The sequence below is a fragment of the Vanellus vanellus genome, assembly GCF_965231255.1.
Source record: "Vanellus vanellus genome assembly, contig: HAP1_SCAFFOLD_89, whole genome shotgun sequence".
Lineage (NCBI taxonomy): Eukaryota > Metazoa > Chordata > Aves > Charadriiformes > Charadriidae > Vanellus > Vanellus vanellus.
Genome location: NW_028126694.1, coordinates 95,472 through 166,076, shown reverse-complemented (window position 1 = coordinate 166,076; position 70,605 = coordinate 95,472). Strand labels below are relative to the sequence as shown.

Below are 70,605 nucleotides of genomic sequence, written 5' to 3'. Positions count from 1 at the left end.
GAACTGCTGGAGAGGGTCCAGCAAAAGGCTACGAAGATGATGAGGGGATTGGAACATCTGTCTTATGAGGAAAGGCTGAAGGACTTGGGGCTTTTTAGTCTGGAGAAAAGGAGACTGAGGGGGGACCCTATCTATGCTTATAAATACTTAAAGGGAGGGTGCCAGGGGGATGGGAACAGTTTTGTCAGTGGTGCCCAGTGATAGGACTATAGGGAACAGGCACAAACTTGAATGTAGGAAGTTCCATCTTAACATGAGGAGTAACTTCTTTCCTTTGAGGGTGGCAGAGCACTGGCACAGGCTGCCCAGAGAGGAGGGGGAATCTCCCACTCTGGAGACATTCCAAACTCGCCTGGATGCTATCCTGTGCAACCTGCTGTAGGTGACCCTGCTCTGGGAGGGGGCTTGGACTAGATGATCTCCAGAAGTCCCTTCCAACCCTGACCACTCTGTGATTCTGTGAAACTGGAGAGACGTAGATTTGAAGGGTGGATTGTTCGGTGGATGAGGAACTGGTTGGATCGTCCCATCCAGTAGTGGTCAACGGCCTCATGTCCAGATGGAGACTGGTGCTGATGACACCACGCTGAGTATTGCGATTGACACTCCCAGGGAACAGGATGTCATCCAGAGGGACTGGGAAAGGCTCAAGAAGTGGGCCCGTATGAACAGCATGAGGTTCAACAAGGCCAAGTGAAGGGTTCTGCACCTGGGTCGGGGCAATCCCTGATATCAATACAGCATGGGGGATGACAGGATGGAGAGCAGCCCTGCCGAGAAGGACTTGGGTATACTGCGGGATGAAAAGCTGGACATGAGCTGGCAATTTGTGCTCGCAGCCCAGAAAACCAAAAGAAGCATCACCAGCTGATCGAGGGAGGGCATTCTGCCCCTCTGCACTGCTTAGGTGAAACCCCACCTGGAGTGCTGCTCCAGCTCTGGAGCCCTCAGCACAGGAGAGACATGGACCTATTGGAGTGGGTCCAGAGGAAGCCACAAAGATGCTCCGAGAGCTGGAGCACCTCTGCTGTGAGGAAAGGCTGAGAGAGTTGGGGTTGTTCAGCCTGCAGAAGAGAAGGCTCTGGGGAGACCTTATTGTGGCCTTCCAGTACCTAAAGGGGGCCTACAGGAGAGCTGGGGACAGAGTTTTTAACAGGGCCTGTTGCGATAGGACAAAGGGTGAGGGCTTTAAACTAAAAGGGGGGAAATTTACACTCGATATAAAGAACCTTTAACAATGAGGATGGTGAGACACCGGCCCAGGTTGCCCAGAGTGACAGGAGATGCCCCATCCCTGGAAACATTCCAGGCCAGGTTGGCCGGGGCTTGGAGACAGCTCATCCAGTTGAAGGTGTCCCTGCTCATGGCAGGGGGGTTGCACTAGATGGCCTTTAATGGTCCCTTCCAACCCAAACCATTCCATGATTCTAAACAGAGCCCGTTTTTACTGGGAGGGGACCAAGTCTGTACTGGAAGGGTTTAATGAAATCCAGTTTCAAATGGCACAGTGCCCAGTCGTACTGGGAGGGATCAGAGGATGAAGTTTATACTGGGAGTGTGCTCAGCCTGTACTTGGAGGGGTTAAAGAGGACTAGTTTGTAGTGGGAGGGGCCAAGTTTGTACTGGCAGGGGTTAAAGCAACCCAGTTTGTACTGTGACAGAGCCCAGACTGTAGTGGGAAGGGGCCAGGGGCTCCAGTGTGGACTGGGAGGGTGGCCCAGTGTACCCTGGGAGGGTCTAAAGGGATAAAGTTTGTACTGGGACAGGGCCCAGTCTGTTTGTACTGAGACGAGGCCCAGACTCTGCTGGGATTGGCTCAGAGGATCCTGTTTCTACGTGGGGAGGGCCCAGTCTGTACTGGGAGGAAAGTGGGGGATCCAGTCTGTACTGAGATGAGGCCCAGTCTGTACAGGGCAGTGTTAAAGCGATCCATTTTGTACTGGTACACAGAGTAGTCTGCACTGGGAGCTGGGCTGGGATCCACTTTGGACTAGGAAGAGGCTCTTTCTCTGCTGGGAGGAATTAAAGGGATTCTCTTCATACTGGGACAAGGCCCCTTCTGTACTGGGAGGGAATCAGGGGATGCAGTTTGGACTGGGACAGGGCCCAGTCTGTCCTGGCATAAGTTAGAGGATCCAGATTGTATTGGAGGTGGCCAGTTGGTAGTGGGTGGGGGCCGGGGAGTCCATTTTGGACTCGGCATTGACCCAGTCTGTACTCGAAGGGGTTAAATGGAGTAATCTCTATTTGTTGACAGTCTGTTCTGTACTGGGAGGGGAGCAAGAGATCCAGTTTGTACCAGGAGGGAACCCAGTCTGTACTGGGAGGGGGCCACAGCATCTAGTTCGTACTGCCACAGGGACCAGTCTGTAGTGGGAGGGGTTAAGGGATTTGGTGTGTACTGGGAAGGGCGCAGTGTATACCGGGAGGGTTTAAAGAGATAAAGTTTCTAATGGAATGGAGCCCAGTGGTTACAGGGAGGGGGCCATGGGATCCAGTTTGTACTGGCACCTGACCCAGTTTCTGTGTGGAGGGGGTGAGGTGGTGGAGTTTGTACTGGGACAGGAACTAGTTTTTACTAAGAGGGGATCGAGTGATCCAGTTTGTACTAGGAGAGGGCCCCATCTGTACTGGCAGAGGTTGAAGGGATCCACTTCATACTGGGTCAGGGCCCAGTCTCTACTGGGAGGGGTTGAGGAGATCCACTTTCTAGTGGGACAGGGACCAGTCTGTCATGGGAGGGGTTAAAGGGATGCAGTTTATACTGTGAGAAGGCTCAGTCTGTACTGGATTGGGGATCCAGTTTGTACAGGGACGGGGCCCAGTCTTCTTGGGCTTGGTTCAAAGGGCCCCATTTTGGACTTGAAAGGGCCCAGTCTGTGCTGGGAGGTTGCCAGGAGATGCAGTTTGTACTTGGATGGTGCCCAGTCTGCATTCCGAGAGGATCAGGGGATCCCACTGCTACTGGGATTGTGCCCAGTCTATACTGGGACACGTTAAAATAATCTACTTTGTACTGGACAGGACCCAGTCTGTACTGGGAAGTGTTAAATAAAGGCCAAGAAGGCAGATGTCATGGTGGGAGTCTGTTATAGACCACCCAACCAGGATGAAGAGACAGATGAAATATTCTAGAAGCAACTGGGACAAGTGTCACGATAGCCAGCCCTTGTCCTCATGGGGGACTTCAACTTACTGGATGTCTGCTGGAAATGCAATACAGTGGAGAGGAAGCAGGCCAGGAGGTTCCTGGAGTGTGTTGAGGATAACTTCCTGACACAGGTGGGGAGGGATCAGAGGAGGGAAGCACCCCACTGGACCTGTTGTTTGCCAACAGAGAAGGGCTTGTGGGGGATGTGAGGATTGGAGGCCGTCTTGGGCATAGTGATCATGAAATGACAGAATTTTCAATTCTTGGAGAAGTCAGGAGGGGGGTCAGCAGAACTGCCACCTGGGACTTCCGGAGGGTGGGCTTTGGCCTGTTTAGGGGTGTGGTTAACAGAGTCCCTTGGGAGGAAGTCCTGAAGGGCAAAGGAGTCCAGGAAGGCTGGACATTCATCAAGAAGGAACTTTTAAAGGCACGGGAGGAGGCTGTCACCATGTGCCGAAAGACGAGCCGTCAGGGAAGAAGACCTGGCTGAACAGAGAGCTTTGGCTGGAACTGAGGGGAAAAAAGGGGTTTATGACAGTTGGAAGAAGTGGCAGGCAACTCGGTTGGACTGCAAGGATGTCATGAGGTTATGCAGGGAGAAAAGTAGAAGGGCTAAAACACAACTAGAAATTAATCTGGCCATGCCATAAAAGACAATGAAAAATGTTTCGTAAATACACCATCAACACCAGGAGGGCCAAGAAGAATCTCCATCCTTCATTGGATGTGGAGGGAAAGACGGTGTCCAGGGATGAGGAAGAGGCTTACGAACTTAATGCCTTCTTTGCCTCAGTCTTTAAGAGTAAGACCAGTTGCTCTCTGGGTACCCAGCCCCCTGAGCTGGAAGACAGGGTTGGGGAGCAGAATGAAGCCCCCACAATCCAAGGGGAAATGGTGAGGAACCTGCTACATCACTTAGAAATACACAAGTCTATGGCGCTGCTTGAGATCCACCCAAGGGTACTGAGGGAACTGGCGGGTGTGCTCAGCAAGCCACTTTCCATCATTTATCAACATTCCTGGCTAACTGGGGTGGTCCCAGTTGACTGGAAGATAACAAACGTGGTGCCCATCTACAAGAAGGACCAGAAGGAGGACCTGGGGAATTACAGGCCTATCAGTCCGACCTCGGTGCTGGGGAAGGTTACGGAGGAGATCATCCTGAGTTCCATCATGCAGCACATACAGGACAACCAGGCGATCAGACCCAGCCAGCATGAGTTTATGAAAGGCAAGTCCTGCCTGAGAAACCCGACCTCCTTCTATGACAAGGTGACCAGCTTAGTGGATGAGGAAAAGGCTGTGGATGTTGTTTACCTGCACTTCATTAAAGCCTTTGACACGTTTTCCCACAGCGTTCTCCTGGAGAAACTGGCTGCTCATGGCCTGGAGAGGTGTACACTCTGCTGGGTAAAACACTGGCTGGACGGCCGGGACCAAAGAGTGGTGCTGAATGGAGTTCAATCCATTTGGCGGCCGGTCACAAGTGATGTTCCCCGGGGCTCAGTACTGGGACCGGTTGTCTTTAATATCTTTATCAACGATCTAGACAAGGGGGTGGAGTGCCCCCTCAGTAAGTTCGCAGATGACACCAATTAAGGTGGGAGTGTTGATCTGCCTGAGTGTCGGAAGGCTCTACAGAGGGATCTGGACAAGCTGGATCCATGGGCTGAGGCAAATGGTATGGGGTTCAACAAGGCCAAGAGCCGGGTCCTGCCCTTGGGTCACAACAACCTCACGCAGCGCTACAGGCTTGGGGCAGAGTGGCTGGAAAGATGCGCAGCAGAAAAGGACCCGGGGATGTTGGTGGCTGAATATGAGCTGGCAGTGTGCCCAGGTGGCCATGAAGGCCCACTGCATCTGGGCTTGTACCAGTAAAAGTGTGGTGAGCAGGACTAGGAAAGTGATCGTCCCCCTGTACTTTGCATTGGTGAGGCCCCACCTCGAGTACTGTGTTCAGTTTTGGGCCCCTCATGACAAGAATGACATTGAGGTGTTGGAGTACTGATGGTACTGACCATCAGTACCCAGTGGTACCTCCAGAGGACCCTGTGTCTCCGAAGCACCTGCCTGGGCCTGGCCGCTGTCCCAGAGGAGCTGCTGGAGACCAGAGCCCCTGGGAAGCTGCAGCTGGAGCCTGGGCAGAGGGTCCCAGGCACCTACACTGGCATATCGCTCCCGTGTCCCTGCCAATGCATCCCACCCCAATTTTATGATCACTTGCCTTTGCAAACAAAGGCAGCACACAAAATCGCTGAGAAATCACTTATTAAAACAAGACAAAACCAAGCAAAGAGAATAACAACACCAAAAATGTTTGAAGTTTAGAGTTGCAAGAGGAAATCAACCAAAGCACAAATACAGGCTGGGTGCAGAATGGATAGAGAGAAGCCCTGAGGAGAAGGACTTGGAGGTGTTGGTGGATGAGAAGCTCAACATGAGCCAGAAATGTGTGCCTGCATCCCAGAAAGCCAAGCACATCCTGAGCGTCATTAAAAGCAGCATGGCCAGCAGGTGGAGGGAGGTGATTCTTCCCCTCTGCTCTTGTGAGACTCCACCTGGAGTACTGCATCCAGCTCTGGAGCCTCCAACAGAAAAAGGACATGGACCTGTTGGAGTGAGTCCAGAGGAGGCTCACAAAGATGATTAGAGGGCTGGAGCACCTCTCCTCTGAAGACAGGCTGAGAGAGTTGGGGTTGTTCAGCCTGGATAAAAAAAAGACTCCAAGGAGACCTTATTGTGGCCTTCCATTACCTAAAGGGGGCCTACAGGAGAGCTGGGGAGGCACTGTTTTCAGGGAGTGTAGCAATAGGATGAGGGGTAATGGGTTTAAACTGAAAGAGGGGAGATTGAGATTAGATATTAAGAACAAATTCATTACTCCAAGGGTGGTGAGACACTGGAACATGTTGCCCAGGGAAGTGGTGGATGCCCCGTCCCTGGAGGTGTTCAAGGCCAGGCTGGATGGGGCTTTGAGCAAGCTGGTCTAGTGGGAGGTGTCCCTGCCTATGGCAGTAGGGTTGGAAGTAGATGGTTTTTAAATTCCCCTCCAACCTAAACCATTCTATGATTCCATGAAATATAGAGATGACATAAGCTCTCTGAGAGATCTCCTCCAGTGCTTGACTATCTTGATGGGGAGAAAGATTTTCTTCATGTTTTTCAGCTGATGCCCATTGGCCTTCCTCCTCCCATCATGCACAACAAGGAAGAGCCTGGCAGCCTTTTAAGGCAAGAAGATACGGGGCAAGTCATGAAAGAGGATGAAGAGATTTGTCAAAGTGTTGGTGATGTTCCCCATTTGCAGGAGGGGAAACTGCATCAAGGAGGTTTGATTGTCCCCCTCCCCTTTCTTGGCCAGAAAGCCAAGGAGGGATAACATAGCAGACAGAGGAATTGGTAATGAGCCTGTCCAAGGCAGGTGAGATGAACCTCACTGGGATAGTGTGGATTGTTCCTGGAGTCAGACACAAATGTCAGGGCTGTGAGGTGTCCCCACCTCATTTGGCCTCATGCACTCCTCGTACACACAGGGGTGTTTGGAGACACGAGTCCTTCCCTTCCATAGGCAGAGGCAGAGCATTGCAGCAGTCATAGTGTCTCCCTGGCCTCCTGTTGCCAGTCCCAGAGGCTGGCCGGCACCTCAGCCCTGTGGTGTGTCCCCCTGCTCTTCACTCATCTGAGATGCCCCAAATCGTGAAAAATGAACAAGGGGTACCTCAGTTCAAGGATGCACATTCCAATGCTTCATTATGGGGGTTTGCCAGGGGACTTTACTCTCCAGGTGAAGTGACCTCAGGACACCGTCTGTCCCACAGTCCTTCATGGCACCCCTAAGAACAGCTGATGGCGTTTGTGCTCACTTGGGTTCATCTTACAGCCCGCACGCAATGTGTATACTTCTGTCTCCTCTGTACAACGCAAACACGGTCTTCACACCTCGTCTTTCAATGTCCCTCTGTGGAGGGAAGAACAACCTCTCTGAGCTGGGCGAGAGGGCAGTGCTGGAAACGGTGCTTGTTAGTGGCTGCCCTGTGACGATTGCCCCAGGGCAGCTTCCCTGGGGTGTCCCATGAACAAAGGCAGAGACATCACCCTGCTCTGCTGCTCCTGTGTGTCCCTCCCAGGAGCCCGGGCTGTGTGAGGACACTGCTGTGTGCCCCTACCCTGCACGCTCACACACTTTAGCTGTACATTGGTGTTTCTCCCTCCCCAGCGTTTCCGAGCCCAGCCGTCCCAGCCCCTTCCCAGCAATCCCCACTCCTCTACCTTCTCCCCAGCCGAGCAGAGCAGCCCGGTCTGGTTGGGCCCTGCAGCAAGGAGGAAACGGAGGTAAGTGGCAGTGTCTCTTCTGCTGTCATGTCCTGGAGATCCCATCCCAGGAAGCGTGCAGCCCCCGTTACCAGCGGCGCTCCCCAGGAAAGCACAGAGTCCTGGCCCCGGCGCTCCTCTGGCAGCTTCTGCTGTCCCAGCCGCAGGGCAACCTGGCCCAAGCTGGCACTCACAGCCAAGTGTTTCTCTTTCCATGTCTCCCCTGCACACACACCGTTCCCTGCTCTTCTCCCAGGACATCCCACCTGCCCACAGAGCCTTTCCCAAGGTCAGCACGTCTGTGCTGGCTCAGCCAGTCATTGCTGCGCCCTGTCCCCATGGTCCCCACAGCCCTCGAGCTGGTGATGCTGCTCTGCAGAGCAAGTGAGCTGTGGTGCCCAGGACCAATGGGCTGATTCTGCTGGGCTGTGCTGGTCAGGCTGGGAGGCAGACCCAGCTGATGGTGGTCACTGCCACTGAGCACCTCCCACACAGGCTCTTATGTGGCCATGGAAGGTGCTCAGAGGTACCCTGCCTTACTCCAGTGCTGTGAGATGTGTTTGGGTGCTGCGCTGGATCCAGTCTGTGAAAGTTCACTGAGGGTAAAATGGATCACTTGCCAGACTCCTTTCCCTGTGCCAGCTGTCTCCCTCGCGGCTGCAGAGCTCTCATTTGGAGGCTCATACAGATATTTGGCGCTGTCCCGGCAGATCCCTTGTGCTCTTCTGGCAGCTCCCAAGTCCCTCCAGAAAAACGCTGCTCTGCCATCAGCCCTATGAACTGCTGCAGAGCCCCAGGCAGGTTCGTTGGAGATCATTCACTGTCTGCATTGGCCCTGGCCACCAACAAGCAACACCTGAACCAGCCCTAAGTCCCTAGAAGGCCATCCTGGGACCACAATCTCATCGCACTGAGCCCACAGAGAACAAACAAAGCAACAAGGCTCTTTAGAGTCTATTCCTTGGGCATGTTCTTGAGAGCAACTTTGGAAGAAGACCGAAGATTTCAAGCACTGTGCTGAGGACATCCCCTGTCATGATGGAGATGCCGTTATAGAGGTCAGCTGTGTCACAGAAGTGCTCATGGCCTGTCCCTGCCTGCAGTCACAGGACTACCACACAGCAGGACTGTGACCCCTGAGGCCTTACACCTACACAAGGGCTCCAAACGAGAGCGTGGGAGTGGCAAGAGAGCAGCTCTGGCAAGACCGAGGCTGGTGCGCCCTGGCAGTGCTGCTGTGCTGGGACTCGTTCCCCTCCACCTCTGCACACAGGCACTGCCCTGTGTCTTTACAGAGGTCTCAGAGGAAGGATCTAAGACAAACAAGTCACTGCAGGGTCCTTTTTTTTGTTTGAATACACAGAGAGCACTGCACCTGATTTACACAGTCTGTGGGTCAAATTCTACAGGTACACAATGAATTAGAAGTGGGAAGAATAATACAATTTTGCTGAGCACAACATTATAACAAGAAAAACAAAGAAACACACACACAGCAAAAACCTGAGAACACATTCTGGACCTGCTATGAGTTACACTCTGAATGCTGTGCAGAAGAAAACAGGCACTCTATTGCTTCTGAAAACCATCCAACCATCATTGTTCTCAGAGCATCCTTGAGCTCCTCGTTCCTCATGCTGTAGATGAGGTGTTCACTGCTGGAGGCACCACCGAGTACAGCACTGACACCATGAGGTCAAGGGATAGGGAGGTGAGATAGACAGGGGCTTCAGGTGGGTAAACGCTGATGTGCTGACAAACAGAGGCCATGAGGAGGTGAGGGAGGAACATGGGAAAGACTTTGTGCTGCCCCTGCTCCGAGGGGATCCTCAGCACAGCCCTGAAGACCTGCACATAGGACAGCACAATAAAAAAAAACAAACACCAAATCCAAAAACAATACTAATCACAAGTACTGCATCTTCTCTGTGGTAGGTTTCTGAGCACAGGAGCTTGAGGATGTGGGGGATTTCACAGAAGAACTGGTGCAGGGCATTGCCCTGGCAGAGGGGCAGTGAAAATGTATTGGCCGTGTGCAGCACAGCATAGGGTAAAACGCTGCCCCAGGCAGCTGCTGCCATGCGGACACAAGCTCTGCTGCCCAGGAGGGTCCCGTAGTGCAGGGGTTGGCAGATGGCAATGTAGTGTTTGTAAGCCATGACAGTGAGAAGAGAAAGCTCTGCTGCAACACAGAAAAAGAAAAAAAAAATAAAACAACCAAACACCTGAAGAGCACATCCTGAGTAAGAGATGGCCCTTGTGTCCCAGAGAGAATTGGCCATGGCTTTGGGGAGAGTGGTGATGGAGCCCAGGTCCAGAAGAGAGAGGTTGAGGAGGAAGAAGTACATGGGGGTGTGGAGGAGGTGGTCGCAGGCGATGGCCGTGATGATGAGGCCATTTCCCAGGAGGGCAGCCAGGTAGATGCCCAGGAAGAGCCCGAAGGTCAAGAGCTGCAGCTCCCGAGTGTTTGCACATGCCAGAAGGAGGAACTGGGTGATGGAGCTGCTATTGAACAGCTACTCTGGGCATGGCGCACTGCTGAAAGAGAAGAAGACATTGACAAGTTAAGGGAGACATCCTTGAGCCCATCCTGTGCTCTTTCCCAACAAATCCCCCGATAATGACTTCTTTTTCTTTGGCATACTTTCTCCATTTCTGGGAGGTTATGTGTTGAAGGACATGTGTCTGAAGGACATGTGTTAGGCACAAAGACTGAAGGACAGCAGTAAAATGATAAGGCTTCTGGGTCAATACTTCCTTCAGTGAAAACCCTGACACAGTGTCCCAGCCTTCCTTTCCATAAAACCCTTCCGGAGGGGATGATGGCCACAGGGCCATGGTCTCATTGCAATTACAGAGACATGGTGGGATAGCTCGCAGGACTGGAATGCTGTCACGGACGGCTATGTACTGTTTCGGAAAGACAGGCCAGCAGGGTGAGGTGGTGGAGTTGCTTTCTACAAGACAGAGCAACTGGAATGTCTTGAGCTCTGCCTGCAGCTGGATGAAGAACGTGTTGAGAGCTTATCGTTAAGAATTACGGGACAGGCGATGTGGGAGACACTGCTGTGGGTGTTTACTACAGACCACCAGATCAGGAAAAGGAAGTTGATGAGGCCTTCTACAGACAGCTGAAAATAGCCTCATGGTCACAGGCCCTGGTTCTCACAGGGGACCTCAGCCACCCCGATATTTGCAGGAAAAGACACAGCCAGGCACACACAGTCCCGGAAGTTTCTGTAGAGCATTGATGAGAACTTTCTGACACAGTTGGTGGGGAAACCAACAAGGAGAGGTGCACTGCTGGGCATTTTACTGACAAATAAAGAAGGACTAGTTGGGGATGTGAAGGCTGGGGGTAGCCTTGCTGCAGTGACCATGAGATGGTGGAGTTCTGGATCCTGTGTGGAAGAAGCAGGGCAAAAAGTAGAATTCCAAGCCTGGATTTCAGGAGAGCTGACTTTGGCTTCTTCAAAGACATACTTGGAGGAATCCCATGGGCAAAGGCTTTGGCAGGAAGGGGGGTGCAGGAGAGTTGATTAATAGAAAAGGTCCACTTCCTCCAAGCTCAACATCAGTGCATGCCTATGAGTAATAAATCAGGCAGAGGAGGCAGGAAATCTGCATGGACAAGCAAGGACCTTCTGGAAAAACTCAGGTGTGAGAGGGAAGTTTACAGAATGTGGAAAAAGGGAGTGGCGACTTGGGAGGAGTATATAAACATTGTGAGAGTATGTAGGGATGTAACGAGGAAGGCTGAAGCGCACGTGGAAATAAACCTGGCAAGGGATGTCAAGGACAATAAGAAGGGCTTCTCTAAGTACATCAGTAGTAAAAGGCAGACCGGGGAAAATGTGGGCCTGGTACTGAATGAGGTGGGTGCCCTGGTGACGGAGGACGCAGAGAAGGTGCAGTTACTGAATGCCTTCTTTGCTTCAGGCTTTACTGCTAAGGCTGGCCCTCAGCAATCCCAGGCCCAGGAGTGAAGAGAAAGAGTCTGGAAAAAGGAGGACATTCCCTTGGTTGAGGAGGATCAAGTTAGAGATCATTTAGGCAAACTTGACACCCACCGCCCTGATGGGATGAACCCAGGGGTGTTGAGGGACCTGGCAGATGTTATTGCAAAGGTGCTCTCCATCATCTTTGAATGGTCACGAGGGACAGGAGAGGTGCCTGAGGACTGGTGGAGAGCCAAAGTCATGACAGTCTTCAAAAAGGGCAGGAAGGAGGACCCAGGAAACAGCAGGCCGGTCAGCGAGACCTGGAAAGGCTGGAGAGCTGGGTGGAGAGGAACAAAATGAAATTCAACAAGGGCAAATGTAGAGTCCTGCACCCTGGGAGGAAAAACCCCATGCACCAGTAAAGGTTGGGGGTTCACCTGCTGCAAAGCAGCTTTGCTAAGAGGGACCTGGGAGTCCTGGTGGACAATAAGTTGACCATAAGCCAGCAATGTGCCCTGTTGGCGAAGAAGGCCTATGGTCTCCTGGGGTGCATTACAAAAGAGTGTGGGCAGCAGGTGGAGGGAGGCCATCCTTCCCCTCTGCTATTCCCTGATGAAGCCACATCTGGAGTACTGTGTCCAGTTCAAGAAACAGAGAGAACCACTGGAAAGAGTCCAGTAGAGCGCTACAAAGATGTTCAGGGGACTGGAGCACCTCTCTTATGAGAATCAGCTGAGACAGGTGGGTACGTATAGCCTGGAGAAGAGAAGGCTGAGAGGGGATCTCCTCAATGCTTATCAGTTTCTAAAGGACGGGTGTCAAGAAGATGGGGCCAGACTGTGCTGCCCAGTGACAGGACAAGGGGAAACGGGCACAAACTGGAACACAGGAAATTCCCTCTGAACACAAGGAAAACCGTCTTTACTTTGAGGGCACCAAAGATCTGGAAGAGGCTGTCCAGAGAGGCTGTGGAGTCTCCTTCTGTGGAGATATTCAAAAGCCGCCTGGCTGCATTGCTGTCCAGCCTGCTGTAGGGGACCCTGCTTTCGCAGGGGGGTTGCACTAGACAATCTCCAAGGGTTCCTTCCAACCCCTACCATTCTGTGATTCTGTGATCCTGTGATTCTGTGATCTTCTATGTTTTCTGTTGGCCAAAGGGATTCCCCACCAGTGCACACGGATGCTGCCCTGTCTCTCAAAATTGCTCCATTAGAGCTTGCAGTTCTCTGTACATGTCCTGAACCACCTCTGGCACCTCAAATGCCACCAGGTGTTTGCATTGGAAAAGCTCCCTCCTGGCCTCTGTCTCCATTGCTCACAGGGCAGCTCAGAGAAGGAGCTCACACTGATTTAGGGCAGCTGAGCTGAGGCAAGAGGAATCCTCCCTCCGGTGGGTCTGTGGGGTGCACTGGAGAAGCTGAATGTCCCTCCGGCCTCAGGAACACTGCTGAGAGCAGTGATGCCTCATTGACTTGGCTCAATCCCTGCCCTGCACTGGTGGGAATGATCCCCGGCCCATCACTGCCTCCGTGCCCTGCCTGGCAATGGGGCAGGAATGGGGGTTTCCAGAGGGGAACATGGACACCTCCTGTAGATCCGCACACCCTGGCAAACAATTCCACCTGCAGGAATCAGTCCATTCAGGGTTCAGAAAGAGAAAGTTAGTGATGACTTCATTGTGCTTCAAACTCTGCTCCCCAGGAGAGACCCCGCTGCCTTGGAGGAGCTGTCAGCCCTGGAGGCGCAGGGACACCTCGAGGGATTGGGGCAGTGTGGGGAGGAGGCAGAGAAAGGCCCAGCGGGTCCTCTGCTGCTGAGCTAGGCTGGGCTGCTGGGACGGAGGGAGCTCCCGGCAAGCGGGCAGCGCTGCAGAGAGACAGCTCTGCCCAGGAGCAGCTCCTCTGCACAGCGCAGCAGGGCTGAGGGCACTGCCTGCAGGCAGCGAGGGCAGAGCAGGGAGGCAGAGAGAGGTTGAAGGCAGTCTGGAGAGGGAGGATGCTGAGGGTGAGTGGGGGGAGAACTCTTCCCAAAGCCGAGCAGCTGCAGTAGCTGGAGAGATCTCCAACAGCTGGCACCTCCCACAGCCCGTGGGATCTTTCAGGAGGACGCTCACACTTCTCTGCTGTGGAAGAAGAGGACATTCTCTAGATTGGGGCTTCCCTGCTTCACCATCAGAGGCACGAGCATGACGGCTGCCTTCTCCCAGGAACGGTCAAAGGGCTGTGAAGGTGGGTGTGCAGGCAGGGGTGGGCAGGGCTGTCCTTGCCAGCAGGGTCCCTGCACTCCGGGGGCTGTGTGCCAGGGCAGGGACTCTGCCGCCTGCCAGGGTCAGCTCTCCACCTGCCCGGGGAGCTCCCGACGGCGCTGTGGGGAGAAGCTGTGGGTGGGAGTAGCAACCCCTGGTGGGGAGGGGTCATTCTGTTTTTTAGAGGAACATGTGTGTGTCAAGACTGTTTACACCTCCAGATCACCTCTGGGCATTCCTGAGGGCACATTTCATGTTTGAGTTCCCTGAACAGTAGAGGGTCTGTCTTTTGATGTTTTCCATCTTGGTTGGCTGGGTGGGCAGTGGCAGATGTATAATGGGACATTAAAACAAAGGTCAAAGGAGGGATCCCTGTAGAGATAAGGAGCTTTCCTGAGTCTGTGTCTTCGGTTTCCAGCTCTGGGGGCTACAGACAGCACCAGCATCCCCTTTCCAGTCCAACCAGGGTCTCTGGCACCTGCCCTTTAGCCCCTGCACACATGCAGAGGCTGCAGGGCAGAGCTGGGCACACGGGGGCTGCCATGGGGTCTGTGAGCACTGGCAGGGAAGAGACGTGGGGGCAGGGAAAGAGCTGCTGGCAGGGAGAGCTCCAGGCAGTGGAGACGGGCAGGGAAGGAGGGAGTCTGCTCCTGGAAGCCCTGCTGCAGGGGAGATAGGGGCACCTCCAGCCACCCCTGCAGTGCAGATGCCTTCCCTGAGCCACCCAGCACAGCCCTCAGCCCTCACGGCCATGGGCTCTGGGGTGGGAGTCAGCTCTGTGCCCGGCAGAGCAGCAGGAGAGGCGAAGGGCATCCCTCCTGCCACGTGCCCCATTGCTGCTGCCCAGCGGTGGGGCTGAGGGCACCTGCCCTGCATGATCAGTGTCATGGCGGTGGTGTGCCCAGCAGGGTGAGGGTAACGCTGTCCTGAGTGCCCGGCTGCCTCTCCCCGTGCCTCGCCCAGTCAGACCCTCATGGGATGTCTCCTGGTTACTTCATGTGTCTCCTTTAAAGTTATCTTTTTATTGCTGTCAGCGTACTTGGGGATGGGAATTTCAGCTGCACAGTCCCACACTGATCTTCTTCCACTCCTGCCGGTGTGTCCATGGGAACCAGTGTCCCAGCTTTCCTCTGACCTGTGGGGCTGTGGTTAATGCAGGCTGTGGGAGTGGGGAAGGAGTCCATTTTCTCTCACTGAGATCCCATAAATTGGGTATGTCCTTTGGGTGTCCATGGAAGCTGTGAGCTGCCCTCCAGGATGCCAACCTGTCCCATAGCACCTTTGTGATATCGGAAAGCCCCACAGAGAAACACAGAGATTCTGTGACTGAGGAAATGCTGTTGGGTGGGTGAAATGAGCCATGGGTGTCCTTGGCTAGAGGTGGGCTGCTGAGACCTTGAGAAAGGGTGAGACATTTCATAGTCTGAAATGGATCCTTCTGCTCTCAGCACTGTCTGATGGCATAATAGAAGAGGGTGATCCCCCTCCATCTCATGACGGTGCAAGATGGAGGGACAAACCATCTCCCCTGACTCTGCTCTCTGCCCCAGGCAATCCTCATGTCTCACAGCACTCACTCTGTTCTCCTGAAGTGCAGCACAAATGCTGAGGGTTTCTGACATCCCAGAACACTGCCCAGGTGAGATGGGGGAGCTTTAAAATACCCCAAACCTCTCCAACTGCCTTCTGCTTTTCCTGTTCCATAGCAGTGAGAGTTCAGATGTTGAAAAGCCCATCTGCATTAGGTGTGGGTTCCTCAGCCAAAGCAGAACACCAGGACTGGCTCCTGCCACCACCCTCCCTATGAACTCCCTGCTGCAGAGCAGGGCTGACCCCTCGGCAGCCACTGGGCAGCGCCCTGCTCCTCACGGCACAGGCAGCCAACGCCAATCAGAGCTCCAGCCATGGACGTGAGGAAGGTCTCCTGGAAAATGAAAAGGGAGTGTATTCAACAGAGACAGAGCCTACGGGAAATGGCTTTCATTTTTCTTACAGAAGTCTCCATTGACTTACTCTGTTTCCCTCCTTGGACAGGTGCCCCTGCCCAGAGGCAGCAAATGTCCAACAGCAGCTCCATCACCCACTTCCTCCTCATGGAGTTCGCAGACACACGGGAGCTGCAGCTCTTGACCTTCGGGCTCTTCCTGGGCATCTACCTGGCTGCCCTCCTGGAAAACGGCTTCATCATCACCGCCATCACCTACAACCACCGCCTCCACACCCCCATGTACTTCTTCCTCCTCAACCTCTCCCTCCTCGACTTGGGCTCCATCTCAACCACTCTCCCCAAAGCCATGGCCAATTCCCTCTGGAACACCAGGGCCATCTCTTTCTTAGGATGTGCCGCTCAACTCTTTCTTTTTGACTTTTTCATTTCAGCAGAGTTTTATCTTCTCACCATCATGTCCTACGACCGCTACGTTGCCATCTACCATCCCCTGCACTACAGGACCCTCCTGGGCAGCAGAGCTTGTGTCCGCATGGCAGCAGCTGCCTGGGGCAGTGGGTTCCTCAATTCTCTCCTGCATACGGCCAATACATTTTCACTGCCCCTCTGCCAGGGCAATGCATTGGACCAGTTCTTCTGTGAAATCCCCCATATGCTCAAGCTCTCCTGCTCACACTCCTACCTCAGGGAAGTTGGGCTTATTGTAGTTAGTGTCTGTTTAGCACTGGGGTGCTTTCTTTTCATTGTGGTGTCCTATGTGCAGATCTTGACGGCTGTGCTGAGGATCCCCTCACAGCGGGGACAGCACAAAGCCTTTTCCACATGCCTCCCTCACCTGGCCGTGGTCTCCCTGTTTGTCAGCACTGCCGTGTTTGCACACCTGAAGCCCCCCTCCATCTCCTCCCCGCCTCTGGACCTGGTGGTGGCAGTGTTGTACTCGGTGGTGCCTCCAGCAGTGAACCCCCTCATCTACAGCATGAGGAACCAGGAGCTCAAGGATGCCCTATGGAAATTGGCCCTATGGACACTGTTTCACCGACAATAACCTGCCACCCCTTCTCCGCACGTTGCCCAGAGTTTATTTTAGGCCACAAACCTGCTTTTTTATCTTGTGATAATCCCGCTTATTTATATTTTTCTGGGTTTATACTACTTGTCTTGAATCTTGATCCTACTGTGTCTGACCCTTGCACAACTCCGTGCCACATGTGGCCTGACAAATAACAGCTCTTAAATAAAATGGGATGTCCCAGATAGAATAGGGAGAAAAGGAAGAAAAAGGAAAAAAAGACATGGGCTGAGATAAATATTGTTTAATAGAATAATAACAGAAAAGATGATGATGATGATGATGATGATGATGATGATGATGATGATGATGATGATAAAGTGATGCAACACAAATTGCTGTCACCACCCAATGATCAATTGCTCCGCCTGTCCAGAGAAGCGATGATGGATCCCTGACCCTAGGCTGACTCCCATTTATACACTGAGCATGACATCTATGGGATGGAATATACCTTTGGCCAGCTTGTCTTGTCTGTGCCCCTCCACCTTCTACAGGAAGTTGAAAAAGTCTGTGACTTAGTATAAGAATCATTCAGCAACAACTAAAACAGAGGCGGTGACTCCTTGTTAAAACAACCGGCTTGTAACACATGAATTAATAAACCCCACGGCCTCCCAGTGTGGCTACAGCGCGTGCCCAAATTGGTGCCCGGGGAAGGAGGCACAGGGCATAACAGGGTCCGGGTCTAACGCAGCAAAGATGCTTTTCCCACAGCACTGCTTTGCTTTTTTCAGGGCTATGTTTTCTACCCGCTGGAGCAATGCTGGGAAGGTCGTCTATAAAATCCCCGGCACTTCACCTGAAATGATGCGGCTCATTATCGAGTACGCCTACACCGGCACAGTACCGGTCACGGCCAACAACGTTGAACGTTTGCTGATAGCGGCCGACCAGTTCAACATCATGGGCATTGTCAGACTGTGCTGCGAGTTCTTAAAGTCCCAGCTGTGCTTGGAGAACTGCGTCGGCCTCTGGAGATTCACCAAGTATTACTACTGTCCTGACCTGCGGGAAGCAGCCCACGCGTTCATCCCCCATCACTTGGAAAGGGTGACCAGGGTATCGAGAGAGTTTCTGGAGATCTCTGTCAACGAGCTCCAGCGCGTCCTGCAGAAGGAGGATCTCAGTGGGAAAGAAGGGGCCGTGTTCAAGGCCATTCTGCAATGGATGGCTCACGACCCGCAGAACAGGAGGCAGCAGGTTGCAGTCTTGCTGGGCGAGGAAGAGTGGAAGGGGGGACACAGGGGATGTATTTAAAAAAAAAGAAAGTCTAGCTTTGTCTTAGTTTACAAAAAAAATAAACTCAGCATTGTTGACAGTTAAGACTTTGCTTGAAACTGTTGAAATCATACCTAAGCAAGGGTATGAAGGTCGCAAGGTCGGGCATTGGAATAGACTGCCCAGGGAGGTGGTTGAGTCACCATCCCTGGGTGTGTTTAAGGGATGTTTAGATATGGTGTTGGGGGATATGGTGTAGGGGAGAACTTTGTAGACTAGGGTAGATAGTTGGACTCGATGATCCCAAGGGTCTCTTCCAACCTAGACAATTCTATGATTCTATGATTCTATGAATTTGTAGTTCATATTCATTGTACAAACACATGACTCACCCAAATCCCATTGCTTGTTAGCACGTGCATGGTTTCAGAAGGCACACACACTGACACTGACTGTATGGAAATGATCAGGTATCTATTTTCTATGAGTGCCCAGGCCACAGTTGTGTGAGGCATTGCACAAGCATCCAAAATCAATGCACTGCTGCAGCAAAGGCCAAGAGGTTCCTGGGCTGTGTTAGGAAAAGCGTTGTCTTCAGCTGGAGGGATGTGACCTATCTCTTCTCCTCAGCACTGGTGAGGTCACATCCGCAGTACTGTGTCCAGTGCTCGGCTCCCCAGTGCAAGGAAGCTCTTGACCTCCTAAAGGACTTCCAGCAAAGGGCCCCAAAGCTGATTTAAGGGGCTGCAGCATCTTTCCTAGGAAGGAAGGCTGAGAAATCAGCAGTGTTCCCAGAAACGTCTGCAAGCTTCAGCATATCAACCAGCAGAGCTAGACCTCGTCATTCAAGGCAGGATTCCATGCGCTAGGGCTGTGTCAGCAGCAGCTGTGGTGATTGAGAGAGCAAGAAATGGACTCCTGGGGCACATCCTGATTTTGACGGTTCATTCCTGACTCCTTCGTCCTCCTCCGCAGAGTTCAAGCAGCAACTGTGTGTGTGCCGCGGTTGGGAAGTGCATTGGTTTATGGAAATAAACAGAGGTGGTCGTTGGCCTCTTTGGCTGAACTCTCCGTCCCTGCCCCAAGGTGCTCTCAGAGTTCCGAGATGTCCCCTGCCTTGGCTGGCCCTGCAGCGTGGGCAGTCGGGTGCCCCAGGGCAAAGCCCGCTGCATCTGCCCCGGCTGGCTGCGGAGAGGAGGGGACAGCGGGGGTGACAGCCCAGGGGGTGACAGCCCAGGGGGTGACAGGAGGGCCAGCAGGCGGTGAGAGGCATAGGGGGTGGCAGGATGTGCACAGGGCTGTGGGGAGGACCAGCACTGGCCCAGGGGCTGCCGGGAGGTGACTCCGGGTGATGAAGGCCCCTGGGGGACAGGAGGGACCCCAGAGACTTGGGGGGACAGGAGACCCATCAGGGACAGGTCACAGGACAGCAGGGACAGCAGCGGCCTGGGGCGGCGACAGGCCTTTTGTCACAATGCATGTGAGGCGTGGCTGGGCGGGGGCGGCGTGCCGTGTCCCCGTGGCCATAGTGACCGGTCAGGCCTGGCAGCGCTGCGTGCCAGAGAGGGAGCAGAGGCCGCGCCGGGCTCAGCCAGGTAAAACGATGAGGAAATGTGGGAGGATATCTTATAAGAACAAACTTGCCAGATGTCTTTGAAAGCTGGTGGAGAGCGCTGAAAGGGACAGAAACAGAACGGATGGGCAATTTGAGGAAAAAGTGGTTTGGGCGACTTAATGTTGTCTTCAACTTGTTTTACTCCACTGCATTGGAGAACTGGTTTTGTGGCAGTTGCAGAAACTGCTCACCAGCAACATTTTGGATCAAGAGTGTATCTGTGAGGTATAATCTACGCAGGCCCTTGAAAGCCATCTTGCACAGGAGTTTTCTCCCTATCTAAATGACAATTTGGAATCTCTTTTTAATGTGACTTCTTTTCTACACCAAAGAAATTGTCATTCAGGTGCTACTGAGCACCATTTCATCATTCATTTCTAACTGTATTTTTTTCCCTGGTACTACGAGTTAACCATATCAGGGCAGTACTGAAGTTTTACGGTAGAACATTTATGGTGAATATATGTAAGCAATGTTCTTAGAGAAGTCTTAAATTCTTTTAAATCTAGTCAAAGGTGCCTGTTTCTCAGAGATCATAATGGTTTCGTATTACCCAGTATGATATTTCAGTTTGGTAATCTGCCGTCTTGATAAATTTGAATGTGATTAAAGACTTGGGGATGGGACTTCTCAGAAACAGAAAGACCTGTAACGCGTTTTCATTCCTTAAACATTAAATTCCCCCCATCCTCGCCCCTCCTGCCAGTCGTTCTGTGACACTCTTACAACAATCTTTTCTTTAAAATGGGTACTCGTGGGTGTTTTCCTCTTCCTTTTTCATGTATTAAAATTTAAAGAGAATAATATGTACGCTGCAGTAACTGTAACTTTGGGCTCTGCTGGGTGGAAGAGGAGACCAGGGCGTTCCTTCAGAGTGGGTGTCTGCACTGCAGGGGATGGCAGGGAGGGTGCCCAAGTCCCCTCTCCCAAGGTGTTTGTGGGAGCAGGTCCCTCCGACTCCCTGCCCACATCTGGGCTGCCTGGAGCTGTCCCTGCCGGGAGCTGTTTCTCTGTCCCAACATCTCCTCCCTGCCAGTGCTCACTGACCCCATCCCTCCCGCTGTGTGCTCAGCTCTGCCCTGCAGATCCCTCCTGGCAGCAGGGCACTGCCCAGGGACATCTCTGCATGTCAAGGGGACAAGAAGAGGCTCAGACAAACGCTAACAAGAACTGGGGTCTCCGTGCCTGCTCCAGAGTGGAGAAAACAAATATTCCCATCTCCCACTGTCAGGGATGTCACAGTCAGGGGTGAGAAGGTAGAGTTGAGGCTCCTGAAAGAAGGGAACAAGGCCAAGAGCAGGAGTTCAGGAGAGCAGGCTTTGGCCTTCTGAGGGACCTGATCAGAAGAATCCCATGGGATAGTGCCATGCGGAGAAGAGGGGGGCAGAGAGCTCTTTGCTAGTCAAGAATCAACTCTTGCAGCTCCAGAACAGTCCACCCCATCATACAGGAAGTCTGTCAAAGCTGGCAGGAGCCTGGCATGGGTGAGAAAGGAGGTCCTGACTAAAATGAAGCATGAAGGGGCAGCCCAGAGAAGGTGGACGCTGACTGGCTCCTGACCTCAATGGTTCTGTGACTCTGTGCTGGAGAGAGCCATTTGCGTGAGCGTGTGCTTGTCTGTGCCTGGGGGGATCAGGGGGACGAGGGGATCCTGGGGCCAGGTTCTGGATACATGGAAGGTGTCAGACCAGCTCTTGGAAGGATCCGTTTTTGCTGTGTGTCTATATGGGTAGATATCTTACACTAACATAATACAGCACACAAAGAGCCCACCCTTGTTTCCCTTTCTCCACTGACTGTGGTTTTGATTGACCTAGAAACCTCTTCGTGCACCACGGGTCTTCCCATGGTGATAATGCATTTGTGGGGCAGGGAGGCTGGGTGAGTAGAGGGACGAGGCTGGCTCTGACAGGGGCCATGAAGCAGCTGCCCGGAGGTGACAGCAAGGACATTACAAGGAAGAAACTTATCTCTGTTGACGTCATTGTTTTTAGGAAGGCAAAGCTCGCCTTGAGCCAGTGGTTGCAAGGAAGGTCAAGAGCAGAAAGAAGGCTTAGGGGGACCTCCTTGCAGCCTGTCAGAACCTAGAGGAGGTCAAAAAAAATGCTGAGATAGGATCTCCACCATAGTGCATATTAAGAGGATGAAAGATGAGTGTTGGGTGTAAGAGGGGATGTTCAACCTGGAGATAAGGAGAAGATGTCAGTGCCCCAGTGTCAGGGCTCGTCCTGAGCCAGGTGGCCATGAGCCCTGCCTGCCCTTCTGTCTGCTATGGTTGGTCAGGTTGCTGTAACAGAGGTGCCCCCAGGATCAGAACCCAGGTGGGCCTCTTCCACCTGCCTCACCCCCTCCCCTCCCCAAGGACGGAATTCCTCTTGGGTGGGGTCTCTGATGCGCTGGATGACCTCAGAATGCCTGCTGGCCAGCATGTCTCCTGAGGGCCAACCAGGCTGCTGCTGTGGAAGTGCCCTCAGAATCATCACCATGCCAGCCATCTCCCCTTGGCCTGCCACTCCCCTTTCCCTCTGCCCCTATCTTGGCTCTGCTGGGAAGAGCGGTTTTGTGATAAACCTCTTGTCCCCAAATTGCTGGGGCCAGCTGCCAGCCAGTCATGCTCCTACAACAGTAGTGGCCCCACAATCAAGATCAGAACTTGTCTCACCTTTGCCTATCTCTACCCATCCACTCCCTTGACTCCTCATCTCTGCTGGACCCCACCTTCAACATCCAAACCCCGTTACTGGCTTTTCCCTCTCCTCTGCCCCACGGGTTGCCAGAGACAGGGTGGCACATCTTACGTTTAAGCTTTGCAGTGCTCATGCATAATTCTTGTGATAAAGTCAGTGCTGAGATCAGACTCTATGGTGTGGAGCAGTTAAAACAGCAGATTGACAGTGGTGGCCATCATGTTGGTTTTGCAAGGGGGGGCTTCTGTCTATATACTAAAAGGATCTCCTACTACCAAGATGTGTTTGGTGTTTCAAGCTGTCACTTACAGAGGTCCCACAAAATCGATCTGCAGTTGTGCCCGTGGGCTTCCAATATGTTGCTGCTGGAGTTGGGCTTTTGATCCAGGGTTGTCTGCATGGGTCATGGCACAAGAAAGGCAGTTCCTACACCAGAGATATACATCCTTCTTCAAGTTAGGCCCCCACCCGCTGCTCAGAGTGTTTGTCAGAGCTCACGCATGAACTTCAATAAACTCTCCTTGAATATTCTGAGGCAAAATCCAATGCTTATTGCCTTCTGCATCTACAGCATAATAAATATTGCTTTCCCTTACTATGCAGGCTGACCTGATGGGTCTTTTCACATTAATCCTTTTCATTGCCTTGGTTGGAAGATGACATTTTCCCACCTTGGGTCAAGATTGGTTGTGACTTCTGTTCGTGATGATATGTTACTCTGCTGGAAGCTGAGCTGCTGTTCCAGCATTCTGTAGCTCATTTTCTAAAACCTTTAGTTCTGTTTCTAAATCTTGTGCTTGTCCAACTTCTAAGTCCAGCTGTTTGATTTGTAACCAGGGTCTATGTCTGTTTACCTTGAGATCTTCCTCTCAAATTTTGATTAAGATGATGATTGTCTTTATTTTGGGAAATTCCTCCTCATTCAATTTACAGATTTTTTTTTTTGCACATTCTTTACCTTCTCATCCATTTCTCTCAGGAGATCCTGTGAATCATACATGGCACACCACAGGGTTCCAATGGCACCGGCTTCCTTTTTCACTTTGCAATGACTAACGTAAACTTGACAGGCTGGAGAAGTGGGATCTGCTGCTTTAAGACAGTGGGATCTCCTAGGGCATTTCCCTGGTTCAATCACCTGCTTATTGAGTTTGTAACATCCTTTTCCTCCTTAACGCATATTTTAGCTCAAGCTGCATGGTCTGTTTTATGCTGTGCACTTCCCATACAGTCTTTACACAGGCAAACACTAACAGGAATTTTGCTGCTCCAAGCGACTCAGTAGAAAAGAGTTTTAAATGTGTTTTCTGTAAGCTCCAATTCCAGATTGACTTTCCTTCAGAGGTCCATTGGTTTTGAGCACCCAGAAAGCCACACCAAAGGTGCATTGTGGGTCATTTCAGTCACCACCATCACCCACAAACCTTCCACTTTGACTGCAGGGCTTGCCTCTCCGTTTACAGACCACGCAATGAAGTTGGGATGAGGCTGTTTGTTAGGAGAGCTTCCCAGACAAGATGCTGCTTGAGCCCAGCCAAGGGTGTGTCAGGGACAATTTCTCGAGACAGCGAACCAAATATTAAATGAACCTGAAGTTATTTGTGGCTGGAATTCTGTGTGCAGGAGCAAGGACTGCCTTCAGTCCAACAGTGCAGTTCCTTCACCCTTCTTGCGGTTTGGGTCGGACTGGCCACTGCGACAAACGACAGATGCTCTCCCTCACCTCTCTTTCCAAGGAGAGGAGGGAGAGAGAGAAAGGACTTGTCAGTTTAGATAAGTTAGTCAGTTTTGGGTCACCTGTCCTCTCTGATCCTATCCAAAGGTGCAACCCCTCTACACTTTACCGCTTCCGACCCTCCAACGGGGCATATAACAAAGTGAGCTGCCCTTGGTTGTTATAGCAAAAAGTCTAAGCAAGAGCCTCTCTGCATACCATGCCTTGGCATCAATTATAGATAATCAGGTTTTGTCACTCTGTGAGCCAACAGCTTATGGACAATATGCATTAAATTTCAGAGAGTTCAGTTAGTTCAAGGAGGCTTGGCTGCAAAGTCAAATTACTGAACAGAAAAAGGGTTCTGTTTCACCTCAAACCAGCACAGGTGGGCTGTTCTTTTGGGAGGGTATTAGGAGAATAAAAGAGAAGCACTCGAGATTTCAGGGAATGGAACGAGAAGCAAAGGATGCTGTTGGCCTTCTTTGCCCCTGGCTCCTGTTTTGCCTAATGAAACTGAAGGACCACCAGAGCCTTTCCCGCAAAGCTGCCACCCAGCCACACCGCCCCTGCCCTCTGTCATTGCATGAGGTTAGTGCACCTCAAGGGCAGGACTTCAGAGTTCTCTTTATCGGACATCATGATATTACTTTTGGCCCATCCCTCTGGCCTGTCTATGTACCTCTATGTTCCTTCCCTCAACCTCCATGGCCTTTCAATGATTACGGAGTATCATTGAAAACGCTGGGACATTGGCTTACCCTGTCATCTCCCTCAGCTGCCACCCCTCCTGTCCCATAGACTGGTAAGGATTGTCTTAGTTAAGGTGACTTGGGAACAATCCACTGCTGGTGGTGTTCCTCCAGATTCCTGCCCCGAGTCTCAGAGCTCTGGGAGACCTTGCTGGGGCAGACTGAGGCAAAGAGGATGTAGAGAATCTCAGATATAGCTCCACCTGCTCTCTGAAACTCAGCAGTGGCCACACAGTGGCTTTGATTCTCCTAGATTAGATTAGGTTAGATTGAATTGCGATCTGGACTATAGCAGAGCTTGGAGGAGGCTGTCCTTGAAGACCAGCTGGACTGAGCTCTGCCACCATGTCACAGCTCTGTCTGCCACAGGAACAGCTCCAGCTCCTCCTGTCTGTGCCCCTGGCTGAGATCATTGCTGCAGGTTTGTGCGGAAGCCCCCCGAGCTGTGGCACCAGGCAAGCGGTGACTTGCCATAAGGAATCCTGGTACTACGAGTCCAACACCCAGTGTGTGCTATTAATGGGACAAGAAGAGAGGGCCATCTCTTCTTCTGCTGCGAGAAATAATACTGCTGGAAGTAAGTGTCTCTGCGCAGCTGAGGGAGGGAACATCAGAGATTGCATCAGTTTTTTTCACAGGCGGTTCCCCTGGAGCCCCAGGGACACCTCCAGGGAGCCCAGAGGGGACAGAGGCAGTGCCAGCGTGGGCTGGTCCTCTGCTGCTGAGCTGGGCCAGGGTTCTGGGATGGAGGGAGCTCCTGGCAAGCGGGCAGCACTGCAGAGAGACAGCTCTGCCCAGGAGCAGGGCTGGGGGCACTGCCTGCAGGCAGAGAGGGGAGACCTGCGAGGCAGAGAGAGCTTAAAGGCAGTTGGGAGTGGGGGGTGCTGAGAGCTCACTGGGGCAGAAATCATCACCGCCCTCTGCGTGGTAAGTCTCAGGGTGCCGGGCAATGCAGCTCCAGTTCCTGGAGGGATCTCCTCAAGCTGGTCCATCTGAGAGCTGCTGGGCTCTGTCAGGAGGACTCTCTCAGTTTCTGTGCTGTACAGGAGGAAGATATGCTCCAGAGCAGGGCTTCCCTGCTGCCCGGTGAGAGGGACAGGGCCCGAGGGCTGTCTTCTGCTGGGGATGGCTGTGGAGGTGTGCGTAGGGGTGTGCAGGCAGCGGTGGGCAGGGCTGTCCTTGCCAGCAGGGTCCCTACACCCCGGGGCTGTGTGCCGGGGCAGGGACTTTGCCAGGGTCAGCTCTGCGCCTGCCCGGGGAGCTCCCATGGAGCTTCTGTGGGGAGAAGCAGTGGGTGGAAGGAGTGACTGCCAGCAAGGCAGATGCCTTCTGTTGCTGAGATGGACCTGTGTGGGTCAGGGCTGCTCCCGGATCCCCATCACTCCCAGGACATTTGCACAGAGTCCTTTTGAAAAAGGACATCGAGGCACCTTTCCCCTGAAAGGGAACAAGTCTGTGCTGTGGGATTTCTCCTCTCAGCTGCTGGGTGGGCAGTGGGAGGTGGGAATGGATTTCTCCTTTGTGGAGAAGGCACAGAGACCCCCGTTCTCAATAGCACTTCCCTGAAGCCCTCCTGAGCCCCCGCACACCCAGAGATGCCCCCGGGCAGCGCTGTGCTGCCAGGAGGGGTCTGCAGGGCAGAGCTGAGCACACAGCGGGTGGGATGGGCTCTGGGGCACTGGCAGGGAGGAGACCCGGGGGCAGAGAAGCAGCTCCAGGCAGGGGCAGCTCCTGGCAGACCAGACACAGGCAGTGACAGAGAGGGAGCTGCTGCGAGACATGGCCAGGCAGGGGGGATCCTGGCACCTCCCGCCACCCCCTGACCTTCAGACAACTTCTCCGCAGCAAGCCTCTGCTCTCCTCTCCCACCCGCCCCACAGCCACAGGGTCCAGAGCCCGAGATGCCTTCTCAGCAGCTGCACCTCCAGTCCAGGAGAAGTGAGTGTGTCCTATAAGTGATGCACAACATAAAAGCAAGTGCCCTGCAGTGTCTCTGTCTGGAGACACTGTCACTGAGGAGAAGGCTTCACTGCACGCCTGTCTGACTCCCTCTCCTCGCTTCCTTTTTTCAGAGCACAGAGGCATTTCTCCTCGTTTCCCCACCCCTCTATTGAACTCTGCATCTAAGGAGTTGGGGAGGGGGTGCGGGTCAGCTTCTCTTCTGCCTCTGACTCTGGGAGTCCTGCCCCAGACGTGTCCTCATGGAAAGTAGGTGTCAAAGCAGTATTTTGCCTGATAAGGGAGGGTGTCTTTGAGTTTGTGGGGTTGGGAATGAGCTGGGTCATTCCTCATTCAGCTGTGGGAGGGGGATTTCTGTGAGGAATGGCATTGGGATTTCCTCAGAGAGGTCTCTCCCAGTTTGTCACTGCCTTTTCCTCCTTGGACAGGTCCCCCTGCCCAGACACAGCAAATATCCAACAGCAGCTCCATCACCCACTTCCTCCTCCTGGCATTTGCAGAAACACGGGAGCTGCAGCTCTTGACCTTCGGGCTCTTCCTGGGCATCTACCTGGCTGCCCTCCTGGGAAATGGCCTCATCATCACCGCCATCACCTGCGACCACCGCCTCCACACCCCCATGTACTTCTTCCTCCTCAACCTCTCTGTTCTGGACCTGGGCTCCATCTCTACCACTGTTCCCAAAGCCATGGCCAATTCCCTCTGGAACACCAGGGCCATCTCCTATGCAGGATGTGCTGTCCAGCTCTTTTTCTTTGTCTTTTTCATTTCAGCAGAGTTTTATCTTCTCACCGTCATGGCCTATGACCGCTACATTGCCATCTGCCAACCCCTGCACTACGGGACCCTCCTGGGCAGCAGAGCTTGTGTCCGCATGGCAGCAGCTGCCTGGGCCAGTGGGTTTCTCTATTCTCTCCTGCACACGGCCAATACATTCTCACTGCCCCTCTGCCAGGGCAATGCCCTGGCACAGTTCTTCTGTGAAATCCCCCACATCCTCAAGCTCTCCTGCTCTCATTCAGACTACCTCAGGGAAGCTGGGCTTCTGGTAGTTAGCATCTTACTAGGATTCATTTGTTTTGCTTTCATTCTTTTTTCGTACGTGAAAATCTTGCGGACTGTGCTGACGATGCCCTCTGAGCAGGGACGGCACAAAGCCTTTTCCACGTGCCTCCCTCACCTGACTGTGGTCTCCCTGTTTTTCACCACTGCCATTTTTTCCCACCTGAAGCCCCTCTCCATCTCCTCCCCTTCCCTGAACCTGTTGGTGTCCTTTCTGTACTCAGTGATACCTCCAGCAGTGAACCCCCTCATCTATAGCATGAGGAACCAGGAGCTCAAGGATGCCCTAAGGAAATGGATCACTGGTTTCTTCTCAGAAGCAGCAATGAACTGCCCATTTCCTTCTACATATCACTCGTAATGTAACTCATTACAGGCCCAGACTTTCTTGGCTAGGTTTTAACCTTTCGTTTCTTTGGGTTTTAGCTTTTCATGGTTGTATGAATGCTGTCAACAAAAAAACAGAGCCATCCTTCATCCTATTTCTATACCAGCATCTGCCTGTCTTCTGTGAGCCAGAGACCTTCAGTAAATATAGAGCTGCTCTCTCTCTGTGTGTTTAAACAAAATAAAGGACCCTGCACTGACTTGTTTGTCTGAGATCCTTTCTCCGAGAACTTCTCTATAGATGCAGGGGCCGTGTCTGTGTGCTGAGGTGAAGGGGGCAGGAGCCACCCGAGCTTGGTCTGCCTCCCAGCCTGACCAGCATGGCCCTGGGCACCACAGCCCCCGGCTCTGCAGAGCCGCACCACCAGCTCGGGGGCTGTGGGACGCCTGGGGAGGGGTGCAGGAACGGCTGGCCAGGCCAGCACGGATGAGCTCTCTCGGGAAGAGGCTCTGAGGGGAGATGGGCTGTGGCGGGAGAAGTGCAGGGCACCGTGTGTGTGCAGGGCAGCCATGGCAAGAGGAACCCTTACCTGCGGTGGGGCAGCTCGGGGCAGGCTGCCTGTCCGTGGGGCCAAAGGACCTTCCTGAGGGTGCCCTGGGCCAATTCTCTCATGCCATCCTGGGAAGGACGTTTGGCAGGGGGGGCTGCAAGCTGCCTGGGGTGGATATCTCCTCAGCATGAAGGCTGGCTGGACCAGTCTCAATGGGGCTGCTCTGCTGGTCTGTGCTGGGAGAGAGCAGGAGGTGTCCAGATTCAGGGAGGGTGTGGGCTGGCGGGGCTGGCAAGTGCCCCAGAGAGGAATACCTCAGGGAAGAGCTGAAGTGTGGGAGTGTGCAGGGTGGGGGCACATAGCAGTGTCCTGGCACAGCCGGGCTCCTGCGAGAGACATGATGGACCAGCAGAGCAGGGTCTGGTCTGTGCCTGTGCTCACTGGACACCCCGGAGAGGTTGCCCCAGGGCCATCATCACAGAATCACAGTATCACAGAATTTCCTAGATTGGAGAAGACCTGTAAGATCACATAGTCCAAACATTAACCTAACACAGACAAGCCCACCACTAAACCATGTCCCTCAGCACTATATCTACACGACCCTTAAACACCTGCAGGGATGGGGACTCCACCACTGCCCTGGGTAACGCATTCCAATGCCTGATGACCCTTTCAGTAAAGAAATTCTTCCTGATACCCAGTCAAAACTTCCCTTGGCTCAACTTGAACCATTTCTTCTTGTTCTAACACCCGTTACCTGACAGAACACGTCGACCCCCACCTCTCTGCCACCTCCTTTCAGATATGTTTAGAGAGCGATAAGGTCTCCAATCAGCCTCTTTTTCTCCAGGCTAAACCACCGCAGTTCCCTCAGCTGCTCCTCATAAGACATGTGCTCCAGACCCCTCACCCGTTTCGTTGCCCTTCTCTGGACACGCTCCAGCGCCTCAACGTCCTTCTTGTGGTGAGGGCCCCAAAACTGAACACAGTACTCAAGATGCGGCCTCCCCAGTGCCCAGTACAGGGGGAAAATCACCTCCCTGGTCCTACTGGCTACACTAGTCCTGATACACGCCACGATGCCGGTGGGCTTCTTGGCCACCTGGGCACACTGCTGGCTCATGTTCAGCTGCTATCAACCAACAACAGAGGTCCCTCTCTGTGAGCAGCTTTCCAGACACTCCTCCCCAAGCCTGTAGCATTGGCGGGGGTTGTTGTGGCCAAAGTGTGAGACGCAGCACTTGGCCTCATTGAAACTCCTACAGTCTGCCTTGGCCCATGGGTCCAGTCTGTCCGAATCCCTCTGCAGAGCCTCCCAACCCTCAGGCAGATCAACACTCCCACCCAGCTTGGTGTCACCCGCAAACTGACTGAGGGTGCGCTCCATCCCCTCATCCCGATCATTGATAAAGACGTTAAACAGGACTGGCCCCAGTACTGAGCCCTGGGGGACACCACTCCTGACCGCCCGCCAACTGCAATTAACTCCGTTCACCACCACTCTCTGCGCACGGCCTTCCAGACAGTTTTTTACCCAGCAAAGCGTGTGCCCATCCGAGCCATGAGCAGCCAGTTTCTCCAGGAGAATGCTGTGGGAAACAGTGTCAAAGGCTTTACTAAAGTCCAGATAGACAACATCCACAGCTTTTCCCTCATCCACTGAGCGCGTGACCACGTTGTAGAAGGAGATCAGGTTAGTCAAGCAGGACCTGCCTTTCACAAATGCCTTTGATAATGTGGCACTGAGTTCCACCTGTCTGTAACAGATTTTATCCCACAGTGAGGGACTGCAAAACTAGAAAGGGCGACTGCGAATGTGCCAAGAGAATTAGAAAAAGCCGTTAATGAAGAGGCAGACAGTATGACAGCCTTAGAGGAAGAAATCAAATTATTATCAAAAATGGTAATATAGAATGTCTTAACTCTAGAGCACCTTTTAGAAGTACAGGAAGTAGGTGTGTTCTTGAATAACAGCTGCTGGGGTTTTTATGTCAGTCATATATAGCGGCCTTCCAGTATCTGAAGGGGGACTACAGGAAAGCTGGGGAGGGACTTTTCACAAGGGTAAAGAGCACGTTAAAAAAATGTAGGGGTAGGACAAGGGGGGATGTTTTCAAACTGGAAGAGGGGAGATTTAGAATAGATATTTGGAAAAAAAAAATTCGCATGAGGGTGGTGAGCCCCTGGCCCGGGTTGCCCAGAGAAGCTGTGGCTGCCCCATCCCTGGAGGTGTTCATTGCCAGGTTGCATGGGGCTTGGAGCAATCTGATCTAGTGGGACATGTCCTTGCCCAGGGCAGTGGGGGTGGGACTTGGTGATCTTTAATTTCCTTTCATATCTAAACTATCCTATAAGTCTTAGATTCTACCATTCTACTCACACCACTCAAGCTGCACCGTCTATTTGATGCTGTGCACTTCCCATACTGCCTCTACAGGGGCAAACACTCACAGAAATTTTCCTGCTCCAACCAGATAAAGCATTTTCATCGTGTTGTCTGTAAACTCCAATTCCAGATTTACTGCCCTTCAGAGTTCTGTTGGTTCGGAGCATCCAGAGAGCCAGACCAAAAGCTGCGTGGTGGGTCATTATGGTCACCGCCATCACCCACAAACCTTCCACTTTAACTGCAGAGAGTGTCCCTCAGTTTACAGACCACAGAACAAAGTTGGGATGAGGCTGTTCCTTCAGACGGCTTCCCAAACAAAATGCTGTTTGAGTTGAGCCAAGGTTGTGTCAGGGACAATTCCTCGAGGCAGCCAACCAAATATTAAATGAACACAAGTTATTTGTGGATGGAATTCCGTGTGCAGGAGCAAGGACTGCCTTCAGTCTAACAGTACAGTTTCCTTATTCTTACCGTGCTTTGGGCCACACTGGCCACTGCAGCAAACAACACATGCTATCCCCTACCTCTCTCTCTAGGAAGGGGAAGAAGAGAGAGCAAGAGACTTGTGAACTTAACAGGAAGTCAACTACTTTAATGCAATATTAATAATAAAATAAAAAAGAAATAATGACATACATACTAAACTGGATCAAGCTCCCAGGATGATAATCACGTCAACAGCAGGCATGGGGAAAGTCCCAGGCTCAACTCTGGGACGGATGGGAACTGCATTCAGGAATGCACAGATAGGCATCACAGGCAAACAAACAACCAGAGTCCTCCCAGAACACCAGCCACTAAAGGAAAAGAGCTGACCCTTTGATCCCTCAGCTTTTATACTGAGCATGAGGCAGATGGGATGGATTACCCTGATGGTCAGTTTGGGGTCACCTGTCCTGGCCCCTCCTCCCGACAGGTGCGACTCCTCTATGCTCTTCTGCTTCTGACATTCCAATGGGGCAAAGAACCAAGTCAGCTGGCCTTGGGGGTTATACCAATAAGTATGAGAAAGAGAATTCTGCAGACCATTCTTTGGCATAAATTACAACTAATCAGGTTTTATCACTCTGAACAGTGTCACCACAATATGCTGTTAATTTCAGAGAGTTCAGTTAGTTTGAAGAGGCTCAGCTGCAAAGTAAAGTTGCTGCAAAGAAGAGGGGTTCTGTTTCACCTCAAACCAGCACAGGTGGGCTGTTCTTTTGGGAGGGTATAAGGAGAATAAAAGAGAAGCACTTGTGATTTCAGGGAATGAAAAGAGAAGCAAAGGATGCTGTTGGCTGTCTTTACTGATGGCTCCTGTTGTACCAAATGAAACCCCAGGACCACCAGAGCTTTTCCTGTGGAGCTGCTACCCAGCCGCACAGCCCCTGCCCTCTACCATTGACAGCGATGGAGTCACTGCAAAGGTGCAGTAGAAGTAATGAAACAGTTTGTGGTGCTGCAATGGATGGGCACATAGTTCTCAGTACAGACGGGCTGGAAGGCTCAGGGGTGGGGTTCCCTCTTGTGGCTCCATCTCTGGAGAGAGAGGAGCATTAGGAGGGCTTTGGAAGAAGCTGCACAGGTTATGGGGAACTCATTGGCAAAAGCTCAGAAAAACACGGCTTTGTGTTTGAAGAATTAGTGAAGACAGAGAGTCATGAGTAAAGCTTGGGCCAGCACAGGGTGGGAGTGAGGTGGGGAAGCAGGGGTGGTGGCTGAAATCTGCAGAGAAACAGGAACAGGCAGAGGAAAGTGTAGGACAGCCTGTGGTCAGGATGCCCCCCCTCCCCCAACAGAACTGAAATCCTTGTCCTTTCCACTATGGCTGCGGACTCTTCCACTGGAGCCCCTGAGAGCACTCCAGTTCCTCACAGACACACTGCTTCGCTGCCTCCTCCCCCACCCTCCAGACAGCCCGAGAGGTTTCCTACACACACCCCCTCATCTCACTGCTCCCAGGAAGAGCCCTGAGCATCCCTTGAAGGAAGAAGTCCCCATTGCCAAGGTGTGGGAGTCAGCGCTTGAATATCCTGCTTGATGAGACACGGCAAGGGCTTTCACAGACACTTTCACATTTCATTTCCAACTGGAAGCAGTGCCTCTGGCTTTCTGCTTCAGGGACAGTCAGGGATGGCCCTCAGTGGGGACCGCTGACGCCCTCAGAACCTTGGAGGCTGACTTGCACTGCTCTAGAGACCACTTCAATCCACCCTCAGTACCTGCAGTTCAGGAACTGGGCACCAGAGGGCTCATTAACATGCAAAATGCCATAACGAGCAATGGCTCTGGGCATAATTTTCTTATTATACAATTCTGCTGTGGTTAATTAGAGAAATTTCAGAAGTGAAAAGGTTTCAATAGTAAATAACAAGAAGAAAGGATTTATTTTTCTTACTTTTTTTTTATTTGTCTGCTTCATTTCTCTGTCTATTGATATCAGCAATTTCCAAATGACACTGAAACTGGACCTCTCCAAACAGAGTCTGACTGTGTAGGGCAGTCAAGACCCTGTATGTCAGACACTCTGTGGGCAGCCTTTGTCCTCACCTCCAACCCCGCCTTTGTCTCATCAGCCACCTGGGACTTACAGCACCTTTCCTCAAATCTCAGCTTTCTCTGCTACACTCTGGAGTTGCAGGTTTCAGCCCTTTGGAAACAGTTTCCACCTGTTTCACTTGGGGAATGAACTGCACCCAGACACAGAATTTTCTTTGTAGCCCAAAAACGAGCCCAAAGGAAGGCATGGTTGAATAGAAAAATACAATATACAAAATGCAAAATACACTCCTCTGTTGTACATTAAGTCCACCTTACCTCCGCTGAAGTCCACTCTCCACAGTGGATAGCCTTAGACCAAAGGAAAACACATTTTTGTGCCAAACTGGGATCCCACGAACACCAAAGCACTCCCTGCCCTGGACTCGGTTCACATGGGCTCACAGCGAGTCACACGCTAAGGTCACGAGCTCTCTCCATTCACAGAGGGAAGCAAAGAGAGAAAGTGAACGGCGTGCTCTTTTGAAGGGGTCTGGGTTACGGGAACATCTCCAAGCAGACTCTGCAACATCCGCACCCACTCCTTGCCCATCCTCCTCCAGCGCTGGACAGCTTGGGTGCAATTGCCCAGGCTTCCTTTTCTCCCGGAGGGAGAGAAATCAGTTGTCTCCACTCAGATGCTTTGCCCTACCCTGCCTGTCCACCAGCCGCAGCTCCACAACTGCTCCCATCAGCCCGGGGTCACACTTCCCAGTCCCACATCGTGTGTTCACCTATGCCTGGGAATCTGGGAGGCAGTGGGAACCTCTGTGTGGGCATCAGCCCCTGAATGATGAAGTGAGGCAGAAGTTGAAACATGCAGAAAAGACCTCAGTGTAATAAGTGTGTCAGAAGTCTTCATTTTCAGAACTTTTCCCCTTCTATTGGGCACAAGGAAGAGCGCTTTTCAATCCAGAATATTTGGTGCAGTGGAACTCAATGATACCATCAGCTTAGCTCCAAAAACGTTGAGAACTTAAGGAGAGGAGACTCATTAAAATACCAAATCATTGAACATGTTCTTGGAAGGAACTTTGGAGGAACAGCCCATCCTTCAGGCACTGCACTTGGGAGGTGCCCTTTTATTGAAGAGCTGTTATCTGTCAGGCCACACCTGACACACTGTTGTGCAAGGGTCAGACACAGTAGGATCAAGCCTTAAGACAAACAGTGTAAACTCAGAAAATTATCTATAAGCGGGATTATCACGAGAGAAAAAAGCAGACTCACAGCTTAAGATAAGGCTTGGGCAATGTGCATGGAAGGGGCAGCAGGTCATTGTCAGTGAAACAGCGTCCATTGGGCCAGTTTCCGTACGGCATCCTTGAGCTCCTGGTTCCTCATGCTGTAGATGAGGGGGTTCACTGCTGGAGGCACCACTGAGTACAACACTGCCACCACCAGGTCCAGAGATGGGGAGGAGATGGAGGGGGGCTTCAGGTGGGCAAACGTTCCAGTGCTGATAAAGAGGGAGACCACGGCCAGGTGAGGGAGGCACGTGGAAAAGGCTTTGTGCCGTCCCTGCTCAGAGGGGATCCTCAACACAGCCCTCAGGATCTGCACATAGGAGAGTACAATGAAAACAAAACACCCAAACACTAAACAGACACCAAACACAATAAGCCCAACTTCCCTGAGGTAGGAGTCTGAGCAGGAGAGCTTGAGGATGTGGGGGATTTCACAGAAGAACTGGTCCATGGCATTGCCCTGGCAGAGGGGGAGTGAAAATGTATTGGCCGTGTGCAGGAGAGAATTGAGGAACCCACTGGCCCAGGCAGCTGCTGCCATGCGGACACAAGCTCTGCTGCCCAGGAGGGTCCCGTAGTGCAGGGGATGGCAGATGGCAATGTAGCGGTCATAGGCCATGATGGTGAGGAGAGAACACTCTGTTGACATAAAAAAGAGTACAAAAAAGAGCTGGACAGCACAGCCAGAGTAAGAGATATCCTGGGTGTTCCAGAGGGAATTGGCCATGGCTTTGGGGAGAGTGGTGGAGATGGAGCCCAGGTCTATGAGGGAGAGGTTGAGGAGGAAGAAGTACATGGGGGTGTGGAGGTGGTGGTCGCAGGCGATGGTGGTGATGATGAGGCCGTTTCCCAGGAGGGCAGCCAGGTAGATGCCCAGGAAGAGCCCGAAGGTCAAGAGCTGCAGCTCCCGTGTTTCTGCCAAAGCCAGGAGGAGGAAGTGGGTGATGGAGCTGCTGTTGGACATTTGCTGCCTCTGGGCAGGGGGACCTGTCCAAGGAGGAAAAGGCAGTCATAAACTGGGAGAGACTTCTCTGAGGAAATCCCAATGCCATTCCTCACAGAAATCCCCCTCCCACAGCTGAATGAGGAATGACCCAGCTCATTCCCAACCCCACAAACTCAGTGACACTCTCCCTTATCGGTAAAATACTACTTCGTCCCCTACTTTCCATGAGGACACCTCTGGGGCAGGACTCCCAGAGTCAGAGGCAGAAGAGAAGCTGACCCGCAACCCCTCCCAAACTCCTGAGATGGAGAGTTCAACAGAGGGGTGGGGAAACGAGGAGAAATGCGCCTGTGCTCTGAAAAAAGGAATTTAGGAGAGGGAGTCAGACAGGCGTGCAGTGAATCCTTCTCTTCAGTGACAGTGTCTCCAGACAGAGACACTGCAGGGCACTTGTTTTTGTGTTGTGCATCATTTGTAGGACAAAAACACTTCTCCTGGACTGGAGGTGCAGCTGCCGAGAAGGCATCTCGGGCCATGGACCCTGTGGCTGTGGGGTGGGCGGGAGAGGAGAGCAGAGGCTTGCTGCCGAGAAGTTGTCTGAAGTTCAGGGGGTGGGAGGGGGTGCCGGGATCCCCCCTGCCCGGGCATGTCTGGCAGCAGCTCCCTCTCTGTCCCTGCCTGTGTCTGGGCTGCCAGGAGCTGCCCCTGCCTGGAGCTGCTTCTCTGCCCCCGGGTCTCCTCCCTGCCAGTGCCCCAGAGCCCATCCCACCTGCTGTGTGTTCAGCTCTGCCCTGCAGACCCCTCCTGGCAGCACAGCGCTGCCCGGGGGCATCTCTGGGTGTGCGGGGGCTCAGGAGGGGTTCAGGGAAGTGCTATCGAGAACGGGGGTCTCTGTGCCTTCTCCATAAAGGAGAAATCCATTCCCACCTCCCACTGCCCACCCAGCAGCTGAGAGGAGAAATCCCACAGCACAGACTTGTTCCCTTTCAGGGGAAAGGTGCCTCGATGTCCTTCTTCAAAACGGGCCCTCTGCAAATGTCCTGGGGTGATGGGGATCTGGAGCAGCCCTGACCCACACAGGTCCATCTCAGCAACAGAAGGCATCTGCCTTGCTGGCAGTCACTCCTTCCACCCACTGCTTCTCCCCACAGAAGCTCCGTGGGAACTCCCCAGGCAGGCGCAGAGCTGACCCTGGCAAAGTCCCTGCCCCGGCACACAGCCCCGGGGTGCAGTCCTCCTGACAGAGCCCAGCAGCTCTCAGATGGACCAGCTTGAGGAGATCCCTCCAGGAACTGGAGCTGCATTGCCCGGCACCCTGAGACTTACCACACAGAGGCTGGTGAAGATTTCTGCCCCAGTGAGCTCTCAGCACCCCCCACTCCCAACTGCCTTTAAGCTCACTCTGCCTCACAGGTCTCCCCTCTCTGCCTGCAGGCAGTGTCCCCAGCCCTGCTCCTGGGCAGAGCTGTCTCTCTGCAGCACTGCCTGCTTGTCAGGAGCTCCCTCCGGCCCAGCAGCCCGGCCAAGCTCAGCAGCAGAGGACCAGCCCACGGTGGCACTCTCTCTGTCCCCTCTGGGCTCCCTGGAGGTGTCCCTGGGGCTCCAGGGGAACCGCCTGTGAAAAAAAATGATGCAATTTCTGATGTTCCCTCCCTCAGCTGTGCAGAGACACCTACTTCCAGCAGTGGTATTTCTCCCAGCAGAAGAAGAGCTGGCCATGAGTACCCCCTCTTCTTGTCCCATCAGTAGCACACACAGGGTGTTGGACTGTTAGTACCAGGATTCCTTATGGCAAATCACTGCTTGCCTTGTGCCACAGCTGGGGGGCTTCAGCCCAAAGGTGCAGCAATGATCTCAGCCAGGGGCACAGACAGGACGAGCTGGAGCCGTTCCTGTAGCAGACAGATCTGTGACATGGTGGCAGAGCTCAGTCCAGCTGGTCTTCAAGGACAGCCTCCTCCAAGCTCTGCTATAGTCCACATCGCAATTCAATCTAACCCTGAAAGGCAATTCAAGGGCACCAGAATGAGTGCTTACTCCTTCAGGAAGTGTTCAAGGAGAAACAAAGCCACTGTGTGGCCACTGCTGAGTTTCAGAGAGCAGGTGGAGCTATATCTGAGATTCTCTACATCCTCTTTGCCTCATTCTGCCCCAGCAAGATCTCCCAGAGCTCTGAGACTCAGGGCAGGAATCTGGAGGAACGCCACCAGCAGTGGATTGTTCCCAAGTCACCTTAACTAAGACAATCCTTACCAGTCTATGGGACAGGAGGGGTGGCAGCTGAGGGAGATGACAGGGTAAGCCAATGTCCCAGCATGTCCAATGACACTCCGTAATCATTGAAAGGCCATGGAGGTTGAGGGAGGGAACTCCCTGATGACTGGCAGCATCCAAATATTGCATGCTCTTTTAGAAAAATGGCCCACGGATAAGCAGAGGAACTCAAGGCTGTGCACCAGAGTGTGTCCGCTCAGAACCCATTTGTGGGTGTCTGAAACCCTGGATTTACCCAGGGCAGCTTGTGTCCCACCGTTCTCTGCTTCCTGTGATGGAAGAAAACGATTGCTCAGCGCAGGGAGAGCAGTGCTGGTCTTTTAAGTTGGAAGTTAGCAAAGTTTTCAGCATCTTCCCCCACAGTATGCTTGTGCCCGAATTAGGATGTCATGGCTTGCATGGGTAGATAAGTAGATGGGTAACTAACCAGACAGCTGATTGGGCTCAGAGGTCTGTGGTCAATGCGTGGTACTCTGCCTTGAGGCATCTAGCTTGAAACCTCCTGCAAGGGTTTGTCCTGCCACCTGCCCTGTTTATCATGTTTTTAAGGACCTGGAGAAGATGCAAGTGTTCTTTTTCATAGGATTTGAAAACACTACCCTGGTAGGAAAGGCTGGCATGGCAAAGGACATAGACATGTAACATAGACTATGTAACCCGTTCATAGAAGGGCATCAAATTTTGTCAGACATGACTTGCCCTTGGTGAAGCCATGCTGGATGCTACCTATCACCTCCTTATTTTCTATGTGCCTCAGCAGAGTTTCCAGGAGGATCCGCTCCATGATCGGGCCAGGCACAGGGGTGAGACTGACTGGCCTGTCGTCCCCCAGGTCTTCCTTATTTCCCTTTTTGAAAACAGGGTTTATGTTTCCCCTTGGCCAGTCAGCAGGAAGCTCACCAGACTGCCACGACTTCTCAAATATGAGGGACAGTGGCTTAGCAACTTCATCTGCCAGTTCCCTCGGGACCCGCGGATGTGTCTCATCAGGTCCCATGGACTTGTGCACCTTCAGGTTCCTCAGGTGGTTTATACATGATCTTCACCTACAGTGGGTGGTTCTTCATTTTCCCACTCCTTGCCTTTGCCCTCTGCATCATGGGCAGTGCGGCTGCAGTCTTTGCCAGTGAAGACTGAGGCAAGAAAGTCATTGAGGACCTCAGCTTTGTCTCTGTCCCGGGTGACCAGTTCTTGCATTTCCTTCCGGAGAGGGCCCACATCTTCCCTAGTCTTTATTTTCTCACCGACATACTTAAAGAAGGATTTTTTGTTTGTCTTGATGCCCCTGGCCAGATTTAGTTCAATCTGGGCTTTAGCTTGCCTAACCTGATCCGGGGCTGCTTGAACAATTTCTCTGTATTCCTCCCAGGCTTCCCGCCCCTGTTTCCACCCCCTATAGGCCTCCTTTTCACTTGTGAGCATGTCCAGGAGCAACTTGTTCATCCATGCAGGCCTCCTGGCTTTTCTGCCTGCCTTCTTCTTTGTAGGGATGCATGACTCCTGAGCTTGGAGGAGGTGAGCCTTGAATATTAACTGGCTTACTTGGGCCCTTCTTCCCTCCAGCGCTTCATCCCATGGCACTATACTGAGCAGTTGCATCAAGGAGCCACAGTCAGCTCTGCTAAAGCCCAGGGTGGTCAGCTTGCTGCGCACCTTCCTCGCTGCCTTGAGGATCTCAAACTCGACCATTTCATGGTCATGGCAGCCCAGGCTGCCCTTGAGCTTGACACTGCCTACCAGCCCCTCCTTGTTGGTAAGGACAAGGTCCAGCAGAGCTCCTCTCCTCGTTGGCTCCCCTACCACTGGGAGAAAGACATTGGCAATACAATCCAAGAACCTCCTGGACTGCCTATGCCCTGCTGTGTTACCCTTCCAACAGATGTCAGCAAACTTGCTGAGGGTACACTCTGTGCCCTCATCCAGGACGTTGATTAACATGTTGAACAAGACTGGCCAGTACTGACCCCTGGGGAGCACTGCTACTACAGGCCTCCAACTAGACTCTGCGCCGAACACTATGCTATCAGCCTCATTCCCCACAGTATTCTTGTGTCCAGTTAGGACATTATGGTCTGATTGGGTGGATAAGTAGATGGGTAATAACTGAGATGAGTAGTTGGGCTTGAAGGAACTTGGTGAACGCATAGTGTTCTGCCCAGAGGGATGTATCTAGTCGGGTTCCACCATGTTTCAAGGGCTTTTAATTACCCAAAGGAGATGAGAAAATGCTTTTTTCATAACATTTTATCAACTTTATCAACGATCTAGACAAGGGGGTGGAGTGCCCCCTCAGTAAGTTTGCAGATGACACCAATTAAGGTGGGAGTGTTGATCTGCCTGAGTGTCAGAAGGCTCTGCAGAGGGATCTGGACAAGCTGGATCCATGGGCCGAGGCAAATGGTGTGGGGTTTAACAAGGCCAAGAGCCGGGTCCTGCCCTTGGGTCACAACAACCTCACGCAGCGCTACATGCTTGGGGCAGAGTGGCTGGAAAGATGCCCAGCAGAAAAGGACCTGGGGGTGTTGGTGGCTGAATATGAGCTGGCAGTGTGCCCAGGTGGCCATGAAGGCCCACAGCATCCGGGCTTGTACCAGTAAGAGTGTGGTGAGCAGGACTAGGAAAGTGATCGTCCCCCTGTACTCTGCACTGGTGAGGCCCCACCTCGAGTACTGTGTTCAGTTTTGGGCCCCTCATGACAAGAAGGACATTGAGGTGTTGGAGCGTGTCCAGAGAAAGGCAACGAAGCTGGTGAGGGGTCTGGAGGACAAGTCTTGTGGGGAGCGGCTGAGGGAACTGGGGTTGTTCAGACTGGAGAAGAGGAGGCTGAGGGGAGACTTTCTCGCTCGCTACGGTTCCCTGAAAGGACGTTGTAGCGAGGTGGGGGTTGGTCTCTTCTCCCAAGTAATGAGAGAGAGGACTTGAGGGAAATGGCCTCAAGTTTTTCCAGGGGAGATTTACATTGCGTATTAGGAAAAATTTCTTCAGCTAAAGGGCTTTCGAACACTGGAACAGGCGGCCCAGGGAAGTGGTTGAGTCACCATCCCTGGAGGTATTTAATGGATGTGCAGATGTGGCACACAGGGACATGGTTTAGTGGTGGACTCGGCAGTGTTAGGTTTACAGTTGGACTCTATGATCTTAAAGGTCTTTTGCAATTCTCAATGATTCTGTGATTCTTTTGGGACTCTGGATTTTGTTTAGTCCTTGCCCCTTTTTGGGAGGGCAGGAGGTGTCACAGAATTTTCCTACACTCGGCCTCACTCACCCTCACACCCCACTGCCCCCAGGAAGAGCCCTGAGTCACCAGTGAGGGGCAGGACCTGCCTTCCCAGGGCCTGGGGGTCAGGGGTTGGCCTTTCTGCTGCATCAACCAAACCAAGGGGTTCCTCAGCGTTACAGCCACCTGCACAGTGCCTCTGCCTACCTGCAGCCACAGCCTCCAGTTATCTCCTCTAACGAGTCCCTGGGGAGGCTTTGGCAGTAAGGACCCTCAGTGGGGCCAATCAAGGCTTCAAGGTACTTTGCTTCTGACTTGGACTTCTTTGTTCAATCTTCTCTCAGTGCCTGACGCTCATGGACTCAGCACCAAATACACCGTGGGGCTCATTAAAAGACAGAAAGCCCTAACAAGGTGTTCATCGTTCTTGTAATTTTCTTCAAATCTTCAAGACTTGTACAGCCAATTAGAGAGGTTTCAGAGTGTAATTAAGGAGGAGATTTCAAAGCGCACCTAATAAAAATGTCTTTTTTATTTTAAAGGATATACTATATTACTCCTGATTATCCCTTACGATTAGGATAGAAGCATTCTCTGATTGTTCTGGATACAGGGTGTCCCTTCAGGGGGTCTGGACAAGGAGGAGAAGCAGTCCCTGGAGGTCTGACACTGTAGGACAGCTTTGCTCCTCACCTCCCCACCCTCCCCATTTCTGACATTGGCCACCTGGGACTGACACCCCTGGTCCTTGCATCAGACTTCTCCACTGAAGTCTGCAGCTGGATGTCACAGCCCCATTGCCCCATCTCCCACCTGCGCTCCTCAGAGCCCTGGCTGCACCCAGGCGCAGGAGACCTTTTCCTGTTTGTAAGACAAGAAAAGTAAAGCATAATCAGTTTTCCTAAACAATAACACACAGTCCGCAATCACACGCTCAGGACAAGCTACCTCTAATGAGGCTGCCTTTCTACAAGGGAGTTCTTATGAGAAAGAGTTTAGGAAGGTAGATAGACAAGACAGATATAAACACAATTAAGGAGTTGGCTGAGGAGACAATTAGATTGTTGAAAGACAGGCTAGCTTTGAACTCCTTGAAAGTCAAAGCAGCAGCACAGGTGAGAGGTATCTGATCGAAGAAAGAGTAAGGGGAGGAGAAAACGGGCGAAGAATGGAAAGGGCCTTTGCCCAGAGAGTCTGCATCTGCAAAGATGACTTTAGAAATGAGCATTGTCTCAGGAGAAGGGTAAGCATCTGAAAGATTAGAGAAAGTACACACAGTGTGTAACAGGGAGAAGAGTGGTAATGAGGTTACAGGGGAAGATCAATATTTCTTTGGAATATCTCTTTTGAAAGGTCATGGGATTGGCAGAGGTCTCTGGTGAGAGAGGACAAGCAAGTGTAGCACCTGTCTTTGAAAGAGTCCAAATGTGCAACCCAGGGAGCCACTGGCTGTCCAAGCTCACTTTGGTGAGGAGTGTTGTGCCATCAGTCAGAGCCCTCCGTGGTGACATTTCCGGGCACCAGCAGCAGAAGAATGTGGCCTAGAACCATCAGCATGGATTTCATAGAATAGAATCACAGAATCATAGAATTGTTGAGGTTGGAAGGCACGTTTAGGATCATGAAATCCAACCATTAACCTACCCTGGCAGAACCACTTCTAAACCATGTCCCCAAGTACCACATCTACGCCCTTTTAAACACCTCCAGGCATGGCGAATCCACCACCTCCCTGGGCAGCCTATTCCAATGCTTGATAACCCTTTCAGTGAAAAAAAAAAAAAAAATCCTAATATCCAATCTAAACCTTGCCTGGCATAACTTGAACCCATTTTCTCTTGTCCTATCACTTGTCACCAGGGAGAAGAGGTCAGCCCCCACCTCTCTACAAGCTCCTTTCAGGAAACTGTAGAGAGCAACAAGGTATCCCCTCAGCCTCCTCTTCTCCAGGCTAAACAACCCCAGTTCCCTCAGCCGCTCCTCATAAGGCTTGTCCTCCAGACCCCTCACCAGCTTCTTTGCCTTTCTCTGGACACGCTCCAACACCTCAATGTCCTTCTTGTAGTGAGGTGCCCAAAACGGAACACAGTACTCGAGGTGGGGCCTCACCAGTGCTGAGTACAGAGGGATGATCACTGCCCCAGTCCTGCTCACCACACTATTTCTGATACAAATCAGGATGTCATTGGCCTTCTTGGCCACCTGGGCACACTGCCAGCTCGTATTCAGGCAGCTGTCAACCAACACCCCCAGGTCCTTCTCCCCTGGGCAGCTTTCCAGCCCCTCTGCCCCAAGCTTGTAGTGTCCATGGGGTTGTTGTGACCCAAGGGCAGGACCTGGCACTTGGCCTTGTTGAACCTGAAACCTCGTTGAACCTAAAGCCTTGTTGAACCTGTTCTTATGGAAATAAGCACAAATGAAGAGTTTCCTAAAACCAGAATTCAACAGACTACTGACAGTCAAATTTTAACTGCCTGAAGCTCAAAGCAGCAGTGGGATTGTTGAGAGGTGTCTGAATGATGAAAGAGGAAGGGGAAGGGGTATGTAGAGAGCAATCACAAGTGCTTCTGTTCACGTGCATTGCTGGAAAGGTGCCTTCAGACATGGCCACTTCGTTTAGGAGAGGTGGAAATACGTGAAAGATGAGGGGGATTAAATTCAGAGGCTGAGAGAGAGTCCTGACAATGCAAAGAGAGGGAAAGGTCAGTAGCTCTCGTCTTGCTGTCAATGGACATCCTGAAAACTCCTCATCTTCATCTCATGGGAGAACACCAAATGTTTATTAAAATTATTCTCTTGTTTTAGCTGATGAGGTCGTGCTCATACACATGTCAAAATGTCTCAGGCTTCCAGGCAGCGCTCCGCTGTCTGACCATCAGTACCCAGTGGTACCTCCAGAGGACCCCGTGTCTCTGAAGCACCTGCCTGGGCCTGGCCGCTGTCCCAGAGGAGCTGCTGGAGACCAGAGCCCCTGGGAAGCTGCAGCTGGAGCCTGGGCAGAGGGTCCCAGGCACCTACACTGGTACCGCGCTCCCGTGTCCCTGCCAATGCATCCCACCCCAATTTTATGATCACTTGCCTTTGCAAACAGAGGCAGCACACAAAATCGCTGAGAAATCACTTATTAAAACAAGACAAAACCAAGCAAAGAGAATAACACCAAAAATGTTTGAAGTTTAGAGTTGCAAGAGGAAATCAACCAAAGCACAAATACAGGCTGGGTGCAGAATGGATAGAGAGAAGCCCTGAGGAGAAGGACTTGGAGGTGTTGGTGGATGAGAAGCTCAACATGAGCCAGAACTGTGTGCCTGCATCCCAGAAAGCCAAGCACATCCTGAGCTTCATTAAAAGCAGCATAGCCAGCAGGTCCAGGGAGGTGATTCTTCCCCTCTACTCTACTCTTGTGAGACTCCACCTGGAGTACTGCATCCAGCTCTGGAGCCTCCAACAGAAAAAGGACATGGACCTGTTGGAGTGAGTCCAGAGGAGGGTCACAAAGATGATTAGAGGGCTGGAGCACCTCTCCTCTGAAGACAGGCTGAGGGAGTTGGGGTTGTTCAGCCTGTATAAGAAAAGGCTCTGGGGAGACTTTATTTTAGCCTTCCAGTACCTAAAGGGGGCCTACAGGAGATCTGGGGAGGCACTGTTTTCAGGGAGTGTAGCGATAGGATGAGGGATAACGGTTTGAAACTGAAAGAGGGGAGACTGAGATTAGATATTAAGAACAAATTCATTACTCCAAGGGTAGTGAGACACTGGAACATGTTGCCCAGGGAAGTGGTGGATGCCCCGTCCCTGGAAGGCTGGATGGGGCTTTGAGCAAGCTGGTCTAGTGGGAGGTGTCCCTGCCTATGGCAGTAGGGTTGGAAGTAGATGGTTTTTAAATTCCCCTCCAACCTAAACCATTCTGTGATTCCATGAAATATGGAATAAGAAATATGAAATAAGAGATGACATAAGCTCTCTGAGAGATCTCCTCCAGTGCTTGACTATCTTGATGGGGAGAAAGATTTTCTTCATGTTTTTCAGCTGACGTCCATTGGCCTTCCTCCTCCCATCATGCACAACAAGGAAGAGCTTGGTAGCCTTTTAATGCAAGAAGATACAGGGAACTCATGAAAGAGGATGAAGAGATTTGTCAAAGTGTTGGTGATGTTCCCCATTTGCAGGAGGGGAAACTGCATCAAGGAGGTTCGATTGTCCCCCTCCCCTTTCTTGGCCAGAAAGCCAAGGAGGGATAACATAGCAGACAGAGGAATTGGTAATGAGCCTGTCCAAGGCAGGTGAGATGAACCTCACTGGGATGGTGGGGGTTGTTACAGGAGTCAGTCACACAAATGTCAGGGCTGTGAGGTGTCCCCACCTCATTTGGCCTCATGCACTCCTCGTACACACAGGGGTGTTTGGAGACACGATTCCTTCCCTTCCACAGGCAGAGGCAAAGCACTGCAGCAGTCGTAGTGTCTCCCTGGCCTCCTGTTGCCAGTCCCAGAGGCTGGCTGGCACCTCAGCCCTGTGCTGTGTCCCCCTGCTCTTCACTCATCTGAGATGCCCCAAATCGTGAAGAATGAACAGGGGGATGTCAGTTCAAGGAAGCACATTCCAGTGCTTCATTAAGAGGGTTTCCCAGGGGACCATACTCTCCAGGTGGAGTGACCTCAGGACACCGTCTGTCCCACAGTCCTTCATGGCACCCCTAAGAACAGGTGATGGCGTTTGTGCTCACTTGGGTTCATCTTACCACCCACATGCAATGTGTATACTTCTGTCTCCTCTGTACAACGCAAACACGGTCTTCACACCTCGTCTTTCAATGTCCCTCTGTGGAGGGAAGAACAACCTCTCTGAGCTGGGCGAGAGGGCAGTGCTGGAAACAGTGCTTGTTAGTGGCTGCCCTGTGACGATTGCCCCAGGGCAGCTTCCCTGGGGTGTCGCATTGTGATAAGCCCAGTGTTGTTTGTTCACCAAACCTAGAAATTTACATTGTCACATTGTTTTACAAAAAAGCAATTGCTGAACCGGATGTTGCAAGATAGCCAGCACAGCATCCTGTGAGCGGGCAAGGTTAAAAACTGCAAAGGTCAGGTTATGCAAACAAAGTAGGATGTGAAAAGACTTGAAGGAGGGGAGGGGGGCTCATGAAGACGAAGAGTGCGTAATGTAAGGAAGTCATGAATCTTTCATCCCTGCGACCACCGGAGGAAAAGGAAAGCAGAAAACGACCCCCTAGCAACAAGTCAAGGCGTGCAAATGCGGAGTACGCCTATACCGGAAAAAGAAGAGTATAAAACCAAAAGATTTTCGGTAACCAGGCGCGTGCCGTCGGCGGAGTGAGTCTCCCGGGCCGCCCAGCGCTGTTTTGCTTGTTGCCGCTTGCTAAATAAATATTCCAAATTTTAATTGACTCTGTCTCGCATCAATTTGTGGGATCAACTTATAACACCATGAACAAAGGCAGAGACATCACCCTGCTCTGCTGCTCCTGTGTGTCTCTCCCAGGAGCCCGGGCTGTGTGAGGACACTGCTGTGTGCCCCTACCCTGCACGCTCACACACTTTAGCTGTACATTGGTGTTTCTTCATCCCCAGCGTTTCCGAGCCCAGCCGTCCCAGTCCTTCCCAGCTCTCCCCACTCCTCTACCTTCTCCCCAGCCGAGCAGAGCAGCCCGGTCTAGTTGGGCCCTGCAGCAAGGAGGAAACGGAGGTAAGTAGCAGTGTCTCTTCTGCTGTCATGTCCTGGAGATCCCATCCCAGGAAGCGTGCAGCCCCCGTTACCAGCAGCGCTCCCCAGGAAAGCACAGAGTCCTGGCCCCGGCGCTCCTCTGGAAGCTTCTGCTGTCCCAGCCGCAGGGCAACCTTGCTCAACCTGGCCCAAGCTGGCACAGCGAAGTGTTTCTCTTTCCATGTCTCCCCTGCACACACACCGTTCCCTGCTCTTCTCCCAGGACATCCCACCTGCCCACAGAGCCTTTTCCCAAGGTCAGCATGTCTGTGCTGGCTCAGCCAGTCATTGCTGCGCCCTGTCCCAATGGTCCCCACAGCCCTCGAGCTGGTGATGCTGCTCTGCAGAGCAAGTGGGCTATGGTGCCCAGGACCAATGGGGTGATTCTGCTGGGCTGTGCTGGTCAGGCTGGGAGGCAGACCCAGCTGATGGTGGTCACTGCCACTGAGCACCTCCCACACAAGCTCTTATGTGGCCATGGAAGGTGCTCAGAGGTACCCTGCCTTACTCCAGTGCTGTGAGATGTGTTTGGGTGCTGCGCTGGATCCAGTCTGTGAAAGTTCACTGAGGGTAAAATGAATCACTTGCCAGACTCCTTTCCCTGTGCCAGCTGTCTCCCTCGTGGCTGCAGAGCTCTCATTTGCAGGCTCATACACAGACTTGGTGTGTTGTCTGTGGGTGACACCACAACAGACAAGCTCGTGCTCAGTCGGCACCATTCACTGCTGACTCCCTGGCACACGCTGTCCCTGCAGATCCCTTGTGCTCTTCTGGCAGCTCCCAAGTCCCTCCAAAAAAACGCTGCTCTGCCATCAGCCCTATGAACTGCTGCAGAGCCCCAGGCAGGTTCGTTGGAGACCATTCATTGTCTGCATGGGCCCTGGCCACCAACAAGCAACACCTGAACCAGCCCTAAGTCCCTAGAAGGCCATCCTGGGACCACAGTCTCATGGCACTGAGCCCACAGAGAACAAACAAAGCAACAAGGCTCTTTAGAGTCCATTCCTTGGGCATGTTCTTGAGAGCAACTTTGGAAGAAGACCGAAGCCTTCAAGCACTGTGCTGAGGACATCCCCTGTCATGATGGAGATGCCGTTATAGAGGTCAGCTGTGTCACAGAAGTGCTCATGGCCTGTCCCTGCCTGCAGTCACAGGACTACCACACAGCAGGACTGTGACCCCTGAGGCCTTACACCTACACAAGGGCTCCAAAGGAGAGCGTGGGAGTGGCAAGAGAGCAGCTCTGGCAAGACCGAGGCTGGTGCGCCCTGGCAGTGCTGCTGTGCTGGGACTCGTTCCCCTCCACCTCTGCACACAGGCACTGCCCTGTGTCTTTACAGAGGTCTCAGAGGAAGGATCTAAGACAAACAAGTCGCTGCAGGGTCCTTTCTTTTGTTTGAATACACAGAGAGCACTGCACCTGATTTACACAGTCTGTGGGTCAAATTCTACAGGTACACAATGAATTAGAAGTGGGAAGAATAATACAATTTTGCTGAGCACAACATTATAACAAGAAAAACAAAGAAACACACACACAGCAAAAACCTGAGAAGACATTCTGGGCCTGTAATGAGTTACACTCTGAATGCTGTGCAGAAGAAAACAGGCACTCTGTTGCTTCTGAAAAACATCCAACCATCATTTTTCTCAGAGCATCCTTGAGCTCCTGGTTCCTCATGCTGTAGATGAGGTGTTCACTGCTGGAGGCACCGCCGAGTACAGCACTGACACCACCAGATCAAGGGATAGGGAGGTGAGATAGACAGGGGCTTCAGGTGGGTAAACGCTGATGTGCTGACAAACAGAGGCCATGAGGAGGTGAGGGAGGAACATGGGAAAGACTTTGTGCTGCCCCTGCTCCGAGGGGATCCTCAGCACAGCCCTGAATATCTGCACATAGGACAGCACAATGAAAACAAAACCGCCAAATCCAAAAACGATACTAATCACAAGTACTGCATCTTCTCTGCGGTAGGTGTCTGAGCACGGGAGCTTGAGGATGTGGGGGATTTCACAGAAGAACTGGTGCAGGGCATTGCCCTGGCAGAGGGGGAGTGAGAATGTATTGGCCATGTGCAGCACAGCATAGGGTAAAACACTGCCCCAGACAGCTGCTGCCATGCGGACACAAGCTCTGCTGCCCAGGAGGGTCCCGTAGTGCAGGGGTTGGCAGATGTCAATGTAGTGTTTGTAAGCCATGACAGTGAGAAGAGAAAGCTCTGCTGCAACACAGAAAAAGAAAAAAAAAACAACCAAACACCTGAAGAGCACATCCTGAGTAAGAGATGGCCCTTGTGTCCCAGAGAGAATTGGCCATGGCTTTGGGGAGAGTGGTGATGGAGCCCAGGTCAAGAACAGAGAGGTTGAGGAGGAAGAAGTACATGGGGGTGTGGAGGCGGTGGTCGCAGGTGATGGCGGTGATGATGAGGTCATCTCCCAGGAGGGCAGCCAGGTAGATGCCCAGGAAGAGCCCGAAGGTCAAGAGCTGCAGCTCCCGAGTGTTTGCACATGCCAGAAGGAGGAACTGGGTGATGGAGCTGCTATTGAACAGCTACTCTGGGCATGGCGCACTGCTGAAAGAGAAGAAGACATTGACAAGTTAAGGGAGACATCTTTGAGCCCATCCTGTGCTCTTTCCCAACAAATCCCCCGATAATGACTTCTTTTTCTTTGGCATACTTTCTCCATTTCTGGGAGGACATGTGTTGAAGGACATGTGTCTGAAGGATATGTGTTGGGCACAAGGACTGAAGGACAGCAGTAAAATGATGAGGCTTCTGGGTCAATACTTCCTTCAGTGAAAACCCTGACACAGCGTCCCAGCCTTCCTTTCCACAAAACCCTTCCAGAGGGGATGATGGCCACAGGGCCATGGTCTCATTGCAATTACAGAGACATTGTGGGATAGCTCGCAGGACTGGAATGCTGTCACGGACGGCTATGTACTGTTTCGGAAAGACAGGCCAGCAGGGTGAGGTGGTGGAGTTGCTTTCTACGGGACAGAGCAACTGGAACTCATTGAGCTCTGCCTGAAGCTGGATGAAGAACGTGTTGACAGCTTATCGTTAAGAATGAAGGGACAGGCTAATGTGGGAGACACTGCTGTGGGTGTTTACTACAGACCACCAGATCAGGAAGAGGAAGTTGATGAGGCCTTCTACAGACAGCTGGAAATAGCCTCATGGTCACAGGCCCTGGTTCTCACAGGGGACCTCAGCCACCCCAATATTTGCTGGAAACAACACAGCCAGGCACACACAGTCCTGGAGATTTCTGCAGAGCATTGATGAGAACTTTCTGACACAGTTGGTGGGGAAACCAACGAGGAGAGGTGCGCTGCAGGATGTCTTACTCACAAATAAAGAAGGACTAGTTGGGGATGTGAAGGCTGGTGGTAGCCTTGGCTGCAGTGACCATGAGATGGTGGCGTTCTGGATCCTGTGTGGAAGAAGCAGGGCAAAAAGTAGAATTACAAGCCTGGACTTCAGGAGAGCTGACTTTGGCCTCTTCAAAGACATACTTGGAGGAATCCCACGGGAAAAGGCTGTTACAGGAAGGGGGGTGCAGGAGAGCTGATTAATAGAAAAGCTCCACTTCCTCCAAGCTCAACATCAGTGCATGCCTATGAGTAATAAATCAGGCAGAGGAGGCAGGAAATCTGCATGGACAAGCAAGGACCTTCTGGAAAAACTCAGGTGCGAGAGAGAAGTTTACAGAATGTGGAAAAAGGGAGTGGCGACTTGGGAGGAGTATATAAACATTGCGAGAGTATGTAGGGGTGCAACGAGGAAGGCTGAGGCGCACGTGGAAATAAACCTGGCCAGGGATGTCAAGGACAATAAGAAGGGCTTCTCCAAGTACCTCAGTAGTAAAAGGCAGACCAGGGAAAATGTGGGCCTGCTACTGAATGAGGTGGGTGCCCTGGTGACGGAGGATGCAGAGAAGGCAGAATTACTGATACCTTCTTTGCTTCAGTCTTTACTGCTAAGGCCGGCCCTCAGCAATCCCAGACTCTGGAGTGAAGAGAAAGAATCTGAGAAAATGAAGACTTTCCCTCGGTCAAGGAGGATCGGGTTAGAGATCATTTAGGCAAACTTGACACCCACCGCCCTGATGGGTCACTCCCAGGAGTGTTGAGGGACCTGGCAGATGTTATTATGAAGTCGCTCTCCACCAGCTTTGAAAGGTCAGGGGGACAGGAGAGGTGCCTGAGGACTGGAGGAAAGCCAAAGTCACGCCAGTCTTCAAAAAGGGCAAGAAGGAGGACCCAGGAAACGGCAGGCTGGTCAGTGAGACCTGGAAAGGCTGGAGAGTTGGGTGGAGAGGAACATAATGAAGTTCAGCGAGGGGAAGTGTAGGGTCCTGCACCTGTGGAGGAAAAACCCCATGCACCAGTAAAGGTTGGGGGTTCACCTGCTGCAAAGCAGTTTGCTGAGAGGGACCTGGGAGTCCTGGTGGACAATAAGTTGACCATAAGCCAGCAATGTGCCCTGTTGGCCAAGAAGGCCTATGGTCTCCTGGGGTGCATTACCAAAGAGCGTGGGCAGCAGGTGGAGGGAGGTCATCCTTCCCCTCTGCTCTGCCCTGCTGAGGCCGAATCTGGAGTGGTGTGGCCAGTTCTAGGTACACCAGTGCAAGAAACACAGGGAACTACTGGAGAGAGTCCAGTAGAGGGCTACAAAGATGTTCACGGGACTGGAGCACCTCTCTTATGAGAATCAGCTGAGAGAGGTGGGTACGTTTAGCCTGGAGAAGAGAAGGCTGAGAGGGGATCTCCTCAATGCTTATCAGTTTCTAAAGGGAGGGTTTCAAGAAGATGGGGGCAGACTCCTTTCTGTGCTGCCCACTGACAGGACAAGGGGAAACGGGCACAAACTGGAACACAGGAAATTCCATCTGAACACAAGGAAAAATGTCTTTACTTTGAGGGCACCAAAGCACTGGAACAGGCTGTCCAGAGAGGCCGTGTAGTCTCCTTCTGTGGAGATATTCAAAAGCTGCCCGGCTTCATTCCTGTCCAACCTGCTTTAGGTGACCCTACTTTGGCACGGGGGTTGCACGGGGGTTGCACTAGACGATCTACGAGGGTTCCTTCCAACAACTACCATTCTGTGATTCTGTGATTCTGTGGTCTTCTATGTTTTCTGTTGGCCAAAGGGATTCCCCACCAGCATCCAAGACAATGCCCCCAGATGCTGCCCTGTCTCTCACAATTGCTCCATTAGAGCATGCAGTTCCCTGCACGTGTCCTGAACCACCTCTGGCACCTCAGATGTCACCCGGTGTTTGCATTGGAAAAGCTCCCTCCTGGCCTCTGTCTCCATTACTCACAGGGCAGCTCAGAGAAGCAGCTCACTCCGATTTTGGGCAGCTGAGCTGAGGCAAGAGGAATCCTCCCTCTGGTGGGTCTGTGGGGTGCACTGGAGAAGCAGACTGTCTCTCCAACCTCAGGAACACTGCTAATAGCCTAGATGCCTCATTGACTTGGCTCAATCCCTGCCCTGCACCGGTGGGAATGATCCCCGGCCCGTCACTGCCTCTGTGCCCTGCCTGGCAATGGGGCAGGAATGGGGGTTTCCAGAGGGAAACATGGACACCTCCTGCAGGTCTGCACAACCTGGCAGAGCACTTTCCACCACAGGGATCAATCCGTCCAGGGTTCAGAGACGGACAGTCAGTGATGACTTCATTCTGCTTCAAACTCTGCTCCCCAGGAGAGACCCCGCTGCCTTGGAGGAGCTGTCAGCCCTGGAGGCGCAGGGACACCTCGAGGGATTGGGGCAGTGCGGGGAGGAGGCAGAGAAAGCCACAGCTGGTCCTCTGCTGCTGAGCTGGGCCGGGCTGCTGGGACGGAGGGAGCTCCTGGCAAGCGGGCAGCGCTGCAGAGAGACAGCTCTGCCCAGGAGCAGCTCCTCTGCACAGCGCAGCAGGGCTGAGGGCACTGCCTGCAGGCAGCGAGGGCAGAGCAGGGAGGCAGAGAGAGGTTGAAGGCAGTCTGGAGAGGGAGGATGCTGAGGGTGAGTGGGGGGAGAACTCTTCCCAAAGCAGAGCAGCTGCAGTAGCTGGAGAGATCTCCAACAGCTGGCACCTCCCACAGCCCGTGGGATCTTTCAGGAGGACGCTCACAACTTCTCTGCTGTGGAAGAAGAGGACATTCTCTAGATTGGGGCTTCCCTGCTTCACCATCAGAGGCACGAGCATGACGGCTGCCTTCTCCCAGGAATGGTCAAAGGGCTGTGAAGGTGGGTGTGCAGGCAGGGGTGGTCAGGGCTGTCCTTGCCAGCAGGGTCCCTGCACCTCAGGGGCTGTGTGCCAGGCACGAACTCTGCCACCTGCCAGGGTCAGCTCTCCGCCTGCCCAGAGAGCTCCCACGTAGCTTCTGTGGGGAGAAGCTGTGGGTGGAAGGAGTGACCCCTGGCTGGGCAATGTCCTTCGCCTTGAAGAGGGTGCTGTGTGGGTCAGGGCTTATTACACCTCCAGATGACCTCTGGTCATTCCTGGAGGGACTTTTCAAGATGGAGTTCCCTTAATATGAAGGTAAATTTCTTTTGCTGTTTCTTCTCTTGGTTGGCTGGGTGGGCAGTGGCACATGTCCAAGAGGACTTTCAAATGAAAGATCAAAGGAGGGTTCATGTAGAGATAAGGAGCTTTCCTGAGTCTGTGTCTTCGGTTTCCAGCTCTGGGGGCTACAGACAGCACCAGCATCCCCTTTCCAGTCTCACCAGGGTCTGTGGCACCTTCCCTTTAGCCCCTGCACACACGCAGAGGCTGCAGGGCAGAGCTGGGCACACGGGGGCTGCCATGGGGTCTGCGAGCACTGGCAGGGAAGAGACGTGGGGGCAGGGAAAGAGCTGCTGGCAGGGAGAGCTCCAGGCAGTGGAGACGGGCAGGGAAGGAGGGAGACTGCTCCTGGAAGCCCTGCTGCAGGGGAGATAGGGGCACCTCCAGCCACCCCTGCAGTGCAGATGCATTCCCTGAGTCACCCAGCACAGCCCTAAGCCCTCACGGCCATGGGCTCTGGGGTGGGAGTCAGCTCTGTGCCCGGCAGAGCAGCAGGAGAGGCGAAGGGCATCCCTCCTGCCACGTGCCCCATTGCTGCTGCCCAGCGGTGGGGCTGAGGGCACCTGCCCTGCATGATCAGTGTCTGGGCGGTGGCGTGCCCAGCAGGGTGAAGGTATTGCTGCCCTGAGTGCCCGGCTGCCTCTCCCCGTGCCTCTCCCAGTCAGACCCTCACGGCATTTCTCCTGGTCTCTCCACATGTCTCCTTTAAAGTTACCTTTTTATTGCTGTCAGCCTCCCTGGGATGGGAATTTCAGCTGCAGAGTTCCACACTGACCTTGTTCATCCACTCCTGACTGTGTGTCCATGGGAACCAGTGTCCCAGCTTTCCTCTGACCTGTGGGGCTGTGGGCAATGCAGGCTGTGGGGGTGGGGAAGGAGTCCATTTTCTCTCACTGAGATGCCAAAAACTGGGTATGTCCTTTTGCTGTCCATGGAAGCTGTGAGCTGCCCTCCATGATGCCAACCTGTCCCATAGCACCTTTGTGTTACCGGAAAGCCCCACAGAGAAACACAGAGACTTTGTGACTGAGGAAATGCTGATGGGTGGGTGAAATGAGCCGTGGGTGTCCTTGGCTAGAGGTGGGCTGCTGAGACCTTGAGAAAGGGTGAGACATTTCATGGTCTGAGATCGACCCTTCTGCTCTCAGCACTGTCTGATGGCATAATACAAGAGGGTAATCCCCCTCCATCTCATGACGGTGCAAGACAAACCATCTCCCCTGTCTCTGCTCTCTGCCCCAGGCAATCCTCATGTCTCACAGCACTCACTCTGTTCTCCTGGAGTGCAGCAGAAATGCTGAGGGTTTCTGACATCCCAGAACAGTGCCCAGGGGAGGTGGGGGAGCTGTAAAATACCCAAAGCCTCTCCAACTGCATTCTGCCATCCCTGTTCCATAGCAGTGAGTGTTCAGATGTTGAAAAGCCCATCTGCATTAGGTGTGCGTTCCTCAGCCGAAGCAGAACACCAGGACTGGCTCCTGCCACCACCCTCCCTATGAACTCCCTGCTGCAGAGCAGCGCTGACTCCTCGGCAGCCAGTGGGCAGCGCCCTGCTCCTCACGGAACAGGCAGCCAACGCCAACCAGAGCTCCAGCCATGGAGGTGAGGAAGGTCTCCTGGAAAATGAAAAGGGAGTGTTTGCAACAGAGACAGAGCCTACGGGAAATGGCTTTCATTTTTCTTACAGAAGTCTGCATTGACTTACTCTGTTTCCCTCCTTGGACAGGGGCCCCTGCCCAGAGGCAGCAAATGTCCAACAGCAGCTCCATCACCTACTTCCTCCTCATGGAGTTTGCAGACACACGTGAGCTGCAGCTCTTGACCTTCGGGCTCTTCCTGGGCATCTACCTGGCTGCCCTCCTGGGAAACAGCCTCATCATCACTGCCATCACCTGCAACAACCACCTCCACACCCCCATGTACTTCTTCCTCCTCAACCTCTCCCTCATAGACCTAGGCTGCATCTCCACCACTCTCCCCAAAGCCATGGCCAATTCCCTCTGGAACACCCAGGATATCTCTTACTTTGGCTGTGCTGTCCAGCTCTTTTTCTTTTTCTTTTTTATGTCAACAGAGTGTTCTCTCCTCACCGTCATGGCCTATGACCGCTACGTTGCTATCTGCCATCCCCTGCACTACGGGACCCTCCTGGGCAGCAGAGCTTGTGTCCGCATGGCAGCAGCTGCCTGGGGCAGTGGGTTCCTCAATTCTCTCCTGCACACGGCCAATACATTTTCGCTGCCCCTCTGCCAGGGCAATGCCATGGACCAGTTCTTCTGTGAAATCCCCCACATCCTCAAGCTCGCCTGCACACACTCCTACCTCAGTGAAGTTGGACTTCTTGTAATTAGTGCCTGTTTAGCCTTTGGGTGTTTTGTTTTCATTGTGGTGTCCTATGTGCAGATCTTGAAGGCGGTGCTGAGGATCCCCTCTGAGCAGGGACGGCACAAAGCCTTTTCCACATGCTTCCCTCACCTGGCCGTGGTCTCCCTCTTTATCAGCACTGGAGTGTTTGCCCACCTGAAGCCGCCCTCCATCTCCTCCCCATCTCTGGACCTGGTTGTGTCATTTCTGTACTCGGTGGTGCCTCCAGCAGTGAACCCCCTCATCTACAGCATGAAGAACCAGGAGCTCAAGGATGCCCTGCGGAAACAGGCCCAATGGACACTGTTTCACCGACAATAACCTGCCACCCCTTCCATGCACATTGCCCAAGGCTTATCTTAGGCTGCAATTCTGCTTTTTTCTCTTGTGATAATCCTGCTTATAGATAATTTTCTGAGTTTACGCTGCTTGTCTTGATGCTTGATCCTACTGTGTCTGACCCTTGCACAACACTGAGTCAGGTGTGGCCTGACAGATAACAGCTCTTCAGTAAAAGGGCACCTCCCAAGTGCAGTGCCTGAAGGATGGGCTGTTCCTCCAAAGTTCCTTCCAAGAACATGTTCAAGGAATCAATATTTTAAGGAGTCTGTTCTTGTTTTTTCAATGTTTCTGGAGCCAAGCTCACGGTACTATTGGGTTCCACTGCACCAAATATTCTGGATTTAAAAGCGCTCTTGGTGCCCAATAGAAGGGGAGACCGTCCATGAGCTCCCATTATCTCCTCAGTCTTCTTCATGTATGACAGGACTGACGGCATATACAGGATGTTCTGGAAATGCATTTTTGAGGGGAAGGGGAGGCGGGATTAGGGACTCGACATATGCCATTGGGCTGGAACGGATGGAGACTCCGAAGGTGAAACACCCTCAAAGGTAAAGTCCACCAATATAAAGCACTGAATCAATGTGTCCACGCACAAGGACGCTGCAGTGCCGAGGGAGTCAGCAGGGCCTCATCAGGCACAGGGAGGGGAGAGTGGGGAGATGCAGGAGGTGCCTGAGGGAACCCCAGGGCCAGGACTGCTGTGCTGTCCTGGGGCGTGGGGCTGACTGGGGAGAGCAGGGGGCAAATTCAGTCAGGGCTGGGGATGAGGCACAATATGAATTCCGGAGAGGCAGAGAGTGACCAGCCTCTTTTTTCTCATTCCCTCAGTGCCAGCACGAGCCCTGGGGCTGATGGGCAGGCTGACCTCCTTGTCTGCCCCCCAGGAGCTGCTGCGCCCTTGGGAGGATCTGGAGCTGTGCGGTGAGTGCCCAGAGCTCTGCATCAGCCCGCGGCGGGCAGTGCTGTGGGGCCAGTCCAGACTGGGCTGCTGGGCTTGGCTGTCCTGGGGAGAGGGCTGGGGAGGTGGGCAGAGCTGGGCAGGGGCTGGGGAGCTATCAGGGTGGCTGAAGTTCCCTCTGAGGACCAGGGCTTGTGAATGTGAGCCTACTCCAATCTGTCTATAGAGGGCCTTATCCACTCGGTCTTCTTGGTACCCCCATGTACTTCTCCCTCCTCAACCTCTCTGTTCTTGACCTGGGCTTCATCTCCACCACTCTCCCCAAAATCATGGCCAATTCCCTCTGGGACACCAGGGTCATCTCTTAGGCAGGACGTGCTACACGGGCCTTGCTGTTTGTCTTTTTCATTTCAGCAGAGTTTTCTCTTCTCACCATCATGGCCTATGACCGCTACGTTGCCATCTGCCATCCCCTGCACTACGGGACCCTCCTGGGCAGCAGAGCTTGTGTCCGCATGGCAGCAGCTGCCTGGGGCAGTGGGTTCCTCAATTCTCTCCTGCACACGGCCAATACATTTTCACTCCCCCTCTGCCAGGGCAATGCCCTGCACCAGTTCTTCTGTGAAATCCCCCACATCCTCAAGCTCTCCTGCTCACATTCAGACTACCTCAGGGAAGTTGGGCTTCTGGTGCTTAGTGTCTTACTAGCATTCGGGGCTTTTGCTTTCATTCTCTTTTCCTATGTGCAGATCTTGAGGGCTGTGTTGAGGATCCCCTCTGAGCAGGGACGGCACAAAGCCTTTTCCACGGGCATCCCTCACCTGGTTGTGATCTCCCTGTTTAACAGCACTGCCATGTTTGCCTACCTGAAGCCCCCCTCCATTTCCTCTCCATCTCTGGACCTGTTGCTGTCATTTCTGTACTCAGTGGTGACTCCAGCAGTGAACCCTCTCATTTACAGCATGAGGAACCAGGAACTCAAGGATGCCCTGTGGAAACTGATGACTGGTATCTTGTCAGAAGCAGCACTGAACTGCCCATCTTCTACATATCACACATGATGTAACTCATTAAAGGCCCAGATTGTCTTTAGTACTTTTTTTCCTTTCATTTATTTGTTTTTTAGCTTTTCTGGGTTTTGTTAATGCTGTCAATAAAAGTGAAGAATCATCCTTTATCCTATTGCTATGTCAGGATCCGTCTGTGTTGTGGGAGCCACAGACTTCGCGTAGATAAGAAGCTCTTCTCTCTTTGTTTTTAAAAAACTGAAGGACCCTGCACTGACTTGTTTGTCTGAGATCCTTTCCCTGAGAACTTCTCTGGAGCTGCAGGGGCCTCATCTGTGTGCTGAGGTGGAGGGGGCAGGAGCCACCCGAGCTGGGTCTGCCTCCCAGCCTGACCAGCATGGCCCTGGGCACCACAGCCCCCGGCTCTGCAGAGCCGCACCACCAGCTCGGGGGCTGTGGGACGCCTGGGGAGGGGTGCAGGAACGGCTGGCCAGGCCAGCACAGATGAGCTCTCTCGGGAAAAGGCTCTGAGGGGAGATGGGCTGTGGTGGGAGAAGAGCAGGGTACCGCGTGTGTGCAGGGCAGCCATGGAAAGAGGAACCCTTTGCTCTGGTGGGACAGCTCACGGCAGGCTGCCCTGTCCCTGGGGCCAAAGGACCTTCCTGAGGGTGCCCTGGGCCAATTCTCTCATGCCATCCTGGGAAGGACGTTTGGCACGGGGGGCTGCAAGCTGCCTGGGGTGGATATCTCCTCAGCATGAAGGCTGGGTGGACCATTGCCAATGAGGCTGCTCTGCTGGTCTGTGCTGGGAGAGAGCAGGAGGTGGCCAGATTCAGGGAGGGTGTGGGCTGGCGGGGCTGGCAAGTGCCCCAGAGAGGAAAACCTCAGGGAAGAGCTGAAGTGGGGGAGTGTGCAGGGTGGGGGCACATAGCAGTGTCCTGGCACAGCCGGGCTCCTGCGAGAGACATGATGGACCAGCAGAGCAGGGTCTGGGCTGTGCCTGTGCTCACTGGACACGCCGGGGAAGTTGTCCCAGCGCCATCATCACAGAATCGCACTATCATGGAATTTCCTAGATTGGAGAAGACCTGTAAGATCACATAGTCTAATCATTAACCTAACACAGACAAGCCCACCACTAAACCATGTCCCTCAGCACAATAACTACATGACCCTTAAACACCTCCAGGGATGGGGACTCCACCACTGCCCTGGGTAACGCATTCCAATGCCTGATGACCCTTTCAGTAAAGAAATTCTTCCTGATACCCAGTCAAAACTTCCCTTGGCTCAACTTGAACCATTTCTTCTTGTTCTAACACCCGTTACCTGACAGAACACGTCGACCCCCACCTCTCTGCCACCTCCTTTCAGATATGTTTAGAGAGCGATAAGGTCTCCAATCAGCCTCTTTTTCTCCAGGCTAAACCACCGCAGTTCCCTCAGCTGCTCCTCATAAGACATGTGCTCCAGACCCCTCACCCGTTTCGTTGCCCTTCTCTGGACACGCTCCAGCGCCTCAACGTCCTTTTTGTGGTGAGGGGGCCGAAAGTGAACACAGTACTCAAGATGCTGCCTCCCCAGTGCCCAATACAGGGGGAAAATGACCTCCCTGGTCCTACTGGCTACACTAGTCCTGATACAGGCCACGATGCCGGTGGGCTTCTTGGCCACCTGGGCACACTGCTGGCTCATGTTCAGCTGCTATCAACCAACAACAGAGGTCCCTCTCTGTGAGCAGCTTTCCAGACACTCCTCCCCAAGCCTGTAGCATTGGCGGGGGTTGTTGTAGCCAAAGTGTGAGACGCAGCACTTGGCCTCATTGAAACTCCTACAGTCTGCCTTGGCCCATGGGTCCAGTCTGTCCGAATCCCTCTGCAGAGCCTCCATACCCTCAGGCAGATCAACATTCCCACCCAGCTTGGTGTCATCCGCAAACTGACTGAGGGTGCCCTCCATCCCCTCATCCCGATCATTGATAAAGATGTTAAACAGGACTGGCCCCAGCACTGAGCCCTGGGGGACACCACTCCTGACCGCCCGCCAACTGCAATTAACTCCGTTCACCACCACTCTCTGGGCACGGCCTTTCAGACAGTTTTTTACCCAGCAAAGCGTGTGCCCATCCGAGCCATGAGCAGCCAGTTTCTCCAGGAGAATGCTGTGGGAAACAGTGTCAAAGGCTTTACTAAAGTCCAGATAGACAACATCCACAGTCTTTCCCTCATCCACTGAGCGGGTGACCACGTTGTAGAAGGAGATCAGGTTAGTCAAGCAGGACCTGCCTTTCATAAATGCCTTTGATAATGTGGCACTGAGTTCCACCTGTCTATATCAGATTTTATCCCACAGCGAAGGACCGCAAAACTAGAAAGGGCTACTGCAAATGTGCCAAGAGAATTAGAAAAAGCCATTAATGAGGGCAGGCAGTATGACAGCCTTAGAGGAAGAAATCAAATTTTTATCAAAAATGGTTATATAGAATGGCTTAGCTCTAGAGCATCCTTTAGAAATACAGGACAGAGTAGGTGCGTTCTTGAAGAACAGCTGCTGGGGTTTTTATGTCAGTCAAGACCAGAAAAACAAAACTGAGAGAAACAAGAGAAAGACTCATTTAAAAATATTACACAAAATAGGGTAGGGATCTCCCCTAAATCTCTTTGGGTGGCTAACCTCTTGGCTCCCAGACTTAAGAACAGGACTGTGAACTGAAAGGATTTGGGTTGTTGTATTCACTCTCTTGTTTTGCTTTCTAATTAGATGGGTGTGTTTACAGTGTAATATTACCTTATGAACTTGATTTACGACTTAAATAATGAAGAGTATAGTGTGACCCTGATGGTGAAAGGAAAAGGAGGGACTGTTAGGAAAATCTCATTCCCGAACTATTGTAACAATTACTCTTTAGAGTATGAAATTGTATGAACTTTCTTAAGATATACAGCATTTCTATTGCGTACTGCATAGCCATGGTTCAGTCAGCATGACTACAGGACCCAGCTCATTGTCGGGAGGAGAAGACAGCCCCCAGCCTGAAGAAGAAAGGATACTCCAGCACTGCGCGGATGACGCCAGCCTCCCAGCCCCTCTGACACCCCTGTGAAACCCTCCCCTGATCTGGCATCAGAGATAAGGAACTGCAGCAAGACCGACTCCAGGGACGTCTCCATTAGGAGAGCAGCAGGTGGATGATGATGCCACAGCATGAGAGTTGCTTTGCCAAACAGCAGCCTGCGTGTGCGTGTTAAGTAGCGATCACTCAAATTGTGTTGTACCTGAATGCTCTAAAGGTATAAGAACCATGTGTGAAACTGCATTTGGGGTGTCCCAATTTGACTGGGACCACTCGTGCTCATGAACAGAGAATCACTCGTGTAATTCCATACTTTGTGTCCCAGTCTCTCTCCTGGGACAGCATGGGCAGTTGGAAAGTTTTCATGATGTTATCCTCGAAGGCCGAGAATTGTCCCCAGGGGTGGCCCAGAAGGCACTTGACTGCCTTTATGGTGCTGTCTTCCCAGGCAATGATCGTTCAGGAAGGACTCTGACTGAAACCATGACTCGAATAGGACTGCCTCAAGAACATGAGAGAGATGTGCCATCCTCCCCTATGCAAGATGGTCCCCCTTTCGAGCCCAGTCGAAAGGAACGGGTGGTTTGCAAACTCTTTTGGGCAAGGATTTCCGATGCTTGTGCAATGCCTCACACAACTGTGGCCTGGGCACTCATAGACAACACATACCTGATCATTTCCATAGTGTCAGTGTCAGTGCGTGTGCCTTCGGAAACCATGCACGTGCCAACAAGCAATGGGATTTGGGTGAGTGGCGTGTATGTACAGTGAATATGAACTACAAATTTATACCCTTGTGAAGGCAGGATTTCAAAAGTTTCAAGCAAAGTCCTTACTGTCAAAAATGCTGAGTTTATTTTTTCTAAGGTAAGAATAACCTAGACTTTCTTTCTTTTAAATAAATGCCCTCTGTCCCCCCTTCCACTCTTCCTTGCCCAGCAAGACTGCAACCTGCTGCCTCCTGTTCTGCGGGTCGTGAGCCATCCATTGCAGAACGGCCTTGAACACGGCGTCTTCTTTCCCACTGAGCTCCTCCTTCTGCAGGACACACAGGAGCTCGTTGACGGAGAGCTCCAGAAACTCTCTCGACACCCTGATCACCCCCTCCAAGTGATGGGGGATGAAAGCATGGGTGTCTTCTCGCAGGTCAATAATAAAGTCAATAATAAAGGCAGTAGTAATACTCGGTGAATCTCCAGATGCCGACGCAGTTCTCCAAGCACAGCTGGGACTTTAAGAACTCGCAGCACAGTCTGACGATGCCCATGACGTTGAACTGGTCGGCCGCTATCAGCAAACGTTCAACGTTGTCGGCCGTGACCGGTACTGTGCTGGTGTAGGCGTACTTGGTAATGAGCCGCATCATTTCAGGTGAAGTGCCGGGGATTTTATAGACATCGTTCCCGGCATTGCTCCAGCGGGTGGAAAACAAAGCCCTGAAAAAAGCAAAGCAGTGCTGGGGGAAAAGCATCTTTGCTGCATTAAACCCGGACCCTATTATCCTCTGTGCCTCCTTCCTGGGGCACCAATTTGGGCACACGCAGTAGCCACGCTGGGAGGCCGTGAGGTTTATTAATTCATGTGTTACGAGCCGGTTGTTTTAACAAGGAGTCACCTCCTCCGGCTGTGCACAGAGAGCCACAGGGCCAGTGCCCCCGTTGCTTCAACAAGACCACCAGAGAATGGCGCTGTGTGGGGAAGGAACACCTCCCACCCCACGGCAGACAAGCCCGGCTGGCCACGCTCCAGCCCTGCACCGCATCGGGGGGAAGCACTGGAGAGACACTAAAGCAGCGTGACACAGCCTGGGAAATGCTGTGTGTCCCCATCCCCTCTTGTTCCAAGCACTGACCTGAACTATTGACTGCAGCTACAGAGGATGTTCTTGTGAGCACTGAACTCAATGCCACCCATCACAGAGTCTCTCCTCCAGGCAAAGCTCACTGAAGACGGTGCAAAGCACAGCACTCATCTTCCTCTCCCTGGGTGAGGATGAGTGTCGCTGGGAGCCAAGCTATCGCCCACGTCACAGCCTGTGGCAGTGGAAGGTGCTTCTCCTGGAGGTGCTACAGCGCTTTGTCCGTGCCCTCCCTCCAACACCGTCTCCCAATCCCTGCCTGTCTGGTGGCTCTGGAATGTGCCCCAAAGTGAAATCACAGGCACAGGGGTGACCCGGGACCGGCTGTGAGCCCCCGTGCAGCTGGTGCTTTACCTCCATATTGATTCATGGGTGGTGGCAAATGCTCTGTGGGGGTGGTTACAGCAGTGGGAGTAGAGCAACTGGCAGTGCAGAGGTAGACCCATCTGGGCTGCTGAACTGTGGCAAGACATTGCTGCCCAGATAGAGAATCTGGTTGTGAAAGTACATCATGTAGATGACCACGTACCCAAGGGTCAGGCCACTGAGGAACATCAAAACAACCAGCAGGTGGATCAGGCTGCTAAGATTGAAGTGGCTCAGGTGGACATGGACTGGCAACGTAAGGGTGAACTATTCATAGCTTGGTGGGCCCATGACGCCTCAAGCCATCAAGGAAGAGATGCGACATATAGATGGGCTCGTGACCAGGGGGTGGACTTGATCACGTTCACTATTGCACAGGTTATCCACGAATGTGAAACGTGTGCTGCATTTAAGCAAGCCAAGCGGTTAATGCTTCTTTGATATGGAGGACGTTGGCTGAAATATCAATACGGGGAGGCCTGGCAGATGGGTTCTATCACACTCCCTCAAACCCGCCAAGGCAAGCACCACATGCTCACAACGGTGGAAGCAAACACCTGACGGCTGGAAACACACCCTGTGACCCATGCCACCACCCTGAACAACTATCGTGGGCCTTGAACAGCAAGTCTGATGGCGACATGGCACCCCAGAGAGAATTGAGTCAGACAGTGGGACTCATTTCCAAACAGCCTCATAGACACCTGGGCCAAAGAGCATGGCATTGGGCGGGTGTATCACATCCCCTACCATGCATGAGCCTCTGGGAAAATGAAACAATACAATGGACTGCTATAAACTACACTGAGAGCCATGGGTGGTGGGACCTTCAAAAGTCGGGATACACATTTGGCAAAGGCCACCTGGTTAGGTAACATTTGAGGATCTGAATATGTTCGGGAAGACAGTCTGGGTTATTCCTGACACAAGCAAAGGCAAAACTATCTGTGGGATTCCTTTATTTTAAGGCCCTGAGTGCACTTGGTGGGTGATGCTGGAGGATGGGGATGATCGATTTGTTCCTCAAGGGGATTTGATTTTGGTGAGAATGTCCAATGAATAAAATGATATGATATTTATTGCTAAATTACCACTATATGTCATCACTGATACGGTTGCTATATGCTCTATCTATGGCATTGCAGTGAAAGTGACCTAAATTAATGAAGAATGAACTTTGATGAAACTGAGCAAAGTGCAGAAGTGATGGAACCAGAAGTGGCTGCAGCAACTGGCACCCGGGAATTGTCTTGAGATCGACATCTTCAACCCACAGATGATGGGCATGGGCCCTGCCGGCTACACCAGCTGTGAGCTCCCGATGCAGCCCGCAACAATTCAACATCACACACCACGTCTCCTGCCGGGAAAGACAGTTACAACAGATGGAGCCCAAAGTCATGGACTAAATGAACTCAATGGACATTTCAGTGGGATGGGCCATGGACTAAGGGAAAGTTATCTCTGTGCATATATACATATATGAAAGACAGGAAAACGGTGGTGATTTATGGAAAAGTGTAAGACCTGGGCATGAGGTAAATGGTATAGAATAAGGGGCGGACGCTGTCCTGGTTTTGCCTGGGATAGAGTTAATATCCTTCCTGGTAGCTGCTGTGTTTTGGATTGACTATGAGAATAACATTGTTAACTCATATTGTTTTAGTTGTTGCTCAGTGATGCTTATATTAAGTCACGGACATTTTCAACTTCCCGTAGAAGGTGGGGGGGCACAGACAAGACAAGCTGGCCAAAGGAATGTTCCATCCCATAGACGTCATGCTCAGTATATAAATGGGAGTTGGCATGGGGGAAGGAATCGGTGATCACTTCTCTGGACAGGCGGGGCAAATGATCATTGGGTGTTGACAGTAATATATTTTGCATCACTTTATTCTATATATACTTATTATTATTATTGTTGTTGTTACTGCTACTGCTACTGCTACTGCTTTTATTTTCTGTTACTGTTCTATTAAAAAATATTTATCTCCGCCAATGTTTTGTTTTTCCCTGCTTTTCCCTTTTCTTGCTATTCTACCTGAGACATCCTGTTTCATATAAGAGCTGTTACCTGACCGGCCACATCTGACTCAGTGTTGTGCAAGGGTCAGACACAGTAGGATCAAGCCCCAACACAAGTAGTATAAACCCAGAAAAATATCAATCAGCAGGGTTATGACAAGAGAAAAATTAGGCTCATGATCTAAGATAAGCCCTGGGCAATGTGCAGCGAAGGGGTGGCAGGTTATTGTCGGTGAAACAGCGTCCATTGGGCCAGTTTCCATAGGGCATCCTTGAGCTCCTGGTTCCTCATGCTGTAGATGAGGGGGTTCACTGCTGGAGGCACCACCGAGTACAACACTGCCACCACCAGGTCCAGAGATGGGGAGGAGATGGAGGGGGGCTTCAGGTGGGCAAACATGGCAGTGCTGAGAAAGAGGGAGACCACAGCCAGGTGAGGGACACACATGGAAAAGGCTTTGTGCCGTCCCTGCTCAGAGGGGATCCTCAGCACTGCCCTCAAGATCTGCACATAGGACACCACAATGAAAACAAAACACCCAAAGACTAAACAGGCACTAACCACAATCAGCCCAACTTCCCTGAGGTAGGAGTGTGAGCAGGAGAGCTTGAGGATGTGGGGGATTTCACAGAAGAACTGGTCGAGGGCATTGCCCTGGCAGAGGGGCAGTGAAAATGTATTGGCCGTGTGCAGGAGAGAATTGAGAAACCCACTGCCCCAGGCAGCTGCTGCCATGCGGACACAAGCTGTGCTGCCCAGGAGGGTCCCGTAGTGCAGGGGATGGCAGATGGCAACGTAGCGGTCATAGGCCATGACTGTGAGGAGAGAACACTCTGTTGACATAAAAAAGAGTACAAAAAAGAGCTGGACAGCACAGCCAAAGTAAGAGATATCCTGTGTGTTCCAGAGGGAATTGGCCATGGCTTTGGGGAGAGTGGTGGAGATGGAGCCCAGGTCTATGAGGGAGAGGTTGAGGAGGAAGAAGTACATGGGGGTGTGGAGGCCGTGGTCGCAGGCAATGGCGGTGATGATGAGGCCGTTTCCCAGGAGGGCAGCCAGGTAGATGCCCAGGAAGAGCCAGAAGGTCACGAGCTGCAGCTCCTGTGTTTCTGCAAACTCCATGAGGAGGAACTGTGTGATGGAACTGCCATTGGACATTTGCTGCGTCTGGGCAGGGTGACCCGTCCAAGGAGGAAAAGGCAGTGACAAACTGGGAGAGACTTCTCTGAGGAAATCCCAATGCCATTCCTCACAGAAATCCCCCTCCCACAGCTGAATGAGGAATTATCCAGCTCCTTCCCAACCCCACAAACTCAATGACACACTCCCTGATCGATTAAAATACTGCTTCAACACCTCCTTTCCATGAGGACAGCTCTGGGGCAGGACTCCCAGAGTCAGAGACAGTAGAGAAGCTGACCCGCTCCCCCACCCCAACTCCTGAGATGCAGAGTTCAAAAGAGGGGTGGGGAAACGAGGAGAAATGCCTCTGTGCTCTGAAAAAAGGAAGCGAGGAGAGGGAGTCAGACAGGTGTGCAGAGAAGCCTTCTCCTCAGTGACAGTGTCTCCAGACAGAGACACTGAAGGACACTTGCTTTTATGTTGTGCATCACTTGTAGGACACACTCACTTCTCCTGGACTGGAGGTGCAGCTGCCGAGAAGGCATCTCGGGCCATGGACCCTGTGGCTGTGGGGTGGGCGGGAGAGGAGAGCAGAGGCTTGCTTCGGAGGTGAGGGTATGGCGGGAGGTGCCGGGATTTCCCCTGGCCGGGCATGTCTGGCAGCAGCTCCCTCTGTCCCTGCCTGTGTCTGGGCTGCCAGGAGCTGCCCCTGCCTGGAGCTGCTTCTCTGCCCCCGGGTCTCCTCCCTGCCAGTGCCCCAGAGCCCATCCCACCCGCTGTGTGCTCAGCTCTGCCCTGCAGACCCCTCCTGGCAGCACAGCGCTGCCCGGGGGCATCCCTGGGTGTGCGGGGGCTGAGGAGGGGTTCAGGGAGAACAGGGGTCTCTGTGCCTTCTCCACAAAGGAGAAATCCATTCCCACCTCCCACTGCCCACCCAGCAGCCAAGAGGAGAAATCCCACAGCACAGACTTGTTCCCTTTCAGGGGAAAGGTGCCTCGATGTCCTTCTTCAAAAGGACTCTGTGCAAATGTCCTGCGGGTGATGGGGATCTGGGAGCAGCCCTGACCCACACAGGTCCATCTCAGCAACAGAAGGCATCTGCCTTGCTGGCAGTCACTCCTTCCACCCACTGCTTCTCCCCACAGAAGCTCCATGGGAGCTCCCCGGGCAGGCGGAGAGCTGACCCTGGCAGAGTCCCTGCCCCGGCACACAGACCCTGGGGTGCAGGGACCCTGATGGCAAGGACAGCCCTGGCCACCCCTGCCTGCACACCCCTACGCACACCTCCACAACCATCCCCAGCAGAAGGCAGCCCTCGGGCCCTGTCCCTCTCACCGGGCAGCAGGGAAGCCCTGCTCTGGAGCACATCCTCCTCCTCTATAGCAAAGAAACTAAGAGAGTCCTCCTGACAGAGCCCAGCAGCTCTCAGATGGACCAGCTTGAGGAGATCCCTCCAGGAACTGGAGCTGCATTGCCCGGCACCCCGAGACTTACCACGCAGAGGGCGGTGAAGATTTCTGCCCCAGTGAGCTCTCAGCACCCCCCACTCCCAACTGCCTTTAAGCTCTCTCTGCCTTGCTCCTCTCCTCTCGCTGCCTGCAGGCAGTGCCCCCAGCCCTGCTCCGGGGCAGAGCTGTCTCTCTGCAGCGCTGCCCGCTTGCCAGGAGCTCCCTCCATCCCAGCAGCCCGGCCCAGCTCAGCAGCAGAGGACCAGCCCACGGTGGCACTCTCTCTGTCCCCTCTGGGCTCCCTGGAGGTGTCCCTGGGGCTCCAGGGGAACCTACTGGTAAACAGCCTGAAGGAGTCCCTCGTGTTCCCACCCTTAGATGTGGAGAGAGACTTATTTCTAGCTGTTGCAAATTTAAGTCTAAGAGTAACTGTTTTGGTTTAGTATTAGACATGACAGCAGGATAATGCCAGGGAGCAACGTCCTTTTCTTCTTTGGAGGGAAGGGATTCAGCTGAGTCAATGGAGGCTTCTCAGCCTGGGTTTGTAGTCCCTGGGGCTACAAGAGCTCCATCCCATGCCCACCACAAACCCCCAGCAGGTGGCATTCCTCTGGCCTCACTTCACATGGGCACAAGAGCAGCTCCTGCATGAGAGCTCCTGGTCTCAGCTCACTTGTGAATGAATGGAGAGGGAGGGCAGGAGGAAGATGTTCGGACACAGACACCTGGGGACATCTGTGGTGCCAGAGGTGACCAAGAGGCATGTTGGGAACTGCAAGCTCTATTGGAGCAGTTCAGAGAGACAGGGCAGCACCTGGGGGCATCTTGGTGGAGGCTGGAGGGAAATCCCTTTGGCCAACTTCAATGACAGAAGGTGTCCACGTGGAGGACATGTGCCCCTGTAACTCTTCCTTCTGCCCAGGGCAGCCCATAGAGGGATTCAGCTGACCAAATGGAGTCGTGCGGCATGGGCAGAGTTAAGTTTCTCTCTTCTCCATCAGTTGTCTTTTCCACATGTCCCTGGAGTAGAATGGCAGGTGTCTCACGTGCATCCCTTCATTGCCTGACCTAATTCAGGGCAGCTGAACCTCAATTTAGTTTACAAATTCAGGGCTGTAGTGGTAGGGGAGGTGCCAGGGCTCTCCAGCACAACTGCATGTGCCTGACAGGGACAGCCGAGGTCCTGTACAGGAACTCCATCCCCATCCAGCCTGGCTGTGTGACAGCCATCACCCAGAGCATCTCAGACAGAGTGGGTGCCTTTGGGCCACTGACTGAGTCCCACCCCTGCACTGGCACAAGCTCTGTCCCTTTCTCTCTCCAGAGAAACTGGGCAGCACCTGAACAGCAAGCATATCACACCATGGTCTCCTCTCGTGTTCCTTCACTCTCAAACTATGCTGGTTCTTCTCTCCTGAATTGTTTAGCCATCCCCTTGATGATAGAATCATGGATCAGGCCAATGATTTTCACAGTGGGCCTGAATCACAGCATGTTCACACCAAGGACATTTTCAACACCATCTTGTTCTTCCTCACACCAGCTTCATCTCCACCACAGAGTTTGCTCCCTTTGTGTGCACCTCAGTTCCTCTTCACACTGCCCTTTGCCATCCACTCCAGCATGTCTCTGCTCTGAAGCAAATCCTTTGCGCAACTGAGGTCTTGGGGCCTTGGAAGCAGGTCTTGCGAGTCTGCTCTCAGCCCAAGTGTGCCACAGCTCAGGTGCCACAGCCCAGCCATGCCCCAGGGCCTTCAGCCTGGGCACAGAGAGGAGGGGCTGGAGCTGTGTGTGCCATCTCTTCATTCCACTTGGAGGGAAGAAGAGCTGAGGGGTGTTGGGACATCTCCCATGACTGAGGTGCTGTGATGGGTGGGTGCAGGATGATCAGGAGGCCAGAAATTTTGAGAGAGGCTTGCCCTCAGGGTGAAGGACCTGCTTAGATTTGTGGAGCTCCTCTAGGTGATAAATAAACTGGGTGAACCAGTAAGGATCAGAAAAGAGACTGGTAAGGGTTACATTGTGGTGGGAGACAACAAATCTATTTACATCACCCTGTCAACTTTAATTGCCCTGGCATTCACTGGAAGGGGACCACAACTGCATGCAAACTGTCCTGGAGGCTTCTCGAGAATATTGGTCAAGACACAGCTGAGGACCCCAGTCTTCATAGCACAGCTGCCAGATTGGCCAACAATGGTAATGCTCATCTGCATCTGTTAATTTCAAAGAAGGTAGAGCTGGACATGAACGTCAAAAGAATGTCAGCTTTGGCTATCATATCCATGAAATAGTGGGGCCTGTCCCCCCAGAGGGAAGGAGAATAGAAGAGTGTAGATGCTAGACCTCAGAGGACCAGTCTTTGGCCTCGTCTTGTGACTTTTAGTCGGGGAGCACATGTGAGCAGCACAGAAGGGCAGCAGAGCTCAGTATACCTCATCTGCAAGGACAGCATGTGTCGAGTTTGAGAGTGTAGTCATACCAATAGTCAGAAAAAAACAAGCCCAGCTGTCAGGAGAGGAGCTTGGGGAAACAGAAAATTCATGGGGAAGCTCCATAGAGAAAATGAAGCATGCGAGATGAGGAGGCATGTGTTAAAACAAAGGAAGAATTCAGAAATACGGTTGGTTTTAGAAAAGCCGCAGGTCCTATAGAGCTGACACT

The 70,605-nt window shown here is 52.7% G+C and overlaps 3 protein-coding genes across 3 annotated transcripts; 2 read left to right on the top strand and 1 right to left on the bottom strand.

The window, feature by feature from the left end:
• Positions 1 to 15,807: 15,807 nt before the first annotated feature.
• LOC309685850 (olfactory receptor 14A16-like) lies at positions 15,808 to 16,641 on the top strand (the record flags this gene model as incomplete). The annotated part of the gene is made up of 1 exon (XM_082501553.1): positions 15,808 to 16,641. Exon 1 carries the CDS (start codon positions 15,874 to 15,876, stop codon positions 16,639 to 16,641), a length of 768 nt encoding a protein of 255 aa, XP_082357679.1. The 5' UTR covers positions 15,808 to 15,873.
• Positions 16,642 to 26,855: 10,214 nt separating this feature from the next.
• Positions 26,856 to 56,119, top strand: LOC309685849 (olfactory receptor 14J1-like; the record flags this gene model as incomplete). The annotated part of the gene is made up of 3 exons (XM_082501552.1): positions 26,856 to 26,862; positions 27,042 to 27,509; positions 55,617 to 56,119. 3 exons carry the CDS (start codon positions 26,856 to 26,858, stop codon positions 56,117 to 56,119), a joined length of 978 nt encoding a protein of 325 aa, XP_082357678.1.
• On the bottom strand, positions 34,747 to 35,676 carry LOC309685872 (olfactory receptor 14A16-like; the record flags this gene model as incomplete). The annotated part of the gene is made up of 1 exon (XM_082501568.1): positions 34,747 to 35,676. One exon carries the CDS (start codon positions 35,674 to 35,676, stop codon positions 34,747 to 34,749), a length of 930 nt encoding a protein of 309 aa, XP_082357694.1.
• Positions 56,120 to 70,605: the final 14,486 nt, after the last annotated feature.